Here is a 72,089-nt window from a genome sequence, read left to right as displayed (position 1 = left end):
CAGAAAAGGCACGTTGTGGTCGGAATCATCCCGAACATCCCATCAGCAAGGCTGTATCACCGCTCCGATAGCCGTTAAATTCAATGACCGAGTCCATTACTCCGAGTGCATTAACCGGGACTTTGGCCGTCAGTGTTCCAGCAATATGCCGTCACCCGCAGAGTGGCTACGGCATTGTGTGTGGACGAACGAAACACTTTCAGAGAATGATCCCAGATAGGCCAGATTGACAGAAATGTACGGGAATGGGAAGGGGAGTTATACATCTGTGGATCGAGAATTGCATCCAATGATAAGGAACACCCTTCCTTTCCCCTCCCTCAATCCAGACCCAGCACTCCAGCGGGGTGCGCTCCCATTTTTTTCCACTAACGCCCCGCAGAATTACCACTCTTTTCCCCTCCTGCTGCGCTCATTTCCCAGCCCTGAGTCCCCCAGATTATCACCCCCCCTTCCCATTCCCCTTGGCACCCATCTATATTCCTCCACCCGTTTTACATTTCACTTCTTATCTCATTCCCTTCTACATCCAATTATTTAACTCCTGTAGAATATATCTATCTCTGCCTTAAAAATATCTTGGCTTCCACATCCGTCAGAATGCTACAGAATTACGACCCTCTGACTAAATAAATGTCTCCTCACCTTCCTAATACGATGTCCTTTAAATCTGCGACTATGACCTCTAGTCCTAAACTCTCCTGTGGAAACATCCTCTCCACACCCACTCTATCCAATCCTTTCACTATTCTGCATGCTTCTATGAGATCCCACTCATTCTTCCAAACACCAGCGAGTACAGGCCCAGTGCCAACAACCGATCCTGATAGATTAACCTATTCATTCCTGCGATCATTCTTGTAAATGTCCTCTGGACCCTCTCCAGGGCCAGCACATATTTCCTCAACTATGGTGCCCACAATTGCTCAAAATATTCCAAATTGAGGCTTTACCAGCGCCTAAAAGAGCCTCAACATTCCATCCCTGGTTTTATACACAAGCTTTTTGAAAATAAATATGTATTTACTACCGATTCGACTTGCAGATTCACTCTTTTAGAATCCTGCACCAGCACCCCAAGTCGCTTTGCATCTCCGATTTATGGAACAACCCCCGCCTTCACCTGCCGGGGACTTGTGCCTCCTTCCTACACTAATTTGGTTGTCTAAAGCGATCCAGCAAGGCCGTCGGATGGAGGATAGTGAACGCGGTTCGGCCGGCCAGCCTGCAGAATCACCCATCGCCATCACTGCCCGGGCGCCGGGTCACGATCCAGGAGCTACGTCACTGAGAGCCCGGCGGGAGCTCCCTCACCGCATGTAGCGCGGAGGTCCGAGCAGGCGGCCCGTCCCCACATTGTCCAGGGCATTTGGAGAGCGGTAATATCCACCGTCACTACTTCTGCTGCACATATTCAGAGTTAGTATAAAATGAGTGATTTAGGAATTGGGTGGCGAGATGAGGAACCATGCACGCCGTCCGTCCATCTGCCGGCCGGAGTCCAGGTTGAAAGAGCATCGATCTGTAACATAGAAACATAGAAAACAGCAATAACGGTGCAGGAGGCGGCCTATTGGCCCTTCGAGCAAGCAGCGCCATTCATTGTGATCATGGCTGATCATCCACAATCTTTAACCCGTGCCTGTCTTCTCCACATATCCATTGATTTCGCTTGCCCCTATACCGTCCACTGCCTTCTGTAGCCATCCACAAATTCAGAACTCACTGGGTGAAAAATATGTGTTTCATCTCAGTTTTAAATGGCCTCCCTCTATTCTTAGATTATGGACCTATGATTCTGTACTCACCCAACATGGGGAACAGTTTTCCTGCATCTAGTTTGTCCAATCCTTTTATAATTAGACAAGACGGAACTGCAGATGCTGGAAAATCGAAGGTACACAAAAATGCTGGAGATGCCGCTGCGCCCGCTGAGTTTCTCCAGCATGTTTGTGTACCTTTTATAATTGTGTGTGTTTCTCAAAGATTCCCTCTCGTCCTGCTAAAATGCAATGAATACAAGCCCAGCCTTTCCATAAATGACAGTCCCGGATTCCCGGGGATTAACCTCGTGAACCTACGCCTCAATAGCAAGGATGTTCTTCATGTTGTAGCTGCAGGTTTACATTCAGTGACTGGTGTACAAGGTCACCAAGGTCCCGCTGCACTTCCCCTTTTCCTAATAGATAATCGACCATACAATAGGTGCAGGAGTAGGCCATTCGGACATGTGCACCAGCACCGCCATTCACTGTGATCGTGGCATCCACAATCAATGTTCATGCCTTCTCCCCGCATCCCCTGACTCCGCTATCTTTAAGAGCTCTATCAAACTCTCTCCTGAAAACATCCAGAGAATTAGCCTCCACTGCCTTCTGAGGCAGAGAATTCCACAGATGCACAACCTTCGTGTGAAAATGTTTTTCCTCGTCTCCGTTCGAAATGGTTTACCCATAATTCTTAAACTATGGCCCCTGGTTCCGAACCACCCCAACATCTAGCGTGTCCAACCCCTTAATAATCTTATATGTTTCAATAAGATCCCCTCGCATTCTTCTAAATTCCAGAGTGTACAAAACTAGCCGCTCCATTCTATCAACATATGAACGTCCCGCCATCACGGGAATTAACCTCGTGAACCTACGCTGCACTCCTTCAATAGCAAGAATTTCCTTTCTCAGATTTGGATACCAACATTGCACACATTACTCCAGGTGTGGTCTCACTAGTGTCATGAAAAACTGCAGAAGGAAATGTTTGCTCCTATACTCAACTCCTCGTGTTATTAAAGACAACGTGCCATTCGCTTTCTTCACTGCCTGCTGCACCTGCATGTGTAATTTAATTGACTGATGAACATGGATTCCCAGATCTCGTCGTCCTTCCCTTCTCCCAATTTGACACCATTCAGATAATAATCTGCCTTCCTGTTTTGCTCCCAAAGTGGATAACCTCACATTTATCCACATTAAACTGCACGTTCCATGCATCTGCCCACTCACCCAAACTGTCCAAGTCACCCGGCATCCTCATAGCATCCTCCTGACAATTTACACTGCCACCCAACTTTGTGTCACCTGCAAATGTGCTCATTTTACGTGTAATCCCTTCATCTAAATCATTAATGTATATTGTAAATATATGCAGCCCCAGCACCGAGCCTTGCGGTACCCCACTAGTCACTGCCTGCCATTCTGAAAGGGACACGTTAATCCCTACCCTTTGCATCCTGTCTGCCAACCTATTTTCTATCCATGTCAGTACCCTACCCCCAATATCATACGCTCTCCTTATGCCCACTAATCTCCTATGTGGGACCTTATCGAATGCTTTTTGAAAGTCCAGATACCTTACATCCACTGGCCATCCCTTGCCCATGTTCCTAGTTACATCCTCAAAAAATTCCAGAAGATTAGTCCAGCATGATTTCCTCTTCGTAAATCCATGCTGACTCGGACCAATCTGGTTACTACTATCCAAATGTGCCGCTATTTCATTTTATTTAATTGACCCCAGCATGTGATAATAATCTGACACCTTTGTGACAATAATATGCCTGCTTGTTCTTGCCGCCAAAATGGATAACATCACATTTACCTACATTATACTGCATCGGCCATGCATCTGCCCACTCACTCAACCTGTCCAATTCACCCTGCGTCCTCCTAGCATCCTCTTCGCAAGTCACACTGCCACCCATGTTTGTGTCGTCTGCAAATTCGCTCGAGTTACCTTTAATCCCATCATTTTAATCATTGATATATATTGCAAATAGTTGCGGCCCCATCACCGACCCTTGCAGCACTCCACTCGCCACCGCCTGCAATTCGAACAGGGATCCGTTTATTCCTACTCTTTGTTTCCAGTCTGCCAAACAATTCTCTATCCATTTCAATACCATATGCTCTAATGTTGCTCAGTAATCTCCTGTGGTACCTTATCAAAGGTTTCCTGAAATTCCAGATACGGTAAACCCACTGGTTTTCCTTCATCCATTTTACTTGACACATCCTCAGAAGTTCCATAAGATTAGTCAAGCAGGATTACCCCTTCAGAAATCGATGCTGACTTGGACCAATAAATTTGCTGCTGTCCAAATGCGCCGTTATTACTTCTTTAATAATTGACTCCTGCATCTTCACCGCCACCGATGTCAGGCTAACTAGTCTATAACTACCCGTTTTCTCGCTTGCTCCTTTCTTGAAAAGTGGGATAACATTAGCTGCCCTCCTTGGAAAATGATCACCAAATCGTCCACCGAACGCCACCTCCATATAATATAACCATATAACAATTACAGCACGGAAACAGGCCAACTCGACCCTTCTAGTCCGTGCCGAACACATAATCTCCCCTAGTCCCATATACCCGCGCTCAGACCATAACCCTCCATTCCCTTCCCATCCATATCACTATCCAATTTATTTTTAAATGATAAAAACGAACCTGCCTCCACCACCTTCACTGGAAGCTAATTCCACACAGCTACCACTCTCTGAGTAAAGAAGTTCCCCCTCATGTTACCCCTAAACTTCAGTCCCTTAATTCTCAAGTCATGTCCCCTTGTTTGAATCTTCCCTACTCTCAGTGGGAAAAGCTTTTCCACGTCAACTCTCTCTATCCCTCTCATCATTTAAAAAAACCTCTATCAAGTCCCCCCTTAACCTTCTGCGCTCCAAAGAATAAAGCCCTAACTTGTTCAACCTTTCTCTGTAACTTAGTTGCTGAAACCCAGGCAACATTCTAGTAAATCGCCTCTGTACTCTCTCTATTTTGTTGACATCCTTCCTATAATTAGGCGACCAAACATGTACACCATACTCCAGAATTGGCCTCATCAATGCCTTGTACAATTTTAACATTACATCCCAACTTCTACACTCAATGCTCTGATTTATAAAGGCCAGCACACCAAAAGCTTTCTTTACCACCCTATCTACATAAGATTCCACTTTCAGGGAACTGTGCACAGTTATTCCCAGATCCCTCTGTTCACCTACATTCTTCAATTCCCTACCATTTACCATGTACGTCCTATTTTGATGTGTCCTTCCAAGATGTAGCACCTCACACTTATCAGCATTAAACTCCATCTGCCATCTTTCAGCCCACTCTTCCAACTGGCATAAATCTCTCTGTAGACTTTGAAACTCTACTTCATTACCCGCAACCACACCTATCTTAGTATCATCTGCATACTTACTAATCCAATTTACCACACCATCATCCAGATCATTGATGTACATTGATGTACCTCCTTGACTGCCCTGGCATGCAGACCATCAGGCCCTGATAATTTATCAGCCTTCAGTTCCATCAGCCTACCCAATACCCACCTATTGCAAATTCATTTCAGTTCCTCTGTCTCCTTAGATACTCTGTCCTTTGGTATACCCCCCCCCACCCTCCCCCCCCCCCCCCCCCCTCCCCACCCCCCCCCCCCCCCCACCCCCCCCCCCCCCCCCCCCCCCGGACACACACACACACACCCCACCATGCGCCCGTTTCAGTGGCTTAAAATAAAATTAGTCCCGTTGATCAACTGCAAAACACACTTTTGATTTAACCTTCTCCCTCTCAAATTGCAGATTAAAACTTATCATATTATGGTCACTACCATCTCGCGGTTCTTTTACCTTGAGTTCCCTTATTAAATCTGATTCATTAGACAACACCTAATCCAGAATTGCCTTCAATCTGGTAGGCTCCAGTACAATTTGCTCTAAGAATCCATCACGGCCGCACTCTACAAACTCCCTTTCTTGGGGTCCAGAACAATTTGCTACCTGCATATTGAAATGTCCCTAACCGCAGTGGCATTACCTTTGTTATATGGCAATTTTAACTCATGCTGCAACTTGCACCTTATATCCAGGTTACTGTTTGGGGGGCTGTAGATAATTCCCATCAGTGTCTTTTCATCTTTACAATTCCTCATTCCTATCCACAGCGACTCTACATCGGCAGTCCATATGTCACCCCTCGACATTGTGGGGATTGCAGCCGTGTCACTGTAATCCCCACAAAGTCATATCTACCAATCCCTAACAGAGCCTCAAACTCGTCCAATGTACTTGTAATAATAATAATAATAATAATAATAATAATAATAATAATACTAACTAATAATAATAATAATAATAATAATAATAATAATAATATATTGTATTGTCATTTCACATAAGCGCAATACTTCTAATACTTCTCATAATAATTCTAATAATACTTCACGCATTCATATATAATAAATGTGATCCATTACTCACCTCACCTTTTACATCGATTCCTACTGCAATTGGCCATACTCTCCTATCCATTTGTGAGCTTTCCGCCCGTTAATTCGGGTGTCTTTATTAACTTTTCCTTTACTCTCTTTCCCATCCTTGCATTTCCAATGTGTGTCCTGTCTCTACTATTTAGTTTACAACCACCCGTGTAACAAACTTTGACTGCTTGGGGGGGGGGGGGGGGCTGAAGGTATTCACGAATAATTTCTTAAAGCTGTCTGATGCGGGTACAAATACCACTTGAAATCATTGGATGTATTGGTGGATAGGAAATATTTAAACGGGTATCGGATTTAAAGTGGTCAGCTCATTAAGGGCTCAGGTCGAAAGGGTTTCCTGGCTGGCTTGCAGGTAAGTCCCTCATTCACGGTTATTCACGTTATTTAGTATGTTTTTTTCCCCATCTCTCTCTGTTTCTCCCCCCATGTTTTGACAGCGAGTCTCAACAAATCTGCCTGGCCTGTTGTCTGTTTCCGGCGCTCTCCAGCTTTGGTTTAAGATCAGTACTACTGCCGTGACACTGCAATCAGCGCAGTTCCCAGGACTGACCGATTATTCCTGGTGAATTATCACCTTCAAGCGCAGACATTTGCAGGGCAGTGGTTGTGGCCGAGTGGTTAAGGCGATGGACTAGAAATCCATTGGGGTTTCCCCGCGCAGGTTCGAATCCTGCCGATCACGGCGGTAGCAGGTCCGCTCGTTTGAACCGACCTGTGCATAATTTTGACGCGATGTTCACTAACTGCTGTCACAATTAATATTCCGCAGAAATAGGTTAGTAAATATGTCCGTAGCAAAGGATTTTGGTCACGCCGGTAAGTCGATTGATTATCTGCTGCGACATGGAACAAATGGCTCCGTTACTCAGCTGTATATTTGCCTAGTTGGCTCCGGTCCTGAATACTGCGGCCCAGAATTTGTGCTGAGCGATAATTCACCTCTCATTCACTGAACACCAGAGAGTGTCGGCCCACACTGCCACACCTGTGCTCACTGGACATACCCGGTGAATTGTTGCGGCACCCCCGATCACAGGTGAATTTATCCTCCTCTCCCCGCTGAGAGTACTACAACAACCTCTCCCGCTGCTCCTCCTCTCTGATTATCTGTTGTTTCCACACCTTACATTCTTGTTCAACCCTTCAACATCTCGAGCTTCCCTCTCCCCTGACTATCAGTATGAAGAAGGGTCTCTACCCAAAACGTCACGCATTCCTTATCTCCAGAAATGCTGCCTGTCCCGCACAGTTCCTGCAGTGTCGACCACATGCGTACCCTTTCTCGGGTTGGGGGCGGATCTGTACACAGGAAGCTAAGTGTTTTCCAGAATGTTCTGCTTGATGAGGACCGTGACTTCCTGCCCAAGTGAACGTTAAGGGGGCTTGGTATGAGGATATTTTATAAACAGAATATAAAACAAATTACTGTATGTGTAAGCGTTGTGAATCTTGGATGTGATCCTGTAATATATGGGGGGTGGGTCTGAATAACATGTATTTTAGAACAAATCTTTCTGGCCCAAATCTTTGATGCCGTTTATGAAAAGCAGTGTCCCAACCGTGTCCCTGGTCACCGCTTTCCAGCCCGGGATTCGTCCGTTTATTCCCCTTTCCGTCCAGTTGTCTCTGTGGCGCAATGGGTCAGCGCGTTCGGCTGTTAACCGAAAGGTTGGTGGTTCGAGCCCACCCAGGGACGCTGGCGAACGGATAATTGTTTTCTGTGCATGCCCTTGGCAGCTGAGCAAATCTGATCTCTCCAGAGGCTGGCGCTCTCTGCTGTCGCCTCAATCCACTGATTGGGTGTCTCCTTGCGGCGTCTCGTTTCCTTTCATTCAAATATTCCTCTTTACAATAAACAACATCCCAGGAAATGAAGAAGGGTCTCGACACGAAACGTCGCCTATTCCTTCTCCGCAGAAATGCTGCTTGTGCCGCTGAGTTATTCGAGCTTTTTGTGTCTATCCCCGGAACTAGCGGATTGGATTCTCTGCTGAACTGCCGCTGGACAGTTTTAAGAAGGTACAGCGAGACGTTTGGACACACAAGGCGTCGAGAGATTTGGGGTGGGAGGGTAACAGTGGACTGTGTTGGGATGATCAGATCAGATCATGTTGAATGGTGCTGGAAACTCGTGTGGCCGCGTGGCCTGCTCCAGCTATTTTCAAGGTCGATGTTGTTCTCACGGAGTCCGAGATGTAGCTCTGCAGAAGGCGCTCGTTTTGCGTGTTAAAGGCCCCTGGGTCAATTCCCATCACTTCCACCTGGTGACTTTGCAAAAGTTGGGGGGAATCCCGCAAACGGTGTCTGAAGAAATTCTGTCTTTAAAATGCAGACTCGATTTTACCCGGAATCCTGGAAAACTGGGAAAGTGAGGTTTCGGAGGTATAAATCCCCGTCGATTTGCTCGTTTATATTTTATTTCGTTCAATGTCAGGACCTGGGAACCGTGAGCACGTATACGCGATAGCAGTGAGCACAAGGATATTAACCCAGGTGTAGAAACCTGGGAACATGGCGAAGTAGTGAGACAGGGATAACAACACTGATGAGCACTCGAAGAAAATGAAGATTGACAGTGAGAAAGACAACATGGGAAACACTCCCTCCCCCTCCTCTTCATCCTCCCCCCACATTCCCTTCTGCTCCTCCCCTCTCCAATCCCTCCCTCGCCTATTTCTCCTTCTCCTTTCCATTACCCTCTCTCCCTCCCTCACTCCAAAACTCTTCTCTCTTCCCATATCTCTCTACCCCCTCCCCCCACTCCTCACCCCCCTATCCCCCCACTATCCATCCTGACCATCCGCACTGCCCTCCTCCTGACCATCCGCACTGCCTCCTTATAATCCCCACTCCCTACCTACACCACCCCCCTCTTCTCCCTCTATCACCACTCCTACCCACTCTCCATCCTCATCACCCTCGTCTTTCCCCTCTCCTCCTCCTCTCCTACAATCCATCACCTATCACCCCCTCTTCTTTCCCCTACCCTCAGTCATTCTCTCCCTCCCTCCATAACTGCTCTCCCCTCCCTCACCCCCTCCCATCCTTCCACCCCCACCCCCCCCCCCCCCACCTCCCACACTCCTCACCTTCCACCCCCCACCTTCCATCTCGCACCTCCCACACTCACCTTCCTATTCTCCCCACCTCCCACCTCCCCCCACTATCCAATAGTGAACAATTAGAAAAACTCACCCCACTCCCCCCACACACCTCCCCACCACCGCACGCCCACACACACCCTCCTTCCACAGCCCACCCTACCCCGGCCAAACACACCCTCCCCCAAAACCCCGCCCATACAGCCCTCACCCCCATAACCTCCCCCCCCCCCCCACCGCCCACATAATCCCTTCCCCCACAAACCCCTCACATCACCACTCCCGCCCACAAACACCACTTCGCCCACAACCTCCCTGCCCACACATCCCCCCAGATCCCACACCGCTCATTTATGAAGTTCGTGACAATCTGGCCACATGAGTGGTAAGTAGGCTTGATCTAAATAGACATTGTGAACTGTAACGGAATATTCACCAAATAACTATCTGTATAAACGCTGCAAATGTCGGAAGGGTGCTTGCACTGTTTTGTATATATTTGTCATTTTTCTGAATAAAGTATATATTTTTTTAAAAACAACTCTCTGGCCAAAACCATTGATGCCGCTTGTAAAAAAGCTGCTTCTCAGCCATGCCCCAGGTCATCCCTTCCCAACCCGGGAATGCATCATTTCTCACCGCTCTGTCAGGTTGTCTCTGTGGCGCAATCGGTCCGCGCGTTCGGCTGTTAACCGAAAGGTTGATGGTTCGAGCCCACCCAGGGACGCTCGTGATATTTTGCTATGCATGTCGTTGATAGCGCTGTAACTGTTCTCTGCGGAGACGGGACTGCCTGCTGTCGCCTCACTCTGATCATTGGGAGCCTTCCTGCTGTGTAACTGGAGTAACTCTGCCGGACAGGCAGAATGTATGGAGGCACGGAATGCGATACGTTTCGTGTCGAGACCATTTTTCAAACTTGTCAAGGGAAAGGGGAACGGAAAATACGGACAGTGGTGTCGAACGATATAGAACAAATTAATGAAAGATATACGAAAAAGGAACGATGATGAGGGAAACATGCCATTGTTATCTGATGGTGATTTTTTGTAGTAGGTTGGTAGGGTGAAGGCTAGAGCTGAGACAATAGGTGTGGAATGGGGAAGGAGTGGTTTGGCTGATTGATAGATATTACCTTAAATTTAAGAATTCAAAGTTTAAACCGTATAGTCTCACCGATGTTCAAGGGGCCACAATTGGAACAGAGCCTGCAGTGGGCGAGTTAGAGGAGGTGCACATAAACATTAGCCTCACTTGGAAGGAGTATTGGGGTCCCTGGATGGAGGCGAGGGCGGAGGTATAGGGGTAGATGTCACATATCCCGTAGGTGCAAATAAATGTACCCCCGGACGGGGTGGTGTGGGTGGGAAGGGATGAACCAACGAGTTGCTGTGAGCGTCTCTGTGAAGGGCGGGAATATGTGGAGATGGTGTGTTCACTTTGTTGGTGAGGGAAATGACGGAGGATTGGTTTGGACACTTGGTCGGAGGAAGTGTCATGCGGAACACTCTGGAAGTTGGTAGGTGTACAGTAGGCGCCAGCCGATAGTCTGTCATCTGTGGTAGAGATAGAGAGATCGTGAAAGGGGAGGGGAGTACTGGAGATAGTATAAATGAGTAGTGGATGCTCGTAATGGATATGACGTGCCTGCTTCTGTTATGCAGGACTATATTACATCTATCAGTGCAGAGAAATGTGGCGAAGTCCGTGCCAGAATGGAGGGCGAGTGAGTAGAATGTTGCCATGGTAAAGCAGAGAACTTGTGGTGATGGACTGACGTCACGTAGTCTGAAAAACTCATGTGGGCATGTCGGGATGCGTCCTAGCTTGATGTTGGCAAATGGAATAGAGTGAGCAGGAGATTGCACTGATCCAGTTGTACATTTACCGGGAAAACTACGAGGGGAAATAATTCCATCCATGACCAATTGAACAGCTCATAATGAACAATAATTAATGAAAAGGTGATGGCATCTCGCTGAAAAGGAATGATCAAACTCAAATGGATTCATTGCGTTGGACGCAAATTTGCCTGAGTGGACCAATCGCCCCCACGAGTTCAGAACATTGAACTCCATTGACTCTCAGCCGGAAGTAGAATCGAGACACGAAACGCCACCTCTTCCTTTTCTGCAGAATTGCAGACTCTATGTTACTCTAGTTTTTTGTTCCAATCTTCAGGAAATCGAAATTGATCAAACTGCGCCTTTGCCTGCTCCAGCCCCATTGACCTCATCTTTACACGCCTCGATTCCACTCAATCTCGCTTGTTCAGTCCCACCCACATACACCCGAGACATCACACAAACCCTTCAACCTCTTCATTAAATTTAAATGTATCTGCTCCCATTGTCTCAGGTCTACGATGGACGGAGTCTGCCAAAGGATCATCCCGAATCGAAACGTCGCCTTTCCATGTTCTCCAGACATGCAGCCTGAACCGCGGAGTTGCACCAGCACTTGGTTTAATTTTCTGACTGTAAATATTGTTTCGAACAACAGGCAGTTGAGCCCAAATGGTATACCTGACCGTAGCTAGTAATTGAACTATATTGGTCTATGAATCGTAAAATAAATTCCAAAAACCCCTCCTGTCACACTGTGAACGGGGTATCTGAAAGATATCTGAAAGGTATCTGCATAATTGATAACGGTTCCTCGTTAATCATGTATTATCTTTGCACTAATTGGTTGGCTCGTAGGGAAAGCTTTTCACATTTCAAGAAACTAAACTAAATGCAACTTAATAGAATGCTAACAAATAATCACATGTACGCAATGAGATTAGATTAACTTGTCATTATGGTCGGCATTGATGTGGGCCGAATGGCCTCTTCCTCTGCTGTGCCGTATTAGGTTCGTAACGGATGTTTGCAGAAACGATCCCTTGAAATACTAATTATCTGTTCCTATCACCATTTATTGATCAAAATGTTCAAAATAGGACCTGAAATTACGGTGGCATTTAGTAAAAGAAAAACGTCTCCCCATCGGGGAATTTGACCGCGGTGGACAGGTATAGTAACCATTATACTGACACGGAACCTTTGGGCATGCGGCATTGTGAAATAGAATAAGGAATGTAGGTGGAAGGGGGAAGAGACATGGAGAAATAGGTGTGTCTCCAGGTGGGCGATGTAGAGGGGGGGGGGGGGGGGGGGGGGGGGGGGGGGGGGGGGGGGGGGGGGGGGTAAGGATTGTCTGTAGGTTAGTTACTTAGAATTCGAGAAATCAAAATCCATGCCATTGCATTTTTCTTTGACCGAAAACATATAACTTTCAGACATTCACTTCTCACTGTCTAACGTGTGATGTCGGCCTCTTCCGCGATCCAGTCACTTGTTTAAGTACATGCTCGTGTTGAATTGTTTTATAGGGATGCGCTTTTCCCTATTCTGAATGAACGTGACGGGAACTGCGAGTCTTCTGATGATTTTGCTGTCAAAAAAGCAGCAGCGGGATTGTGGGCGAGTCACAGAGTCACACCGCACGGGAGACAGTTCCGCTCCTAATTCGTTGGTGGATCAAGGTTCTCAAATGGTGACCATGTCTGCCTTCGGCCTGAACAAGGTCCGGACCCGAAACGTTACCAGAGATCTTGCCCGACCCGCTTAATTACGTCTGGACTTTGTGCCTATCTTTGATATAAACTGGCATCTGCAGTTCTTTGTTTCTACATTTCGTCTGGTTGATTCGGATTCCATTTCCTCCCATCGCTCCAATCGTAATTCTGATCTCCGCACATCCAAACCTCTGGAAATGAATCTGTGAAAGAACGCGGCGTGTGCCGATCTCGATGGACCGAATGCCCTACCCAGCCGCAATCCTGAATTCTTTCACTTCGGTGATTCTCGATGAGTGTGAAGAGCGACGTATTCAATTATTATTCACTGTGAGCTGCCCTTCGGCCCAATATTTCTAGACCGACCATATAGTATCCTTCTCGGAGCGATGAGCGAATATTATGAATTGGTCAGTAGGCGACCATGATTCCTCCGATGATTGTGTCACCGGAATGATTCGCCAACAACACGCGTCACATAATACTGAGTTGCAGCCGAGGACTCACCCACAACGGGTGGGATTAACGCAGCAGGGAAAGTTTGGCCGGTGTGGGCAAGTTGGACCGAAGGGCCTGTTTCCACACCTTATCACTCTATGGTTCTTTGGTCTGTCAGTTCATTTTTTTCCAATCCAGAAGTCCCCTTAACTTTCCCAACAGGTCGATACCATTTAGTGAATATTAGACCTCCTTTAGTGTTAAAGGACCAACAGTTCACGTTGATGCTTTTAAACCTTAACTGGCGCCTTTACAAGCTAACTTCAAATATAACGCCGAAAATAGAAACAGCCTGCTGGAATAACTCAGGCCGAGATGCGGGTCAGGCAGCATTTGTGGAGATTAACGGATAGGTGACATTTTGGGTCGGGACTCATCCTCAGTCTGTGGAGGAAACCGAACGCAAGAAAAGACCAGAATCAAGCAGGGCGGCAAAGATAACGAAGATAGGGTCGAGTTCTTAATGGCCCATTGTTCGTCGGGAAAGAAATTGTAACGAAGGGATTAAGGATGCAAACAGCGGAATTAGTAGAATGACGAGGGTGTGTAGGGGGCAGGGAATGCAGGGATTACTTGAAACTAGATTAATTAACGTTCATACCGCTGGACTGCAGGCCGCCCAAGCAAAAAATAGATGCTGTTCCTTCACATTGCGTGTGATCTCCTGTACATCCGCGAGGACAAAAGATGGGATTGCGGGTGGGGGGCTGATAGAGAGACGGGGCAGGACAAAGCGAGGCAAGAAATATAAGGACAGTTGTATGGGGTATTTTGATGGGAAGATGGTCAGAGTCAAAGGCCAGAGCGGAAACTAAAGACGTGAGAGGAAATGATTTGAGTTCCGAATTGTGAAGCCCGAGAAAGGGATATTGGTGGAGGGGAGGGGAGAAATAGGTGCGAGGCTTGGCGCGGCACCGATAATTGGCGGGGGAAGTAAGGTGGAGAAAAGGAGAAGGAGCTAGGTAGATGTTAGATGTCACCTGAAATTGGAGAAATAATTGTTCCCACCTTTTGTCCTCGCGGATGTACAGGAGGCTACATCGCGAACACCAAGTGAACAGCGCGAGGTTAGTGGAGGGGCACGTGAACCTCGACTTCACTTGGAAGGACTGTTGGGGTCCCTGAATAGAAAGGAGTTGGGAGGTATATATACACGTGCTACATCTCCCGTAGACGCAGAGGATAGTACCTGGTAAAGTGGCGGCTTCGTGCAGTTCCGGAGATAGCCATCTATGCGGAGGGGGGGAAAGGGTGGAGATGGGAAGATGCGACTGGTGGTGAGATCACTTTGGAGGTGAAGGAAACGCCGGAGGATTTATCTGTTGGATGCGAAATCTTGCGGCGTGAAAGATGCAGACCTTGTGATCTCAGTCCTTGTTCAGTCTTGAGTGTGTGTGTGTGGTTGGAGAGGGGGTTCGTGGTGTTGTTGTGAGAGCAGAATCATGGAAATGAGAGGAGACGCAGGTGAGGAATACGTCTATGCAAGTTGTGGAAATCTATGATTACTAAAGAAAAAGGACATTTCCGATATCCCAGAATGAAAAACCGTATCTTGGGAGTAGATGCGGCAGAGAGGAGAAATTGAGAGGACGGGATTGCAGATTTTGAGGAGGCAGGGCAAGAGGAAGTGTACTCCAGATAACTCTGTGAGCCACTAAGTTGGTTGTAGACGACAGTCGATATTCTGTTCCCATTGACGGAAATAGAGAGATCAAAAAAGGGGAGCGAGATGACCGAGGGGAGTCGTTGATGATCTGTATAGAAACATAGACAATAGGTGCAGGAGTAGGCTATTCGGCCCGTCGAGCCTGCACAGCCATTCAATATGATGATGGCTGATCATCCAGCTCAGTATCATGTACTTGCCTTCTCTCCATACTCCCTGATCCCTTTAGCCACAAGGGCCACATCTAACTCCCTCCTAAATATAGCCAATTAACTGGCCTTAACTACCTTCTGTGGCAGAGAATTCCAGAGTTTCACCACTCTCTGTGTGAAAAAATGTTTTCCTCACCTCGGTCCTAAAGGATTTCCCCCTTATCCTTAAACTATGACGCCTTGTTCTGGACTTCCCACGCATCGGGAACAATCTTCCTGCATCTAGCCTGTCCAACCCCTTAACAATTTTGTAAATTTATATAAGATCCCCCTTCAATCTTCTAAATTCTAGCGTGTACAAGCCGAGTCTATCCAGTCTTTCTTCACATGAAAATCCTGACATCCCAGGAATCAGTCTGGTGAACCTTCTCTGTACTCGCTCTATGGCACGAATGTAATTCCTCAGATTAGGAGACTAAAACTGTAGGCAATAATCCAGGTGTGGTCTCACCAAGACTCTGTACAACTGCAGTAGAACCTCCCTGCTCCTATACTCAAATCATTTTGCTATGAATGCTAACATACCATTCGCTTTCTTCACTGCTTGCTTCACCTGCATGCCTACATTCAATGACTGGTGTACCGTGACACCCAGGTCTCGTTGGATCTCCCCCTTTCCTAATCGGCCACCATTCAGATAAAAGTCTACTTTCCTTTTTATCCCACCAAAGTGGATAACCTCACATTTATCCACATTATACTGCACCTGCCATGCATTTGCCCACTCACCCAGCCTATCCAAGTCACCTTGCAGCCTCCTAGCATCCTGCTCAGAGCTAACTCTGCCCCCCAGCTTCGTGTCATCCGCAAACTTGGAGATGTTGCATTCAATCCCCTCGTCCAAATCGTTAATATATATTGTAAATAGCTGGGGCCCCAGCACTGAGCATTGCGGCACCCCACTAGTCACTGCATGCCATTGTGAAAAGGACCCGTTTACTCCTACTCTTTGCTTCCTGTCTGCCAGCCAGTTCTCTATCCACATCAACACAGAACCCCAAATACCATGTGCTTTAAGTTTGTATACTAATCTCTTATGTGGGACCTTGTCAAAAGCCTTCTGAAAGTCCAGATATAACACATCCACTGGTTGTCCCTTATCCACTCTACTAGTTACATCCTCGATAAATTCTATAAGATTCGTCAGACATGATTTACCTTTCATAAATCCATGCTGACTTTGTCCAATGATTTCACCACTTTCCAAATATACTGCTATCCCATCTTTAATAACCAATTCTACCAGTTTCCCCACTACGGCTGTTAGACTAACTGGTCTGTAATTCCCTATTTTCCCTCTCTCTCCCTTTTTAAAAAGCGGGGTTACTTTAGCTACCCTTCAATCCTCAGGAACTACTCTATAATCTAAAGTGTTTTGAAAAATGATCACTAATGCATCAACTATTTCTGGGGCTACTTCCTTAAGTACTCTGGGATGCAGCCTATCTCGCCCTGGGGATTTATCGGCCTTTAATCCATTCAATTTACCTAACACCACTTCCCGGCTAACCTGGATTTCACTCAGTTCCTGCATCTCATTTGACCCCCGGTCCCCTGCTATTTCCGGCAAATTATCTATGTCTTCCTTAGTGAAATCAGAACTAAAGTAATTATTCAATTGACCTGCTATGTCCTTGTTCCCCATTATCAATGGACATGATGTGCCTGCTGCTGTTCTGTATTACTATAGTACATCTATCAGTGTAGCCGAACGGGACGAGGTTCATGACGGAGTGGAGGGAGAGCGGTGTGAGAAGAGAGAAGTGAGAAGAGAGCGGCGGGATAAACAGAGAACCAATGGTGAAGGACTGACGTCACATCAGCAAGCACGAAAACAAATCCTGATTAGAAATTTAACAACAAGGAAGAACTTGGTGTTAGTTTACACCAATAGCCACCAAATCCAGGAGTAACGCGCTGTCAGGCAGCCTCTCTGGAGAACATGGATTGGTGATGTTTCGGATCGATGCCCTTCGTCAGATTGAGTTACAACATACATGACACCTCACACGCCTCTCAACTCTAGAATAGCTTTCAATTTCAAGGCCACATTGCCTCATCTTTGCCATGGACTTAATTGACATGTCTGCCATTCTCGCCATCCAAAATCTCAACCCTGCTCCTGCCCTATTTAACAAATATCCACCCCTCAATTCCACCCTATCCTCCTTGTCCAGTCCCTTCCCACACATAATCAATAGTCTATTTAATTGTCATTTGGACCCCTGGAGGTCCAAATGAAATGCCGTTTCTGCAGCCATACATTACACACAAATAGACCCCAGACACAACATAATTTACATTTTACATAAACATCCATCACATAGCTGTGATGGAAGGCCAAAAAAAACTTATCTCTCCACTGCACTCCTCCCCCCGATGTCAGAGTCAAAGTCACAGCCCCCGGCTGGCGATGGCGATTGTCCCGCGGCCATTCCAAGCCGCGCGGGGCAGTGATGTAGGCCCCGCTCCAGGAGCTCTTCAACCCCGCAAATCGGGCGGGAGAAGTCGCCGTTGCAGGAGCCCTGAAAAGCGGTCTCCCTCCAGGGATCCGCGGGCTCCCGGTGCCGCCGTCCGCAGACCCGCAGTAGCAGCCTCCGCATCATCAGCAGCAGCGGCAGCAGCAGCAGCAGCAGCAGCAGCAGCAGCGGCAGCGGCAGCGCTCCTCCTCCGCTCCACCCGCTCCGGTCTCGGCCAGCTCCACGACGGTGAGGTGAGTCGGCACCAGAGCCCCGGCTTCTTCTGTTGGAGGCCGCTCCTCGTTGCAGCCCCAACGACAACTGAGACCCGACGAGAAAAGGTCGGGTCTCCAGTGCAGGGAGAGATTTAAAAGTTTCCCCCTCCCCCCCCCCCCCCCCCCCCCCCCCCCCCCCCCCCCCCCCCCCACCCACACACACACACCACCAACATAAAATAACAAAAACTACATATAAACATAGACAAAATAAATAATAAAAACGCGGACAGGCTGCATAGGCCGCTGCTGACGAGAGTCGCGCCGCCTTCCATCACAGCCTAAAATCCTCCTCAGCTTTGCAATAACGTTCAAATTCTGGGCCCCCATTGCTCCACTCTCACCACTTCTGCCGATCTCGTCATCCATAAGTATCCAAACTTATTGTTCCAAAGTCACACAGGGCCCGTTGCTATCTCCATCCCTTTCCACAAACAGTAGTGCCCTGACAGACCCATCGTCTCCGCCTGCACCTGCCGCACGGATCAGAACTGCACGTGCTTCGTTTCCATCTTACCCCCATCCAGTCCCTTTCCAAATAAATCTTACACACCCTTCAACACCTCAATAACTTTCAAATTGAAAGTCTCCTTTCAATGGTCCCCCATTGCCTCACCATGGACGTAGTCAGTCTGTAGAACGGTCCCGATGCGAAACATTACATATCCATGTTCCCCAGAGATGCTGCCTGACCCGCGGCCTTTCTGCAGCATTTTGTGACCTTTCCTGTTTATGAATGTCCTTTCTAACAACATTGGGGGCAAATACGACCCCTAACCCCGGCTAACCCTTGAGTAAAATAAATGAGCGAATAGTTAAACAATCCAGCGACGAGGGCTAATTGCCTTTAAGATCGCAGAGGATAAGCAGCCAGACCAGGGTGTGAGCTTTAAAACGAGCGCGTGTGAGCGTAGTTCGGCAGCTTTAAAAAGAGCGCAAAGAGACAGCCCGGTGCAGTTATCGAAGGTCGCAGAGGAGAACTAAGCAGACCAGCGAGGGAGTGGATTGGCTGAGACATCTTAATTAGTTAATGCAGTATAATGTGGATAAATGTGAGGTTATCCATTTTGGTGGCAAAAACGGGAAAGCATACTATTATCTAAATGGTGGCCGATTGGGAAAGGGGGAGACGCAGCGAGACCTGGGTGTCATGGTACACCAGTCATTGAAGGTAGGCATGCAGGTGCAGCAGTCAGTAAAGAAAGCAAATTGGCTGTCATAGCAAGAGGATTTGAGTATAGGAGCAGGGAGGTTCTACTGCAGTTGTACAGGGTCTTGGTGAGACCACACCTGGAGTATTGCGTGCAGTTTTGGTCTCCAAATCTGAGGACGGACATTATTGCCATAGAGGGAGTGCAGAGAAGGTTCACCAGACTGATTCCTGGGATGTCAGGACTGTCTTATGAAGAAAGACTGGATAGACCTGGTTTATACTCTCTAGAATTTAGGAGATTGAGAGGGGATCGTATAGAAACTTACAAAATTCTTAAGGGGTTGGCCAGGCTAGATGCAGGAAGATTATTCCCGACGTTAGGGGAGTCCAGGACAAGGGGTCACAGCTTAAGGATAAGGGGGAAATCCTTTAAAACCGAGATGAGGAGAACTTTTCAGAGAGTGGTGAATCTCTGCAACTCTCTGCCACAGAGGGTAGTTGAGGCCAGTTCATTGGCTATATTTAAGAGGGAGTTAGATGTGGCCCTTGTGGCCAAGGGGATCTGAGGGTATGGAGAGAAGGCAGGTACGGGATACTGAGTTGGATGATCAGCCATGATCATATTGAATGGCGGTGCAGGCTCGAAGGGCCGAATGGCCTACTCCTGCACCTAATTTCTATGTTTCTAAGTTTCTAGTTGTGTGGATAGTTGTCTTGTTAGATAAATCAAATGTGGGTCCTGTTGGGAGCGGTCTAGTTGAGGTGAAGTATAATACATTGACATGAGGGGGGACTTCTTTACTCAGAGAGTGGTAGCTGTGTCGAATAAGCTTCCAGTGAAAGTGGTAGAGGCAGGTTCGATTTTGTAATTTCAAAATAAATTGGATAGGTATATAGACGGGAAAGGAATGGAGGGTTATGGTCTGAGTGCAGGGAGATGGGACTAGGTGAGAATAAGTGTTCGGCACGGAGTAGAAGGGCCGAGATGGCCTGTTTCCGTGTTGTAATTGTTATATGGCTATATGGCTTTATGGCTCAAGCGTCTGCGGCAAGGAGGCTACAGTTATCCGGTTGTGTGTTTAATTTAATTTAAAATTTGAAACTTCTTGACGTGATGGCAGGAATATTACTGCAGTGCGTTTGGTGCAGGTTGGGGCACTGGCTACTCCACCTGTGTCCAGATGCAGCTCCTCCTGGACGACATGGATGACCTGCGGAAGACGAATACTGTGACTCAAACTCTGGTGCTGAGGCTCGACCGGCTCGACCGACGTCAGGCAGCCATAGTGTAATATGATTCCATTGACAGAGGTGCGGACAGGAGATTCTGTGGCGACAGGCGGAACTCGGAGAAGGTGAGTTGCCTCCATGGAGTGTGGGAATGATCACACCACCCGCTCAGAAAATATAGAAGTTTCTAAAAACGAACTCTTTACACAAAGCTGGTGTTTGGAATCTGGATCCTTTCGTCTGTGATTGCATGTACTTTCACAATGCCGATGCTACTCAGATTCGTTTTGAACGGTGTTGAAGTATATCGACCGCACTGTTCGTGATTAGTATAGACAAATAGAAGGAAGCAACTGCAGACTCTGGTTTACAAAAAAATACACAAAATACTGAGTAACTCTGCGAGTCGAGCAGCAAGTTTCGGGCCGGGACACTTCTTCAGATGGATGTGGCGGGGGTGGGGGAGCTGGAAGAGATGAGGGGCAGGTAATAGGTGAACACAGATTAGAGGAGCTTATGACAGCCAAATGGTAGGACAAATGTCAGAGCTGACACAACAGGTGTGAGACAAAGGCATTGGAGAGCTGCGAATGTATTACAGAGGAAGACATGTGGGCGAAGGAAAGACATAGGTTCGAGTCCAGCTACTGCATATAGGAGGATTGGGGGGAAGAAAGTAGTGAGGTGGAGTGGAGGAGAAGGGGTTGGGAGATTGTTTGATGTTACCTGACAATAGACAATGCAACGTGCAACAGAAATTGTGGGAAGGGGGTTGCTGATTTGAAAGAGGCACAGCAGCCGTAAGTATAGTCTAGGTAACACGGGAAATCTATAGGTTTGTTGTAGTCGTCAGTCCATAGTCTGTATTGGAGACAGAGGAATCCAGAAAGGGAAGAAATGTGTAGGAGATGGTACAGGGGACTAGGTGAAGATCGGTATGGACATGAGGTGTCTGTTTCTGTTCCCTAAAACAAAACGACATTATCAGTGCTGACGAATAGAGCGAAGTCTACGCTCGTGGGAGGGGGTTGAGCGACTACGCGGGTATCAAGAGATCCGTTGGTGATGGACTGACGTCATTTAGTCTGAACAAGCCTTGTGGGCATGTTATGATGTGTCCTTGTTTAATCTGGGAAAATGGAAAAAAAGTGAGCAGCAGACATCAATTTACCGGGAAAATGACGAGGGGGAATGAATTCCTACACTGATCCATCCGCCAGTGAACAGGGAACACCAATTAACCAAAATGAGATGGCATCGCCATCCATGGAAATGATCTAACAAATGAATGTACGTCAAATTAGCGGAATAAACTACTCGGCACTACGAGTTCTGAAAGAAGTTGGTAGTTTCAACATCAGGAAATTAAAAGTCTTCAAACTGCGATGGCCGGGAATCGAACCCGGGTCAACTGCTTGGAAGGCAGCTATGCTCACCACTATACCACCATCGCCGCATCATGCTACGGGAGGTAAGTGTACTGGATAGCTTCTATGGTTGGCGGCGGCGCGACTCACCCGTTGCAGCGGCCCCTACAGCCTGTCTGTCTTTTTTTTATTTTTTGTCTAGTTAAATGTAGTGTTGGTGTTTTTTAATAGTATTTTTAAATGTGTAAATGTGGGGGGCGGGGGGGGGGGGGGGGGGGAACTGTTTAAATCTCTTCCCTGTCCGGGAGACCCGACTTTTCCCTGTCGGGTCTCGGTTGTCGTTGGGGCCTAGCACCGTGGAGCGGCCTCCAGCCTGAACGACCCGGAGACTGCGGAGACTGCGGAGCTGCGGAGCTGCGGATCTGCGGACTCACCATCGTGGGGCTGGCCGGCCTCGGAGCATGGGGAGCGGCGGTGACTCGCTGCTGCGACTCGACTCCTGGGGCTCGGAGGCTCCAGCAACGCAGCCACAGGTCCGGTGGACTGGGACATCGGAAGCTCGCGGGTCCGGGGGGAGAGAGAGAGACCGCTTCCCGGAGCTCCCGCAACGCGACTTCTCCAGCCCGTGTCACGGGGTTGGAACAACCCGGAGCGGGGTCGAACATCGCCCAGCGCGGCTTCATGGCCGTGGGACATTCCAGCGCCCGCCGGGGCCTCCAACATTGTGACTTTTAGACCGGGAGCGGGGCCGTAAATCGCCCGGCACGGCCTAAAATGGCCGTGGGACTCATCATCGCCCGCCTGGGGCTTGGACATCGGGAGAGACACGGAGAACAGGGGAGAGAAAAGACTTGCCTTCCATCACAGTGGGTCCACTGTGATGGATGTTTGTGTGAATTTAATTATGTGTATGTCTGTAAGACAGTGTCTTTGTTTGTATGGCTGTGGAAACAACATTTCGTTTGAGTCTCACTGGGGCTCAAATGATAATAAATTTGTATTGTATGTATTGCTGTAGCTCGATCATCAATCCCGGCGCTGATTCCCGACGGATCAGTTTCGGCCTCGGCCATTTCTGTCCACTTGATGTCCCCATTCGCCGGGGGACCGGAGTTGCACTGGACCTAGTGATTATTCAACCGGAATCCGACAGAAATGAGAGTCGACATCTGCAACAGATCTCTCTACATCTGCCTCTCACGTCAAGGACCACGAAATTAAATAATGTTTATCAATGTTGCAACGAGGAACTACAGATGCTGGTTTACACAAAACGACACAAAATACTGGAATAATTCAGCGGGTCGGGCAACATCTCTTGAGAGAGCGTTTGGTGATGTTTCAGGTCGAGGCCTTCTTCGGACTGAGATTCTACATTCGAGACACGTAACACGCCCTTCCAAAATAACTATCACTTTCTAGCCCACAATTGCCGCACCTTTACCATGGTGCAACTCGATGATTCAGCCGCTCTTCCCATCCACAGTCTTCAACCTTATCTTCCCTGAGCCCCGCTTTGCCCGCTTCCATCTCATTCTTTGCCCGCTTCCATCTCCAACTTATTTGCCTCTGCCTGTCCAAATGAACTAATCTCCACATACCTCGATTCCACCTTGTCCCCTTGTCCAGTCCCTTACCGCATACACCCGAGACATCTCTCACTCTTCAATAATTTATAATTGCTTAGTTCCCATTGCCTCATCTTTACCATGAGCGGGATAGAAACATAGAAACATAGAAATTAGGTGCAGGAGTAGGCCATTCGGCCCTTCGAGCCTGCACCGCCATTCAATATGATCATGGCTGAAGAAACGGTTCCGATGAAAAACGTCGCCAATCGGTTATCCAGAAATGCTTCCTGACTCGTGAAGTTACTCCTGCACTCTCTGTCCTTTTTCAATTATAAATGTTATTTCGATAAACAGACAATTGGCTGCAGAATGGACCCGGTATTCGGCTGGTACTTAATGACTATAAGTGAAAGATAGTTAAAAGGTACAGAAACTTCACGGTGCGGTGGATTTCTGATAGGCGCATTTTACTGTCAAAGAAGCCATGACATTGACATTGACATCTGAACGAGTGATTGCATTATTGATTATAGTTCTTCCCTAATAAAATGGACAGTTTGTTGGCCTGTCACGTGGGAGGCAGTGATTCAATTCCATGGCGCGGAGACGAGTTTCCTCCTTGACGGCATGCTTTATTTTAAACAGAAAATGGCGTGAAGCGACTATGATGTAGGAGGAAAGAGTTTGGTGTTCATCGGGTATTCGAAGAACTCTTCTCCCAGAATATCCCCTCAACGGATTTGTATCTCGGCGCCATTCGGGGTTTGCACTGAACTCGGCACTCGGAGCATTAAACCCAGATTGCTGCTGACAGATATATAGCAACTCCCGCAAAGTCCCAACAATCACGACGACTCGCTCAATGCGTCTGCGGGAAGGTCTGGGAGGAAAGTGTCGGGAACAGGTGAAACACTTTATGGGGAAAGATGAAATGCTGAGCTAGTGACGCGATCCGGTCCAGGATTAACGGCCGCTCTGATCGTCCTTCTGACCTTCTCCGCGAGTGGACAAGGGGCAGAAATGAAATAGGAACAAAAGGGTGTCAGATAGGAGAGAGGTGAAATCTGAAGTGACATGGTGGAAAGGTTTAGTGGTCTTGTCCAACTAGAATCTAATAGGATCTAGTGGCTGGATCTCACTCCAGCCACTGGGTCTCACTATAGTTCCCCCTCCATGCGCCACGGTCTACACTGCCGCCATGTAAAACGACATCTGCAGTTTCCTGTATCTGTGTCTGCATTCATTCAAAATTATTCGCATCTGTGTCTATATCTATTCATATAGCTATATCGTAGTCTGAAGAAGGTTTCGACCCGAATCGTCGCCCATTCCTTCTCTCCAGAGATGCTGCCTGTCCCACGGAGTAGGTCCAGCATTTGTGTGTAATGGGGATCGAAGCTCCCGCGTCGGGGCGGTCGAAGCTCCTGCGGCTAGGAGCTCTCGAAGTCGATCTCTGACCAGACGCCGCGAGGCCTATGATGTTAAAGTCCACAGGCTCCCGCGGCGGTGCTCAGTGATCGATCCCTGACAAAAGGATCGCGGGCTCCACGACGGTAGGTCCGCAGGCTCCCGCGGTGGAGCTACTGAGGTCGGTTTCAAGCAAAGGCCGCCAACTACTCGACGTCAGGCCGCACTGTGGAAGGAGATACGGTACGACGGAGATACATTTAACTCACACCAACAATCAAATAAGGAACGGACAGACAGACTGTTGGCGAGGCAGACATTGCTGGCGCCAATCGGTGCTAAGGTCAAAGTCAAAGTCCTCCATTCCTTCCCTTTTTAGGGAACGAATGTCCAGTAGTTGAGTAAGATTCGATCTCGGACACCAAAAATACGCACAGCACGATGACCTGGAATGGAACGAAAGTGCTGGAGTAACTCAGCGGGTATGGCGGAATCTATGAAGAAAAAGGATGGGTGACGCTACGGCCATGACCTGCTGCAGATGGAAGGCAGCCGTCTTCAGGATTCCATAGCCAATTGGAGAACCGAACCGTCGACAATGCAGTGTGACTCTGTGACTTGATCACCAGGCCCGCTATTGCTTTCTATTGCCAGAGCTGACACAAAAGGTGTGAGACAAAGGCATTGGAGAGCTCCGAATGTATTGCAGAGGAAGACATGTGGGCGAAGGAAATAAATAGGTTCGAGTTCAGCTGCTGCACATAAGAGGATCGGAGGGAAGAAAGTAGTGAGGTGGAGTGGAGGAGAAGGGGTTGGGGGATTCTTTGATGTTACCTGACATCAGACAATGCAACGTGCAACAGAAATTGTGGGAAGCGCGTTGCGGATTTGAAAGAGGCACAGCAGCCGTAAGTATAGTCTAGGTAACACAGGAAATCTATAGGTTTGTAGTAGTCGTCAGTCGATAGTCTGTATTGGAGACAGAGGGATCCAGAAATTGAAGAAATGTGTAGGAGATGGTACAGGGGACTTGGTGAAGATCGGTATGGACATGAGGTGTCTGTTTCTGTTCCCTATGACAAAACGACATTTTCAGTGCTGACGAATAGAGCGAAGTTCACGCTCGGGGGAGGGGGTTGAGAGACTACACGGGTATCAAGAGATCCGTTGGTGATGGACTGAGGTCATTTAGTCTGAACAAGCCTCGTGGGCATGTTGTCATGTGTCCTAGTTTGATCTGGGCAAATGGAAAAAAGTGAGCAGCAGACATCAATTTACCGGGAAAATAACGAGGGAATGAATTCCTACACTGATCCATCCGCCAGTGAACAGGGAACACCAATTAACCAAAATGAGATGGCATCGCCATCCATGGAAATGATCTAACTCAAATGAATGTACGTCAAAATAGCGGAATACACTACTGGGCACTACGAGTTCTGGAAGAGGTTGGTAGTTTCAACATCAGGAAATTAAAATTCTTCAAACTGCGATGGCCGGGAATCGAACCCGGGTCAACTGCTTGGAAGGCAGCTATGCTCACCACTATACCACCATCGCCGCATGATGCTGCGGGAGGTAAGTGTACTGGATAGCTTCTATTGCTGTAGCTCGATCATCAATCCCGGCGCTGATTTCCGACGGATCAGTTTTCGACCTCGGCCATTTCTGTCCACTTGATGTCCCCATTCGCCGGGGGACCGGAGTTGCACTGGACCTAGTGATTATTCAACCGGAATCCGACTGAAATGATAGTCCACATCTGCAACAGATCTCTCTACATCTGCCTCTCACGTCAAGGACCACGAAATTAAATAATGTTTATCAATGTTGCAACGAGGAAATACAGATGCTGGTTTACACAAAACGACACAAAATACTGGAATAATTCAGCGGGTCGGGCAACATCTCTTGAGAGAGCGTTAGGTGATGTTCAGGTCGAGGCCTTCTTCGGACTGAGATTCTACATTCAAAACACGTAACACACCCTTCCAAAATAACTATCACTTTCTAGCCCACCATTGCCGCACCTTTACCATGGTGCAACTCGATGATTCAGCCGCTCTTTGCATCCACAGTCTTCAACCTTATCTTCCCTAAGCCCCGCTTTGCCCGCTTCCATCTCATTCTTTGCCCGCTTCCATCTCCATCGTATTTGCCTCTGTCTGTCCAAATGAACTAATCTCCACATACCTCGATTCCACCTTGTTCCCTTGTCCATTGCTAGCGCCAACCGGTTCTAAGGTCAAAGTCAAAGTCAAAGTCCTCCATTCCTTCCCTTTTTAGAGAACGAATGTCCAGAAGTGGAGTAAGATTCGATCTCGGACACCACAAATACGCACAGCACGATGAACTGGAATGGAACGCGCTCCATGATACCAAAGAGCGGCAAAGGACCTGCTGCAGATGGAAGGCAGACGTGTTCAGGATTCCATCGGCAATTGGAGAACCGAACCGTCGACAGTGCGGTGTGATTCTGTGACTTGATCACCAGGCCCGCTATTGCTTTCTAACGAAAACAAAAACACAATAGGACTCGTAGTTCCGTTTACACTCGTTTAAAAAAGAGAAACCACATCCGTAGGAAAGAATTCAACACGAGCATGTCCTTTAATGAGCGATGTTTCGAAGAAGAGGCCGAGAGCAGATGAGTGAGACGGTGAGAAGTGAAAGTCTGAAATGTGCAGGTTTTCGGTGAATAAAAATCTAAAGGCATGAACATTGAATTCTCACATTTTAGGTAATCAATCACGCCCCCACTTCCCCAACCTGTGCTCCAGCTGGACTCGCACCAATTTCTCCCCGATCGACCCCCCCCCCCCCCCCCCCCCTCCCCTTGCACCTACATTCCTTGCTCTGCTTCTCAAAACAGAGTGCACAACTTTTCTTCCTTCATAGTGTTTCGTATCCCCGCCTGTCACGCGGGAGACCGGGATACAATTCCTTGATGAGGGAATAGTTTTTCTCTCTCTCAATATAACCGGTATTCCAGGTCGTGTTTTGAACATTTTGATTGAAAAATGGTGATAGCCACAAGAATCTAGTTATTGAGGTGATCGTTTGTTTGAACATTCAGAATTAACTTAAAACAGAAAAAGGTTCTAAGCCCCACCATATCAATTTCGTACATTATGCCAAATTAACCTAATCTGTTGGCCACATCCCTCCATTCCCTGCATATCCATCTACATATATGCAATATTTGTGAACGCTACTATGTTGTCTGCCACCAACACCAGCCCTAAGAATGCGTACCACAATTCTGTGTTTAAAAAATGGCCGAACACATATCCATTATATTTTCCACCTCCCACTTCAAAGTGGTACCCTCTCGTCATTGAAACATCCACCCTGGGATAAAGGTTCTGAGTGTCGAAAATATCTATATTCTCATAGCTGTATATACGTGTATCAGGACTCAACCTCCAACGATCAGATGAAGCAATCCAAGTCTGTCACACCTTTGCATGTAGGCAATGCCCCTATTCCAAGCAGCATTGCAATAAATCTCGTATACGCCGCCTCCAGAGCCTCCACATTGTTCCTGTAATGGAGCGACCAGTTCACTTAACGAGAGACTCAAAATGAGGTCCAATTAACGGGCTGCGTTGTGACTTCCTCATTGTTATCTTCAGTCCCAACAAAACTATATGCCTATCAACCAGTTTATCTATTAGCGTTGCCATTTTCAGGCAGCTAAGACCACAGGGTCTCTCCGCACATCAGTTATTGAAATGTTGCCATAAACGTTCCCCTTTAATTCGACATTCCTAAGTATAACTCACAGTTTCTCGGATTAAACTCCATCTGTCACCATCTCCCACCCTCCTCCATACCCGCAGATGATCCTTATCACGCTGAATGCTTTGACATCTTTCCTCACTAGCGGCCACTGCACCAATCCCACTGTCGTCTGCAATCTCTCTCACTAACCCATCTGTACAGATGTCAAATTCACTCATACATTGGGCAGTGCGGACTGTAGTGAACTCGAGACGGAAGATACTCCCAGTATCTTACCGCAGAATTCATACTCCTTTCCCCTCGTCCCGACACTCATGTCCTATCCCCATTTCACCTTCGGCCCCACGTGTCATCTCCACCCTGCTACCTTCCAACCATATCACCACCTCCCTCGTTTTAGATTTCACTCCACTTTACCTGATCTGATTCCCTTTCTCAATCTTGTTTTTTTTACCTCTAGTCTAGTTCATTGATTGCACCTATCTGCCAGTTAACGCCCCACCACTGCGGCCACTTACCACCTGCCTGACATATTGCACCCCTTATTTTTTCCAGTTTTACCCTCCCTTACATAATCAATGTGAAGAAGGGTCACAATCCAAAACGCCTCCTGCCCATTCTCTCCACAGGTGTTGCCCGACACGCTGAATTCCTATAAAGCGTTGTGTGTTTCGTCGAGATTCTAGCATCTGCAGTTGTTTGAGTTTCCATCGGTGTCAAAATTAGATCCAGAGATGGCTACCAGCTTCTCTTAATCCACTTCATTCGCTTCTCTCCCTCTAACTACCACCCCCCCCCCCCCCCCCCCCCCCCCCTTTGATAGTATGGTTATAGCCACAGGAATGCTACAACGTAGGGTGTGACATTATTTGTGAGCTTCAGGAATTGGCGTTCGGAGCCCCCGCATTCGCCGCTACGGGCGGCCCGTCGTTCGGGCCCTCTCGCCGAGATGAACATCCTCAGCGGCTTGGAATCAGAATCGGCCACTTCCTACCGGAGTCCGCGTCTCCCAAACTCCACAGGCCGAGCTGGGCGGAGATTCAACGCCGGCGGCCCTCGGCAAAGGGTCCCAGAAATCAGCGCCGCCCGCGCTTGGAGCTCTCCAAACCGGAACATGCAACTGCAGATGTTGCATTACAAGAAAAAAGGCACAAAGTGCTGCAGTATCTCCGCGGGTTCGCCAGCATCCCTGCATAACATAGGCAGATGACGTTTCGGATTGGGACACTTCTTCAAACTGATTAGGGCGAGGGAGTGGGGGGAGATGGAAGAGAGGAGACACAGGAGAAACGGTGAGCACAGGTGGTGGCTGCTTCATTACGTTGGTTGGACAAAGGCTATAGCCGAAACAATAGGTGTGGAATGTGGGAAAGCGATGGGGTTTCGGTGATTGATATATGTCACCTAAAATTTAAAAAATGCAAAGTTTAAACGGCATGGTATCACCGATGTACAAGAGGCTGTAATGGGAACAGCGCATGCAGTAGGTGAGTCCGATGAGGTGCACATGAACGTTGGCCTCGCTTGGAAGGTCTGCTGGGGTCCACGTATGGAGGCGGGGGCGGAGGTGTAGGGACACGTGGTACATCACCCGTAGTTGCAAATACATGGTGTGGATGGGAAATTATTAACCAACGACTTGCAGTGAGCGTCTCTGTGGAGGGCGTGAATGGGTGGAGATGGAGGGTTCACTTTGTAGCTGGCGGAAGTGACGGGGGCTTGAAGTTGGTTTGGAAACTTGGTGGGAGGAAGTGTCATCCAGAACACACTGGAAGTCGTTAGGAATGCAGTAGGCGTCAGTCGTTGGTCCTGTCCCACAAACCCCCTACCACACAACGCGCCCCCGCCCCCAACACACCTCGGGCCCCTCACCCCTCCACCCGGCCCCACACCCATCCCCCAGCCTCACACACCTCAAACCCGCCTCCACCCGGCTCCACACCCCGCCCCCACACCCCCCCCCCCCCCCCCCCCATACTTACTTGTCCCCCTCCCTCCCACACCTTCCCCCCCGCCCACACACCCCTCCTCCCGCCTACACACAACCCTCCATCATACAGCCCACTTCCCTCCACCTTTCCCTTCCCTTCTCCCCACCCACAAATGAATAGGAGGTGGATGGTGTGCTGGAGAAAGAGCGGAAGTGAGCCACGCCTGCGCACTTAGGGGCTATGGGTGAGTGTTGTAATATTGCGTTGGGGGAACGGGTGAGTGGTGGAATATTACGATGGGGAATGGGTTGGGTTGGGGGACCACTCCTCCGAGTGACAGGGACACAACGGCACCCCCTTTGCCTAGTAACATCTTAAAGTGGAGGTGTTATTTCACTGCTCACGCTGCACCTGTGGGGGGAGGAACAGGGAGGTGTCCGGTCACCGTTATTTTACACCTGAGTGCACCTGCGCAGCCCCACCAATTCGCCTCAGCCGCTCCCATCCGCTGACTATTGGGGGCTGGAAGAAGACAACCGGCCGCACTCACCCGCTCGAGAGAGTAAGTGAATCCCGCCCATACAGACGTGGTCGCCCGGTGACAACCCTCAGAAGCCGCCCAGCAAGCCCGTCGGATTGACCAGCAATTAGGAAAGTAAACCCGGCCGCCCAGAGCTAACCACCCGGCGAAATCCCCGATCGCCATTATTACCTGGAGGCCGGATCATAGAAACATAGAAAATAGGTGCTGGAGGAGGCCATTCGGCCCTTTGAGCCACACCGACATTCGTTGTGATCATGGCTGATCGTCCCCTATCAATAACCCGTTCCTCCCTTCTCCCTATATACGTTGAATCCACCAGCCCCTAGAGCTCTATCTAACTCTCCCTTAAATTCATCCAGTGACTTGGCCTCCACTGCCCTCTGTGGCAGGGAATTCCATAAATTTCCAATTCTATGAGTGAAAAAGTATTGTTCTCACCTCAGTCTTAAAAGACCTCCCCGTTATTCTAAGACTGTGGCCCCTGGTCCTGGACTCGCCCCACATTGGGAACATTTTTCCTGCATCTAGCTTGCCCAGTCCTTTTATAATTTTATATGTTTCTTTTTATTATTATTTATTTATATTTATAGATAGAAAAATAAAGACAGAAAGAAAGGGAATTAGAATAATAGAATAAATTGGCAATCATACAACTTAGGAGATAGGTCCGTAGGTCAGAGAACATAACTATTCATCTAGTCCTGGATTCAGGTTTCAGTCAGGCTTCCGCGCCGGCCCAATCTACCCCTTCAAATAATCTATAAATGGAGATCATATTCTAGTATATAATTCTGGTTTGTCAATTTCCCCAATCTAAGGTCTCCGACATCTCCATAATCCACATCTTGATTGTAGGGGTTGCTGGGTTTCTCCAAACATTTTATATTAATTTTTCCCAATTATTATACTGTAATCATTTCGTTGGTTTGTTGTAAGTTTTAGGTATTGTTCTGATATGCCCAATCTTATTAATTTAGGATCAGGATCCAGTTGGGTCTTAACGACTACAGAGATTATTTAAAAAATATCCATCCAGTAATTTTTAATTGTTATAAAATTTACAAAAGTATGGGTTAAATTAGCCGCAGAGTATTGGCATTTGTCACTGATAGGAGAGCTGTTAGGAAATATTGCATTACATTTGGTTTAGAACAATGCAGTCTATGTAGTACTTTAAATTGTATTAAAGAATGTCTGGCTTTTAACGAACATTGATGTATATGTTGTAGGCTTTCGTCCCAAATATCTTTCGTTATGGGTTAAGTTAATTCCTTTTCCTATGCTAGTCTATATAATTCCGTCGACGGAATCTCACTGTCTAAAAGAGTATTACAAATGTAAGATATTAATTTGACTGTGTTAGGGTATTTATTCAAACATTCATCTAGAAACTCTGGTTCTCTAGTTCTGTATTCTTGTGTATGTGATTTAACATAATCTATAAGTTGTAAATATCTAAAAAAATATATTTGAATGTAAACCAAATTGAGTTATAAGATTTAACAAGTTTGGTGTTCTGATTTCTGGGTTTGTAATATATAGTAATACAGCATCTGCACATAGAGATATTGTATTAACTGTATTTTTAGTATTATACCCATATATTTCTAGATATGCTCTAACACTTTCTGCTAGTGGTTCAATAGCAAGGGCGAATAATAATGGGGATAATTTTATGTTTCTATAAGATCCTCCCTCATCCTTCTAAATTCCAGTGAATACAAGTCTAGTCTTTTCAATCTTTCCTCATATGAAGTCCCGCCATATAACCATATAACCATATAACCATTACAGCACGGAAACAAGCCATCTCGGTCCTACAAGTCCGTGCCGAACAACTTTTTCCCCTTAGTCCCACCTGCCTGCACTCATACCGTAACCCTCCATTCCCTTCTCATCCATATTCCTATCCAATTTATTTTTAAATTATACCAACGAACCTGCCTCCACCACTTCCACTGGAAGCCCCACTGCGGAGACAAGTACCATCCCCGGTATCAATCGCGTGAACCTACGCTGCACTGACTCAAATTAGGAGACCATAAACTGTACAACCTACTCCATATGTGGGTTCACCAGAGCCCTATACAACTGCAGAAGAACCTTTTTACACCTATACTGAAATCCTCTTGTTATGAAGGCAGTATCCTGAAACCCCGTCACTGGCAGACCGACGGGAACTCTCTCACCGCACGGAGCGCAGAGTCTGAAGCAGGGAGCCTGTCCCCGACTTGCATGATTGCATGTTTCCGGCACGTTCTAGCGTTAGGTCACGACAGTCGTGCTTCCCCGAGTCTGGGATCAATACTGTGCTCGTCCCTCTTAGGACATGCAGATCACATCCACTGCAATATGCCCTTAGTCGAGCGCGGTAGACGTGGGCGGAGTAAGGCGATCGACATGAAATGCATTGGGGTCTCCAGGCGCAGTTGCGAATCCTGACGACTACGGCAGTAGCAGTCCGCCGTGCGAAACTGAGTTGCGCGTAATTTTGAAGGAGTGGTCATTGGGTGCTGCCTAAATGAATAATCCGCGGAAATAAGTATGGAAAAAAGTGACAATACAGCAAAGCGTTTGGTTACACTGAAAAGGTCGGTGGATAATCTGCGGAGACAAGTAAAAAATGGCTTCATCACTGACCTGTAAATTTGCCTCATTGCTCCGACCCCGATGTCTTGCGGCCCAGAGTGTGTACTGCGCGATGATTCAACACTCATCCACTGAACGCCAAAGAATGTCGACACACGTTCCTTAACCGCTCCTCACTGCTCAACCCTGGGGAGTCGATGCTGCACTCGCGCCATCACATATGTATCATTCCTTTAAGAGGGTCCGGATCTGTACACAGGAGGCTGAGTGATTCCGGGCTTTACTGGTTTATGATGTCTGTGACAATGTGGACACGTGAGTGATGAGGGGGCTTGATATAAGATGAGATTGTGTACAGGAACGGAATATACGGCGATTAATGTCTGTATAAACGCCGCAAATGTCGGAAGGGTGCTTGCACTGTTTGTATATAATTTGTTGTCATTTTTCTCAATAAATTTTATTTTGGAAAAAATACGACCCTCGGGCCAAAATCATTGGTGCCGTTTGTGAAAAGCCGTTTCCCAGCTATGTCCCAGGCCACCCATTCCCAACCCGGGAATGCATCATTTCTTGCCGCTCTGTCAGGTTGTCTCTGTGGCGCAATCGGTCAGCGCGTTCGGCTGTTAACCGAAAGGTTGGTGGTTCGAGCCCACCCAGGGACGCTCGTGATATTTTGCTATGCATGTCGATGACAGCTAAGTAACTGCTCTCTACGGAGGCGGGCACTCCCTGCTGCCGCCCCACTCTGCTCGTTTTGAGCCTTTCTGCGGTGCAACAGGAGTAACTATGCCGCACAGACAGCATCTTTGGAGGGACGGAATGGGCGACGATTCATTTCGAGACCATTCTTCAGATTTGGAAAGGGAAAGGGAAACGGGAGATATAGATATTAATGTAGAAGGATATGGAAAAAATGTCCATGATAAAGATAAGGTAATAGAGACTCGAAAAGTGGAAGTCATTAAAGAGGCGAAGGACGTGAGAGATAGCTTGGACGTAGATCGGAAAAGATTGGATCAGGGGAATAGAGTGGGGTCGAGGTACGTGGATATAATTTCAGTGGGACAATAGCAGGAAGAAACAATGGGTCTGCCATTGTTTATGAATTTTTGTTCATGGAATTTGGGGAAAAGATAAACTCGGGTTGTGCGGGGCTGGAAAAAACGGAAAGGTTGGAAGCTGTGGAAGGCAGACAGCCGGAAGTGAATACTCAGTAATGGTCTGTGATATTATGGCCTGGTGCTCATCTGCGGGAACATGGTCGACGAATAGGTAGGAGGAAGTGTCTGAGAACTGGCGCTTTGCCTCAGCGCAGTAGCGGCCATCGCGCCGCACTACAGCAGCACGTCCCCTGTCTGCCCCTGTGAGGGAGATACAGTGATCATGAAATGGGAGAGAGGTGGCGTAAATAGTACAGGGGAATAGTTGAAGATCGGCATTGATATTATGTTCCTGCATCTGTTATGCATGGCTATATTGCACATATCAGTGCGTACGGACGGGGCAATTGCCAGACCGGAATGGAAGGGAAGTGAAGTGTTATATTCCACGGAGTAAAGAGGGGAAACTGCTGGCGATGGACTGACATAAACATGGTCTGAGCAAGCCTTGTGTTGTAGAGGCACTAAACGTCGTGAATAAACGGTTTACTTTATTCAGGCATGATAGGCTCGAAATCCATGCACGTTGGTCCCCTAACACAAAGTTGTTGTTGCCTGCCGCCACGTGGGCTCGAGTTGAGCTCTTGCTGAGATGGCAGGACACTCACCCGAAGAGGGAAGAGAGCTGGTCAGCTCGAAGTGAGAGAGAGAGGAAGAGGGAGATGAGTAAATGGGCCGCCACAGAACCCCCGTCGAGCCGGAGGCAGGAAAACGAGCAGGCCGACAAAACGCGGCAGTCTGACTCGTAAACTTACAGGCAGTCGACAAAAAGGGATGGAGCACGCTCACCTTCTACCGGAACGTGCGCGAATATGGTCGAGGGCGGCTCCAGCTGTGGGTCGGGACCAGGGACGTGTGGTCAGGGGAGGCAATGGAGGCAGAGCTTCATCTGTCATACACCAATGAAAATAGCTGTTACGAAAAGTTAAAAAAATAAAATAAAATAATATAAATATAAAGATTTGCCACTGATCTGTGTTATAAATATCATTTCTGTATGGATCCAGTCATTTTTATAGTAAAAATCGCCAAATTGCGGAGCTCCGCTGCAAAAACGGGGAGACGAGAGATGAGGCAGCGATATGCGGAGCCTTCCCCCTGATTGCAGAACCGCTCAGGAACTGGGTGGAGCGCGGGCAATAAACGTGTGCCTGTTACTATCTCTCTGTATGTCATAAATGTAATGTTTGTAGACCCCTTCGTTCCATGTCCTCGCCTTCCATAGTCCCGGTAACTGATTTTACGTATAAATACATTACATTTACTCTCGCTGGTCTCGTCATAAAACTGCAATGATAAAGCGCCAGGGGTGGCAGCTACCACATCTGCCGTCATGTGTCCCAGATATGACAATGAAATTCGTGCTTTGCTTCAGCACAGCAGAATATCGTAGGCATGAATACAGAACATATCAGTGAGTCCATAATACCATTATATAAATATATACACACATCAATAAATAAGCAGATAAAGTGCAAATAAACAGATAATGGCATATTAATCTTCAGAGATTTGTGACAATTGAGTTTAATAGCCTGATGGCTGTGGAGAAGAAGCTGTTCATGAACCTGATCGTTGCAGCGGGGAGACGAGTGAGTGGCCAGGATGGCGTGGGTCCTTGATGGTGCTGCCAGCCTTTTTGAGGCAGCGACTGCGATAGATCCCCTCGATGGAAGGGAGCTCAGAGCCGATGCGGCAGTGTTTACTACTTTTTGTAGTCTTTTCCGGTCCTGGGCGCTCAAGTTGCTGAACCAAGCCACGATGCAACCGGTTGATGTCAACGGGACTGTGGGTTGTAGGTAACCCTTCCTTTCCCCTCCCTTTCCCCTCCTTCAATCCAGACCCAGCACTCCAGCGGGGTGCGCTCCCATTTGTTTCCACTAACTCCCCGCAGAATTACCACTCATTTCCCCTCTTGCTGCGCTCATTTCCCAGCCCTGAGTCCCCCAGTTTATCACCCCCCCCCCCTTCCCATTCTCCTTTTCACCCATCTATATTCCTCCACCCGTTTTACATTTCACTTCTTATCTCATTCCCTTCTACATCTGTTTAGTTACCTCCTGTAGAATATATTTATCTCTGCCTTAAAAAGATTAAGGCAGAGATAGATATACTTCTTTAATAATTAGTAATTCAAAATCAAATTGCTGATCGAGGCTCCCGATGCTGAAACCCCGCCAGCCGATGAAAGGCCCCGCCAACTGTCCGATTCAAGCCCCATGATACGGGGCAGACGAAGCTGCTGTTGCTGGAGTTCGGAGTCGGTCACCAACCAGGTCAGCTCCTGATGTTACCGTCCACAGGGCCCACGGCCGAAGCCTCGCGTGTGTGCACATGCGCGCTCACGCGTGTGTGTGTGTGTGCGTATGCGCGCGCGGCCGCCAATAAATTGTATCCCCCAATGTTTTGATAGCGATTTCCGTGCCTGCTTCGTCAAGACAGAACCAAAGTACCTGTTCAACTCTTCTGCCATTTCCTTGTTCCCGATAATAATTTCACACGTTTCTGCCTTCAAGGGACCCTCATTTGTATTTACTTAGGTTTTCTCTTAACATGCCTAAAAAAGTTTTCACTATCCTTCTTTATATTCTTGGCCATCTTGCCCTCGTATTTCATCTAATCACCCCGTATTGCCCATTTTCTTACCGCGTGTTGTCTTTTGAAAGTGACCCAATCCTCTGGCTTCCCGCTGCTCTTTGCTATGTTATTCACCTATTATTTTAGTATTATTCAATCCCTATCTTCTCTTGTCAGCCAGGGTTGCCTCTTACTCCCCGTAGAATATTTCTTCCTCTTTGGGATGAATGATTCTCCATCTTCTGGATGGTGCCCAGAAATTCCTGCCATTGCTGTTATTGCAGGGATCCTTTACCAGTCGACCTTGGCCAGCTCCTCTCTCATGCCTTCATAGTCCGTTTGATCAACTGCAACACTGACACTTTTGATTTAACCTTCATCCTCTCAAATTGCAGATTAAAACTTATCATATTATGGTCACCACCACCTCGCGGATCCTTTACCTTGCGTTCCCTTATTAAATCTGATTCATTAGACAACACATAATCCAGAATTGCCTTCAATCTGGTAGGCTCCAGTACAATCTGCTCTAAGAATCCATCTCGGATGCACTCTACAAACTCCCTTTCTTGGGGTCCAGAACCAACCTGATTTCCCCAGTCTACCTGCATATTGAAATGTCCCTAACCACAGTGGCATTACCTTTGTTATTTGCCAATTTTAACTCATGCTGCAACTTGCACCTTATATCCAGGTTATTGTTTGGGGGGCTGTAGATAATTCCCATTAGTGTCTTTTCATCTTTACAATTCCTCATTCATATCCACAGCGACTCTACATCGGCAGTCCATATGTCACCCCTCGCAAGGAACTGAATTTAATCCCTCACCAAAAGAGCCACCGCACTTAGTCGGCCCACCTGCCTGTCCTTTCTATAGGATGTATAACCCTGAATATTCCGTTCCCCATCCCTTTGTTAGCTTTCTGCCCGTTAATTCGGGTGTATTTAATAACTCCTATTATCTCTTTCCCATCCTTTGAATGCATGGTGGGGTGGGGGGGGGGGGGGGGGGGGACTGAAGGTATTCACGAATAATTTCTTAAAGCTGTAGATGCGGGTACAATTCCAATTTGAACTAATTGGATGTATTGGTGGATGGAGAAGATTTAAACGGGTATCGGGTGGCTGGCTGGTAAGTCCCTCATTCACGGTTATTCACGGTGTTTAGTATGTTTTCCCTCCCATCTCTCTCTCTCTCCCCCCAGCAAGGTTGGTTCTTCTGTTTGCCTTCATTAGCTTCAATTGAATTTGTTTCAGTGTTATTTATCACATTGTGGCTTTTCAATGATTCAAGTGGGTATCAGACGATTTTTAAAGGCTGAATCGGCCAGTTCGCCGAGCCTTTCATCGCCCATCAAACTGCTGCGTCGATGCGATCGAGGCTACCGATGTTGAAGCCCTTCGCGGGCTCCAAGAAAGTGAGTCCCTCCCACCAAATTGTGTCTCCCCTCCCCCATGTTTTGTTAGCGATTTTCACCGAATCTGCCTGGCCTGCTGTGTGTTCCCGGCGCTTTCCAGCTTTGGTGTAGGATCAGTATTACTGCCGTGACACTGCAACCAGCGCAGTCTCAGTTTGTCCCAGGACTCACCGATTATTTCTGGTGAATTATCTTCTTCGAGCGCAGACATTTGCAGGGCAGTGGTCGTGGCCGAGTGGTTAAGGCGATGGACTAGAAATCCATTGGGGTTTCCCCGCGCAGGTTCGAATCCTGCCGATTACGGCGGTAGCAGGTCCGCTCGTTTGAACCGACCTGTGCATAATTTTGACGCGATGTTCACTAACTGTTGTCACAATTAATATTCCGCAGAAATAGGTTAGTAAATATGTCCGTAACCAAAGATTTTGGTCACGCCGGTAAGTCGATTGATGATCTGCTGCGACATGGAACAAATCGCTTCGTTACTCAGCTGTATATTTGCCTAGTTGGCTCCGGTACTGAATACTGCGGCCCAGAATATGTGCTGAGCGATAATTCACTCATTCACTGAACGCCAGAGAGTGTCGGCCCACACTGCCACACCTGTGCTCACTGGACATACCCGGTGAATTGTTGCGGCACCCCCGACCACATGTGAAGTTCTCCTCCTCTCTCCGCTGAGAGTACTACAACAACCTCTCCTGCTGCTCCTCCTCTCTGATTATCTGTTGATTTCACACCTTACATTCTTGTTCAACCCTTCAACATGTCGAGCTTCCCTCTCCCCTGACTATCAGTATGAAGAAGGGTCTCTACCCAAAACGTCACACATTCCTTCTCTCCAGAAATTCTGCCTGTCCCGCACAGTTCCTGCAGCATTCTGTGTCGACCACTTGCGCACCCTTTCTCGGGTTTGGGCGGATCTGTACAAAGGCAGCTAAGTGTTTCCAGAATGTTCTGCTTGATGTGGACCGTGACTTCCTGCCCAAGTGAACGTTAAGGGGGTTTGGTATAAGGATATTGTATCCACTGAATATAAAACATACTGTATATTACCGTGTGTGTAATCGTTGAGGATGTTGGATGTGATCCTGTAATATACGGGGGGTGGGTCTGAATAACATGTATTTTTAAAAAAATCTTTCTGGCCCAAATTTTTGATACCGTTTATGCAAAGCAGTGTCCCAACCCTGACCCTGGTCACCGCTTCCCAGACCGGGAATTGTCCGTTTATTCCCCTTTCCGTCCAGTTGTCTCTGTGGCGCAATCGGTCAGCGCGTTCGGCTGTTAACCGAAAGGTTGGTGGTTCGAGCCCACCCAGGGACGATGGCGATCGGAGTTTTTTTTCTGTGCATGTCCTTGGCAGCTGAGCAAATCTGCTCTCTCCAGACGCTGGCGCTCTCTGCTGTCGCCTCAATCCGCTGATTGGGTGTCTTCCTGCGGCGTCTCGTTTCGTTTCATTCAAATATTAGTCTTTTCAATAAACAACATCCCAGGAACTGAAGAAGGGTCTCGACCCGAAACGTCGCCTATTCCTTATCTCCAGAGATGCTGCTTGTCCCGCTGAGTTGTTCGAGATTCTTGTGTCTATCCCTGGAACTAGCGGATTGGATTCTCTGCTGAACTGCTGCCGCTGGACAGTTTTAAGAAGGTACAGCGAGACGTTTGGACACAAAATGCGTCAAGAGGTTTGGGGTGGGAGGGGAACCGTGGACTGTGTTGGGATGATCAGCTCAGATGATGTTGAATGCTGGTGGAAACTCGTGTGGGCGCTTGGCCTGCTCCAGCTATTTTCAATGTCGATGTTATTCTCACGGAGTCCGGGATGTAGCTCTGCAGAAGGGCACACGTTTTGCGTGTTTAAGGCCCCAGGTTCAATTCCCGTCACTTCCACCTAGTAATTTGCAAAAGTTGGGGAAAATCCCGCAAACGGTGTCTGAAGAATTTCTGACTTTAAAATGCAGACTCGATTTTACCCGGAATCCTAGAGACTGGAAAAGTGACGTTTCGGAGGTATAAATCCCCGTCGATTTGCCCTTTTATATTTTATTTCGTTCAATGTCAGGAGCTGGGAACCGGGAGCAAGTTGACGCGATAGCAGTGAGCACAAGGATATTAACCCAGGTGTACAAACCTGGGAACATGGGGAAGTAGTGAGACAGGGATAACAACACTGATGAGCACTCGAAGACAATGAAGAAAGACAGTGAGAAAGACAACATGGGAAGGGAGCACTCCCCTCCCCCTCCTCTTCATCCCCCGTCTTCTTTCCCTTCTGTTCCTCCCCTCTCCAATCCCACCCTCATCTACTTATCCTTCTCCTTTCCCATTACCCTCTCTCCCTCCCCCTTCCAAAACTCTTCTCCCCTCCCATATCTCTCTACACACCCCCCCCCCACTCCTCACCTCCCCCTATCCCCACACTATCCCTCCTGACCTTCCCCACTGCCCTCCTCACCCTATAATCCCCACTCGCTACCTCCCCCACTCCCCCTCTTCTCCCTCTATCACCACTCCTACCCACTCTCCATCCTCATCTCCCTCTTCATTTCCATCTCCTCCTCTCCTCCTCCAATTCATCACCTAACGCTCCCTCTCGTTCCCCTACCCTCAGTCAATCCATCCTCTCCACTCCCTAACCTCCCTAACCCCCTCGCAACATTCCCATTCCCCCCCCCCCCCCACCTCCCACACGCATCTTCCTATTCTCCCCACCTTCCCCTTCCCCCCCACTATCCAATAGTGAACAATGATAAACACACCCACCCCTCTCCCCCCACCTCCCCCCCCCCCCCCCCCCCCCACGCACGTCCACACACACCCCTCCCCCCACAGCCCACCCTTTCCCGGCAACACACAGCCTCCCACACAACTCCCGCCCATACAGCCCTCATCCTCATAACCCCACCCCCACCCCACCACCGCCCACACAAAACCCTCCCCTCCCCTCCCTCACAACTCCCGCCCCCCACATCACTACTCCCGCCCACAAACACCACTTCCCCCACAACCTCCCTGCCTTTACACACCCCCTCCCACATCCCCCCAGACCCCACACCTCTGATTTATGACGTTCGCGACAATCTGGCCACATGAGTGGTAAGTAGGCTTGATCTAAATAGACATTGTGAACTGTAGCGGAATATACACCAAATAAATATATGTATAAACGCTGCAAATGTCGGAAGGGTGCTTGCACTGTTTTACATATATTTGTCATTTATCTGAATAAAATATATTTTTGAAAACACAACTCTCTGGCCAAAAGCATTGATGCCGCTTAAAAAAAGCTGCTTCTCAGCTATGTCCCAGGTCATCCCTTCCCAACCCGGGAATGCATGATTTCTACCGCTCTGTCAGGTTGTCTCTGTGGCGCAATCGGTCCACGCGTTCGACTGTTAACCGAAAGATTGGTGGTTCGAGCCCACCCAGGGACGCTCGTGATATTTTGCTATGCATGTCGTTGATAGCGCTGTAACTGCTCTCTGCGGAGACGGGACTCCCGGCCGCCGCCTCACTCTGATCATTGGGAGCCTTCCTGCTGTGTAACTGGAGTAACTCTGCCGGACAGGCAGAATCTATGGAGACACGGAATGCGTGACGTTTCGTGTCGAGACCATTTTTCAAACCTGTCAAGGGAAAGGGGAACGGAAAATACGGACAGTGGTGTCGAACGATATAGAACAAATGAATGAAAGGTATACGAAAAAGGAACGATGATGAAACATGCCATTGTTATCTGGTGGTGGCTTTTTGTAGTAGGTTGGTTGGGTGAAGGCTAGAGCTAAGACAATAGGTGTGGAATGGGGAAGGCGATGTGGTTTGGCTGGTTGATACATGTTACCTAAAATTTAAAAATTCAAAGTTTAAACCGTGTGGTCTCACGGATGTTCAAGAGGCCACAATGGGAACAGAGCCTGCAGTAGGCGAGTTAGAGGAGGTGCACATAAACATTAGCCTCACTTGGATGGAGTATTGGGGTCCCAGGATGGAGGCGAGGGCGGAGGTATAGGAGCAGATGTTACATATCCCGTAGATGCAAATAAATGTACCCCCGGAAGGGATGGTGTGGGTGGGAAGGGATGAACCAACGAGTTGCTGTGAGCGTCTCTATGAAGGGCGGGAATATGTGGAGGTGGTGGGTTCACTTTGTAGGTGAGGGAAATGACGGAGGATTGGTTTGGACACTTGGTCGGAGGAAGCGTCATGCGGAACACTCTGGAAGTCGGTAGGTAAACAGTAGGCGCCAGCCGATAGTCTGTCATCTGTGGTAGAGATAAAGAGATCATGAAAGGGGAGGGGAGTACTGGAGATAGTATAAATGAGTAGCGGATTATCGTAATGGATATGACGTGCCTGCTTCTGTTATGTAGGACTATATTACATCTATCAGTGCAGAGGAATATGGCGAAGTCCGTGCCAGAATGGAGGTCGAGTGAGTAGAGGGTTGCCACGGTAAAGCGGAGAACTTGTGGTGATGAACTGACGTCACGTAGTCTGAACAACTCATGTGGGCATGTCGGGATGCGTCCTAGCTTGATGTTGGCAAATCAAATAGAGTGAGCAGGAGATTGCACTGATCCAGGTGGAGTTAATTCCATCTCCTATGCTAGTCTATGTAATTCCGTCGACGGAATATCACTGTCTAAAAGAGTATTATAAATGTAAGATATTAATTTGACTGTGTTAGGGTGTTTATTCAAACATCCATCTAGAATCTCTGGTTCTCTAGTTCTGTATTCTTGTGTATGTAATTTAACATAATCTTAAAGTTGTAAATATCTAAAATAAATATTTGAATGTAATCCGTCATTCTGTTGTAACTCCTGAAACGAGAGAAAAAATACCATTTCTATAAAGATGTCCCATCTTTTTAATTCCATGATTTTTCTATTATACAAAACCTTTATCCAACACTGAGGGTTTAAATGAAGGCTTATTTGCAATGGGGAGAGAAAATGATAAAGTATCCAAATTTAATATCTGTTTTAGTTGTTTCCAAATTAGAATACCATTATATATTATATGGATTTCACGATAGATTTTTTAATTCAATTTTGTCGGAGCTAATAGAATCGGACCAATTTCAAAAGGCAACCAATCTACCTTTTCCATCTTTAACCAGTCTGGCTGTTGATCCATATCTTCCAACCAAAACATCATATTTATGACATTGACTGCCCAAAAGTAAAATAAAAACATTGGTAAAATTAATCCTCCTTTGGTCTTCAATTTGCATAAGTGTGTTTTGCTTATTCTATAACCATATAACCATTTAACAATTACAGCACGGAAACAGGCCATCTCGACCCTTCTAGTTGGTGCCGAACACGTATTCTCCCCTAGTCCCATATACCTTTGCTCAGACCATAACCCTCCATACCTTTCCCGCCCATATAACTATCCAATTTATTTTTAAATGATAAAATGATAAATTGGCCTATCGTTCTTATAATCCCAAATAAAATTTATCACTATAGAATCAACTATCTTAATTATTTTTTTGGGGAGATATATAGGAATTGATTGAAAAAGGAATAGCAATTGCGGAAGGAAAATCATTTTTCTAGCATTAATTCCACCGAGCATTTAAATGAGAAGTGTTTTCCAATATTGAATATTCTTATGCAATTTATTAAGTGAAGGCATGAAATTTGATTTAAATAAATAATTTAAAATCGTCATCGAATATTCTAAAAGGTGATTGTTGCAATATATATAAAGTAGGTTCCGTTATTGGCATAATCTCACTTTTATTCCAATTAATTCTATTTCCTGAAAATAAACCAAATTGAGTTATAAGATTTAACAAGTTTGGAATGCTGATTTCTGGGTTTGTAATATATAGTAACACATCATCTGCATATAGAGAGATTTTATTAACTGTATTTTTATTATTATACCCATATATTTCTACGTGTCCTCTAACACTTTCTGCTAGTGGGACAATAGCAAGGGCGAATAATAACGGGGATAATTTTATATGTTTCTATAAGATCCTCCCTCATCCTTCTAAATTCCAGTGAATACAAGTCTAGACTTTTCAATCGTTCCTCATATGAAGTCCCGCCATCCCCGGGATCAATCTCGTGAACCTACTCTGCACTGACTCAATCACAAGGATGTCCTTCATCAAATTAGGAGACCAAAACTGTACAAAATACTCCAGATGTGGTCTCACCAGAGCCCTATACAACTGCAGAAGAACCTCTTTACTCCTATACTGAAATCATCTTGTTATGAAGGCAGTATCCTGAAGCCCCGTCAATGGCAGACCGACCGGAACTCTCTCACCGCACGGTGCGCCGAGTCTGGAGCAGGAAGCCTGGCCCCGCCTTGCATGATTGCATGTTTCCGGCACGTTCTAGCGTTAGGTCACGACAGTCGTGCTTCCCCGAGTCTGGGATCAATACTGTCCTCGTCCCTCTTAGGACATGCAGATCACATCCACTGCAATATGCCCTTGGACGAGCGCGGTAGACGTGGGCCGAGTAAGGCGATCGACATGAAATGCATTGTGGTCTCCCAGCGCAAGTACGAATCCTGACGACTACGGCAGTAGCAGTCCGCCGTGCGAAATGATTTGCGCGTAATTTTGAAGGAGTGGTGATAGGGTGCTGCCTAAATGAATAATCCGCGGAAATAAGTATGGGAAAAAGTGACAATACAGCAAAGCTTTTGGTTACACTGAAAAGGTCGGTGGATAATCTGCGGAGACAAATAAAAATGGCTTCATTACTGATCTGTAAATTTGCCTCATGGCTCCGACCCCGATGTCTTGCGGCCCAGAGTGTGCACTACGCCAAAGAATGTCGACACACGTTCCTTAACCGCTCTTCACTGCTCAAACCTGGGGAGTCGATGCTGCACTCGCGCCATCACATGTGTATCCTTCCTTTAAGAGGATCCGGATCTGTACACAGTAGCCTGATTGATTCCGGGCTTTCCTGGTTTATGATGTCCGTGACAATGTGGACGCGTGAGTGATGAGGGAGCTTGATATAAAATGAGATTGTGAACAGGAGCGGAATATACGCCGATGGGTGTCTGTATAAGCGCCGCAAATGTCGGAAGGGTGCTTGCACTGTTTGTATATCATATTTTATCAATTATCTCAATAAAGTTTATTTTGGAAAAAATACGACCCTCGAGCCAAAATCATTGGTGCCGTTTGTGAAAAGCCGTTTCCCAGCTATGTCCCAGGCCACCCATTCCCAACCCGGGAATGCATCATTTCTTGCCGCTCTGTGAGGTTGTCACTGTGGCGCAATCGGTCAGCGCGTTCGGCTGTTAACCGAAAGGTTGGTGGTTCGAGCCCACCCAGCGACGCTCGTGATATTTTGCTATGCATGTCGTTGACAGCATTTACTACTGAACACGTATTCTCCCCTAGTCCCATACACCTGCGTTCAGACCATAACCCTTCATACCTTTCCCGTCCATATAACTATCCAATTTATTTTTAAATGATAAAAACGAACCTACCTCCACCACCTTCACTGGAAGCTCATTCCACACAGCTACCACTCTCTGAGTAAAGAAGTTCCCCCTCATGTTACCCCTAAACTTCTGTCCCTTAATTATCAAGTCATGTCCCCTTGTTTGAATCTTCCCTACTCTCAGTGGGAAAAGCTTATCCACGTCAACTCTGTCTATATAGTCTATATAGACATTTACTACCGATTCGACTTGCAGATTCACAGTTTTGGAATCCTGCACCAGCACCCCAAGTCCCTTTGCATCTCCGATTTATGGAAGAACCCCCGCTTTCACCTGCCGGGGACTTATGTGCCTCTCGCCTACACTAATTTGGTTGTCAAAAGTATCTCGGACGCACTCTACAAACTCCCTTTCTTGGGGTCCAGAACCAACCTGATTTTCCCAGCCTACCTGCATATTGAAATGTCCCTAACCACAGTGGCATTACCTTTGTTATTTGCCAATTTTAACTCATGCTGCAACTTGCACCTTATATCCAGGTTACTGTTTGGGGGGCTGTAGATAATTCCCATTGGTGTCTTTTCATCTTTACAATTCCTCATTCCTATCAACAGCGACTCTACATCGGCAGTCCATATGTCACCCCTCGCAAGGAACTGAATTTAATCCCTCACCAAAAGAGCCACCGCACTTACTCGGCCCACCAGCCTGTCCTTTCTATAGGATGTATAACCCTGAATATTCAGTTCCCTGTCCTGACCCACCTGCAGCCGTGTCTCTGTAATCCCCACAATGTCATATCTACCAATCCCTAACAGAGCCTCAAACTCATCCAATTTACTTCTAATAAGAATACTAATAATAATACTAATAATAATACTACTACTACTACTACTAATAATAATAATAATAATAATAATAATAATAATAATAATAATAATAATAATAATAATATATTTTATTGTCATTTCACAAGCGAAATACTTCTAATACTTCAAATAATAATTCTAATAATACTTCACGCATTCATATATAATAAATGTAATCCATTACTCACCTCACCTTTTACATCGACTCCTATTTCACTTGGCCATACTCTCCTATCCTTTTGTGAGCTTTCTTCCCGTTAATTCGGGTGTCTTTATTAACTTTTCCTTTACTATCTTTCCCATCCTTACATTTCCAATGTGTGGCCTGCCTCTACTATTTAGTTTACATCCACCCGTGTAGCAAAATTTGACTGCTTGGTGGGGGTGGGGGGGGGGGGGGGTGTAACTGAAAGTATTCACGAATAATTTCTTAAAGCTGTCTGATGCGGGTTCATTTGAAATAATTGGATGTATTGGTGGATGGGAAATATTTAAACGGATATCGGATTTAATGTGGTCAGCTCATTAAGGGCTCAGGTCGAAAGGGTTTCCTGGCTGGCTTGCAGGTAAGTCCCACATTCACTGTTACTCACGTTATTTAGTATGTTTTTTCCCCATCTCTCTCTGTCTCTCCCCTTCAAGGTTGGTTCTTCTGTTTACCTTTATAGGCTTCAATTGAATTTGTTTCGGTGTTATTTATCACATTGTAGCTTTTCAATGATTCAAGTGGGTATCAGACGATTTCTAAGGGCTGAATCGGCTCGTTCGCGGGGCCTTTCATCGCCCGATGCAGCTTAAAATCAAACTGCTGCGTCGAGTCGATCGAGGCTCCCGATGTTAAGCCCTGCGCCGGCACAAAGAAAGTGAGTCCCTCCCCCCAAATTGTGTCTCCCCTCCCCCCATGTTTTGATAGCGATTCACAACGAATCTGCCTGATCTGTTGTGTGTTCCCGGCGCTCTCCAGTTTTGGTTTAGGATCAGTACTATTGCCGTGACACTGCAATCAGCGCAGTTCCCAGGACTCACCGATTATTTCTGGTGAATTATCTTCTTCGAGCGCAGACATTTGGAGGGCAGTGGTCGTGGCCGAGTGGTTAAGGCGATGGACTAGAAATCCATTGGGGTTTCCCCGCGCAGGTTCGAATCCTGCCGATCGCGGCGGTAGCAGGTCCGCTCGTTTGAACCGACCTGTGGATAATTTTGACCGGATGTTCACTAACTGCTGTCAGAATTAATATTCCGCAGAAATAGGTTAGTAAATATGTCCGTTGCTAAACATTATGGTCACGCCGGTAAGTCGATTGGTTATCTGCTGCGACATGGAACAAATGGCTTCGTTACTCAGCTGTATATTTGCCTAGTTGGCTCCGGTCCTGAATACTGCGGCCCAGAATTTGTGCTGAGCGATAATTCACCTCTCATTCACTGAACGCCAGAGAGTGTCGGCCCACACTGCCACACCTGTGCTCACTGGACATACCCGGTGAATTGTTGCGGCACCCCCGATCACATGTGGAGTTCTCCTCCTCTCTCCGCTGAGAGTACTACAACATTTCTCCCGCTGCTCCTCCTCTCTGATTATCTGTTGTTTCCACACCTTACATTCTTGTTCAACCCTTCAACATGTCGAGCTTCCCTCTCCCCTGACTATCAGTATGAAGAAGGGTCTCTACCCAAAACGTCACGCATTCCTTCTCTCCAGAAATGCTGCCTGTCCCGCACAGTTCCTGCAGTGTCGACCACATGCGTACCTTTTTTTCGGGTTGGGAGCGGATCTGTACACAGGAAGCTAAGTGTTTCCAGAATGTTCTGCTTGATGAGGACCATGACTTCCTGCCCAAGTGAACGTTAAGGGGGCTTGGTATAAGGATATTGTATCCACAGAGTATAAAACATACTGTATATTACTGTATGTGTAATCGTTGAGAATGTTGGATGTGATCCTGTAATTTATGGGGAGTGGGGTGGGTCTGAATAACATGTATTTTAGGAAAAATATTTCTGGCCCAAACCTTTGATGCCGTTTATGAAAAGCAGTGTCCCAACCGTGCCCCTGGTCACCGCTTCCCAGCCCGGGAATGGTCCGTTTATTCCCCTTTCCGTCCATTGTCTCTGTGGCGCAATCGGTCAGCGCGTTCGGCTGTTAACCGAAAGGTTGGTGGTTCGAGCCCACCCAGGGACGCTGGCGATCGGATTTTTTGTTTCTGTGCATGCCCATGGCAGCTGAGCAAATCTGCTCTCTCCAGCGGCAGGCGCTCTCTGCTGTCGCCTCTATCCGCTGATTGGGTGTCCCCCTGCGGTGTCTCGTTTCGTTTCATTCAAATAATCCTCTTTTCAATAAACAACCTCCCAGGAACTGAAGAAGGATCTCGACCCGAAACGTCGTCTATTCCTTCTCTCCAGAGATGCTGCTTGTCCCGCTGAGTTGTTTGTGTCTATCCCTGGAACTAGCGGATTGGATTCTCTGCTGAACTACCGCTGGACAGTTTTAAGAAGGTACAGAGAGACGTTTGATAGGTTGAACAAGTTAGGGCTTTATTCTTTGGAGCGCAGAAGGTTAAGGGGGGACTTGATAGAGGTCTTTAAAATGATGAGAGGGATAGACAGAGTTGACGTGGATAAGCTTTTCCCACTGAGAGTAGGTAAGATTCAAACAAGGGGACATGACTTGAGAATTAAGGGACAGGCGTTTAGGGGTAACATAAGGGGGAACTTCTTTACTCAGAGAGTGGTGATTGTGTGGAATGAGTTTCCAGTGAAGGTGGTGGAGGTAGGTTCGTTTTTATCATTTAAAAATAAATTGGATAGTTATATGGACGGGAATGGTATGGAGGGTTATGGTCTGAACGCAGGTGTATGGGACTAGGGGAGAATACGTGTTCGGTAGTAAATGCTGTCAACGACATGCATAGCAAAATATCACGAGCGTCCCTGGGTGGGCTCGAACCACCAACCTTTCGGTTAACAGCCGAACGCGCTGACCGATTGCGCCACAGTGACAACCTCACAGAGCGGCAAGAAATGATGCATTCCCGGGTTGGGAATGGGTGGCCTGGGACATAGCTGGGAAACGGCTTTTCACAAACGGCACCAATGATTTTGGCCCGAGGGTCGTATTTTTTCCAAAATAAACTTTATTGAGATAAATGATAAAAAAATGATATACAAACAGTGCAAGCACCCTTCCGACATTTGCGGCGTTTATACAGACATCCATCGGCGTATATTCCGCTCCTGTTCACAATCTCATTTTATATCAAGCCCCCTCATCACTCACGCGTCCACATTGTCACGGACATCATCAACCAGGAAATCGCGGAATCACTCAGCCTCCTGTGTACAGATCCGGACCCTCTTAAAGGAAGGACACACGTGTGATGGCGCGAGTGCAGCATCGACTCCCCTGGTTTGAGCAGTGAGGAACGGTTAAGGAACGTGTGTCGACATTCTTTGGCGTTCAGTGGATGAGTGTTGAATCATCGCGCAGTACACACTCTGGGCCGGAAGACATCGGGGTCGGAGCCATGATGCAAATTTACAGATCAGTAATGAAGCCATTTTTATTTGTCTCCGCAGATTATCCACCGACCTTTTCAGTGTAACCAAAAGCTTTCCTGTATTGTCACTTTTTCCCATACTTATTTCCGCGGATTATTCATTTAGGCAGCACTCTATCACCACTCCTTCACGCGCAACTCAGTTTCGCACGGCGGACTGCTATTGCCGTAGTCGTCAGGATTCGTGACCTAACGCTAGAAGGTGGCGGAAACATGCAATCATGCAAGGCGGGGACAGGCTTCCTGCTCCAGACTCTGCGCACCGTGCGGTGAGAGAGTTCCGGTCGGTCTGCCATTGACGGGGCTTCAGGATACTGCCTTCATAACAAGATGATTTCAGTATAGGAGTAAAGAGGTTCTTCTGCAGTTGTATAGGGCTCTGGTGAGACCACATCTGGAGTATTTGTACTGTTTTGGTCTCCTAATTTGATGAAGGACATCCTTGTGATTGAGTCAGTGCAGAGTAGGTTCACGAGATTGATCCCGGGGAGGCGGGACTTCATATGAGGAACGATTGAAAAGACTAGACTTGTATTCACAGGAATTTAGAAGGATGAGGGAGGATCTTATAGAAACATATAAAATTATCCCCGTTATTATTCGCCCTTGCTATTGTCCCACTAGCAGAAAGTGTTAGAGCACATCTAGAAATATATGGGTATAATAATAAAAATACAGTTAATAAAATATCTCTATATGCAGATGATGTGTTACTATATATTACAAACCCAGAAATCAGCATTCCAAACTTGTTAAATCTTATAACTCAATTTGGTTTATTTTCAGGAAATAGAATTAATTGGAATAAAAGTGAGATTATGCCAATAACGGAACCTACTTTATATATATTGCAACAATCACCTTTTAGAATATTCGATGACAATTTTAAATTATTTATTTAAATCAAACTTCATGCCTTCACTTAATAAATTGCATAAGAATATTCAATAATAGAAAACACTTCTCATTTAAATGCTCGGTGGAATTAATGCTCGAAAAATGATTTTCCTTCCGCAATTGCTATTCCTTTTTCAATCAATTCCTATATATCTCCCCAAAAAAATAATTAAGATAGTTGATTCTATAGTGATAAGTTTTATTTGGGATTATAAGAACGATAGATCAATTTATCATTTTATCATTTAAAAATAAATTGGATAGTTATATGGGCGGGAAAGGTATGGAGGGTTATGGTCTGAGCAAAGGTATATGGGACTAGGGGAGAATACGTGTTCGGCACCGACTAGAAGGGTCGAGATGGCATGTTTCCGTGCTGTAATTGTTAAATGGTTATATGGTTATAGAATAAGCGAAACACACTTATGCAAATTGAAGACCAAAGGAGGGTTAATTTTACCAATTTTTTTATTTTACTTTTGGGCAGTCAATGTCCAAAATATGCTGTTTTGGTTGGAAGATATGGATCAACAGCCAGCCTGGTTAAAGGTTGAAAAGGTAGATTGGTTGCCTTTTGAAATTGGTCCGATTCTATTAGCTCCGACAAAATTGAATTAAAAAATCTATCGTGAAATCCATATAATATATAATGGTATTCTAATTTGGAAACAACTAAAAAAGATATTAAAATTGGATAATTTATAATTTTCTCTCCCCATTGCAAATAATCTTTCATTTAAACCCTCAGTGTTGGATAAAGGTTTTGTATAATAGAAAAATCATGGAATTAAAAAGATGGGACATCTTTATAGAAATGGTATTTTTCTCTCGTTTCAGGAGTTACAACAGAATTACGGATTACATTCAAATATTTATTTTAGATATTTACAACTTTAAGATTATGTTAAATCACATACACAAGAATACAGAACTAGAGAACCAGAGTTTCTAGATGAATGTTTGAATAAACACCCTAACACAGTCAAATTAATATCTTACATGTATAATACTCTTTTAGACAGTGCGATTCCGTCGACGGAATTATATAGACTAGCATAGGAGATGGAATTAACTCCACCTGGATCAGTGCAATCTCCTGCTCACTCTATTTAATTTGCCAACATCAAGCTAGGACGCATCCCGACATGCCCACATGAGTTGTTCAGACTACGTGATGTCAGTTCATCACCACAAGTTCTCCGCTTTACCGTACCGTACCGCTTTATGTAGTCTCACCGATGTTCAAGAGGCCACAATGGGAACAGAGCCTGCAGTCGAGTGAGTAGAGGGTTACCACGGTGAAACAGAGAACGTGTGGTGATGGACTGACGTCACGTAGTCTGAACACCTCATGTGGGCATGTCGGGATGCGTCCTAGCTTGATGTTGGTAAATGGAATAGAGTGAGCAGGAGATTGCACTGATCCAGGTGGAGTTATTTCCTTTTCCTATGCTGGTCTATATAATTCCGTCGACTGAATCTCACTGTCTAAAAGAGTACTATAAATGTAAGATATTAATTTGACTGTGTTAGGGTGTTTATTCAAACATTCATCTAGAAACTCTGGTTCTCTAGTTCTGTATTCTTGTGTATGTGTTTTAGATTAGATTAGATTAGATTAGATCCTTTAATAATCCTTTACAGGAAATTACAGTGCCACAACAGCTTCAAGACAAACATAACACCACACATTTCCTCAGATAGCTTCCATACTTAATAAGTTAAAATACAATGAATGAATACTAAAAAAAGGCAAAATTATTTTTGTGCATTGTAAAACCTTATAGCAGCTGGTATACACGACTTCCTATATCTCTCAGTTTTGCACATTGGTGCAATCAGTCTCTGACTGAAGATGCTGCTCTTGATCACCTTCATGGCGTGGAGTGGGTGAGTGGGGTTGGTCATTATTAAACCCAGTTTATTCAGAGTTCTGGCCTCTGCCACCTGCTGGACCGTTAGTTGCTCAGCCCCGACCACTGAGCCGGCCTTCCTGATCAGCTTGTCCAGTCTGTTTTTTGTCCGCTATGCGGGCGCCTTCTACCCAACAGGCCACAGCAAAAAAAAACAGAGCACTGGCCACCAATGAATGGTAGACATTGCACAGTAGGGGTTGGCAGATGTTGAATGACTTTAGCCTCCTTAAGAAATACAGTCGACTTTGTCCTTCCTGTACACCGCCTCCATATGACTCTCCCAGTCCAGCTCACTGTCAAGCTGCACACCAAGATACATGTGGTTGGCGACCACCTCCACCTCAGTGCCCCTGATGGTGATTGGTGTTGGTTGAGTCCTCCTCCTCCCCCTCCTGAAATCCACAACTATCTCCTTCGTTTTTGTGGTGTTGAGATGGAGGTTATTGTGTGCACTCCACTACACAAAGTTGTTTATTGTATCTCTATACTCCTCCTCATTTCCCCCTTTGATGAGGCCGACAACAGCTGTGTCATCCGAAAGTTTCTGCACAAAGCAGATGTTGGCGTTGTATTGGAAATCCGCTGTGTAGATGGTGAACAGGAATGGAGCCAGCACAGTTCCTTGTGGAGCCCCTGTGCTGCTCAGGATGGTGCTTGAGACATTGTTCTGTAGGCGCACGTACTGTGGTCTGAGGAAAAGGTAATCCAAACACCACAGTACCAGTAATGGATCCACCTTCATCTTCTCCATCTCCTCCCCTAGCAGTCAGATTCAGATTCAGATTCAATTTTAATTGTCATTGTCAGTGTACAGTACAGAGACAACGAAATGCATTTAGCATCTCCCTGGAAGAGCGACATAGCAAATGATTTGAATAAATAATAATAAGTGTCCGGGGGGTGTGGTGATTGGCAGTCACTGAGGTACGTTGTTGAGTAAAGTGACAGCCGCCGGGAAGAAGCTGTTCCTCGATCTGCTGGTTCGGCAACGGAGAGACCAGTAGCGCCTCCCGGATGGTAGGAGGGTAAACAGTCCATGGTTGGGCTGAGAGCAGTCCTTGGCGATGCTGAGCGTTCTCCGCAGACAACGCTTGCTTTGGACAGACTCAATGGAGGGGACCTAGGAACCGGTGATGCGTTGGGCAATTTTCACCACCCTCTGCAATGCCTTCCGGTCGGAGACAGAGCAGTTGCCATACCATACTGTGATGCAGTTGGTAAGGATGCTCTCGATGTTGTAGCGGTAGAAGTTCACCAGGATCTGAGGAGACAGATGGACCTTCTTCAGTCTCCTCAGGAAGAAGAGACGCTGGTGAGCCTTCTTGATGAGAGTTGAGGTATTGTGGGTCCAAGAGAGGTCATCGGAGATGTTGACTCCCAGGAACCTGAAGCTAGAAACACGTTCCACCTCCGTCCCGTTAATGTGGATGGGGGTGTGCGTGCCGCCTCTGGACTTCCTAAAGTCTACAATGAGTTCCTTGGTCTTCTTGGAGTTAAGGGCCAGGTTGTTGTCAGCGCACCATGTTGCTAAGTGCTGGACCTCCTCCCTGTAGGCCAACTCATCGTTGTTGGTGATGAGGCCAATCACCGTTGTATCATCTGCATACTTGATGATGGTGATAGTACCATGTACAGGTGTGCAGTCATAGGTGAAGAGGGAGTAGAGGAGGGGGCTCAGCACACAGCCCTGTGGAACGCCGATGTTCAGGGTGAGGGTTGAAGAGGTGTGCTTGTCTAACCTAACAGTCTGGGGTCTGTTGGTTAGAAAGTCCAGAATCCAGTTGCAGAGGGAAGGGTCGATGCCCAGGTTACCGAGTTTGGTGATCAGTTTTGATGGTATAATGGCGTTGAATGCTGAGCTGTAATCGATGAACAGCATTCTTACGTAAGTGTCTATGTTGTCGAGGTGGGAGAGGGCGGAGTGAAGTGCCGTTGAGATGGCATCCTCCGTACTCCTGTTCTTGCGGTAGGCAAACTGATAGGGATCCAGTGTGGGGGGTAGGCAGCTTTTGAGGTGTGCCAGGACCAGCCTCTCGAAGCACTTGGTGATGATGGGGGGTAAGTGCAACTGGGCGGAAGTCGTTGAGGCTTGCCGCAGTGGAGTGTTTTGGCACTGGCAAGATGGAGGTGGTTTTAAGGCAAGTGGGGCCAACTGCTTGGGCAAGTGACAGGTTGAAGATGTTAGTCCAGACGTCTGTCAGCTGCGCAGCACAGGCCCTGAGCACGCGCCCGGGGATGCCGTCAGGGCCAGCAGCTTTACGTGCATTAGTCCTACTCAGTGCCATGTACACGTCGTAGGGGGTGAGTGTGAGGGGTTGGTGATCCGCAGGTAGCACAGCCTTGATGGCTGTCTCTAGATTGTCCCTGTCGAAGCGGCCATAGAAGTGATTAAACTCCTCAAGGAAGGAGGCGTCGCTGGATGTGGGGGTGGTGTTGGAGGATCTGTAGTCCGTGATGGCCTGGATGCCTTGCCGCATGCTTCGGCGGTCGGAGTTGTTGTTGAAGTGCTCCTCAAACTGAGCTTATGGCAGTGCTTGGCCTTCCTGATGCCCCTCTTCAGGTTAGCCCTGGCTGAACTGTAGGCTCGAGCATCGCCTGACCTGAAAGCGGTGTCCCGTGCTTTCAGCAGTAGCCTGACCTCGCTGTTCATCCATGGCTTCTGATTCGGGAATATGGTCACCTGTTTGAGGGAGGTGACACTATTGATGGTGGAGTTTATAAAGTCCAGAACAGAGGATGTGTGGGAATCAATGTCCGTGTGGGAGTCAAGGGTGGCCTAGGCTGCAAACGCCTTCCAGTCAGTGTTTCCAAAACACTGCTGAAGTGTGAAGTCCGCTTCCTCTGACCAGACTTTAACTGTCCTCACAGTTGGTTTAACCCGTCTGATGAGTGGGGAGTACTTAGGGAGCAGGAACAATGAGACGTGATCAGACTGACCAAGGTGGGGGAGGGGGATGGCTTTGTAAGCTTCCGCCATATTGGTGTAGACTTTGTCCAGTGTCTTGTCTACTCTAGTGGGGAAGGACACATGTTGGTGGAATTTGGGGAGTGCAGTCTTCAGGTTAGAGTGACTGAAGTCACCCGCAACAATGAAGGCTGCCTCGGGGTTGTGCGTCTGGTGATTGCTAATGGAAGTATGCAGCTCTTTCATTGCAAGCTTGGCATTAGCATCAGGAGGGGTATAGACTGCAATCACAACAGTGGAGGTGAACTCTCTGGGCAGATAGAACGGTCTGCATCTAACCAAGAGGAACTCAAGGTTAGCTGAGCAGTGACTCGATGATGGTGGAGTCCGTGCACCATGCTTTATTTACATAAATGCACAGGCCCCCACCTCTGGTCTTACCGGAGTCCGGTGTCCAGTCGGGGCTGAATTGTGTTAAAGGCGCTTGAGAAGTCAAAGAATGTAATCCTTACAGATGCATCAGGGATGTCCAGATGTGTGTACGTCCTCTGCAGCATGTAAATGAGGGCATCATCGACACTGATGTCGGGCTGATATGCAAACTGTAAAGGATCCATTTCAGTTGACACACTAGTCCTGATGTAGGAGTGGACAAGTCCTACATTATTTAACATAATCTTAAAGTTGTAAATATCTAAAAAAAATATTTGAATGTAATCCGTAATTATGTTCTAAATCCTGAAACGAGAGAAAAATACAATTTCTATAAAGATGCCCCATCTTTTTAATTCCATGATTTTTCTCTTGTACAAAACCTTTATCCAACACTGAGGGTTTAAACTTCTCCATTGCCAGAGTGAGCAACACGGGAAATTGGAGGAACAGCACCTCATATTCCACCTGGGCAGCTTGCGTCCGGATGGCATGAACGTTGAATTCTCCCAGTTTTGCTAGGCCTTGCTGTCTCCTCCCCTTCCTTACCCTCGAGCTGTCTCCTCCCATCCCCCTGCCCTCGGGCTCCTCCTCCCTTTTTCCTGCCATCTCCCCTCCTCCTTTTTTTCTTCCTTCTTCCCCCCACCCCCATCAGTCTGAAAAGGGTTTTGACCCGAAACGACGCATATTTCCTTCGCTCCATAGATGTTGCTGCACCCGCTGAGTCTCTCCAGCATTTTTGTGTACCACTGCTGGTTTAAATGAAGTATTATTTGCAATGGGGAGAGAAAATGAGAAATTATCCAATTATAATATCTTTTTTAGTTGTTTCCAAATTCGAATACCACTATATATTATATGGTTTTCACGATAGATTTTTAATTCAATTTTGTCGGAGCTAATAGAATCGGACCAATTTCAAAATACAACCAATCTACCTTTTCCATCTTTAACCAGTCTGGCTGTTGATCCATATCTTCCAACCAAAAAGTCATATTTCTGATATTGACTGCCCAAATGTAAAATAAAAAAATTGGTAAAACTAATCCTTCTTTGGTCTTCAATTTGCATCAATGTGTTTTGCTTATTCTATAACCATGTAACCATATAACAATTACAGCACGGAACAGGCCATCTCGACCCTACTAGTCCGTGCCGAACGCGTATTCTCCCCTAGTCCCATATACCTGCGCTCAGACCATACCCCTCCATTCCTTTCCCGCCCATATAACTATCCAATTTATTTTTAAATGATAAAATAATAAATGGATCTATGGTTTTTATAACCCCAAATAAAACTTGTCACTATAGAATCAACTTCCTTGAATATTTTTTTGGGGAGATATATAGGAATTGATAGAAAAAGGTATAGCAATTGCGGAAGGAAATGAAGACTTTTGGAGAGAATTTTAAAAAGGTACTTGACGCCTTTAAAGTAGATTTTTAAAGCAGAAATGCATGCTACAGTTCAACAAATGCTGGAAATCTGGAAGAGGACGAGGGAGGAAGAGGTCAAAGATCAGATGGAAGTGCTGGAAGCCAGGCTCGTTTCGGTGGAAATGAAGGTTAAAACGGAGGTGGACCCCATTCGTCACGAACTTGATCAACACAGAATAGCGATAACCGAACTTGAGAAATGGGCGACGACAAGTGCGGAAACCGTAAGTCGGCTCCTTACTGAAAACCAACGCCTCTCCAATATGGTGATCAAATTAAATGATAAATGTACTGATTTGGAGGGGCGTCAAAGACGTAAGAATCTAAGAATTGTAGGGGTGAAAGAAGGAAGTGAGAGGGAAATGGGCACTCGGGATTTTGTGGCAGACCTACTACAAAAAGCCTTAAAATTGGATCACAAACCCTTACTCGGTCGAGCCCATAGAGCGCAGCGACGTCGTACACAAGATGATGCCCATCCAAGACAAATTATCGTAAAAGTCCAACAGGATCATGAATTTGATGATATAATGAAGAAAATTGTTCGGAGCGGTCAACTTCTCTTTGAAGGTGTGAGATTTAGCATTTACCGAGATTACCCGGCAGAGGTCTTCAAGAAAAGAGGGCTGTTCACTGAGACAAAAAGAATATTGAAGAATGTACCTGATTTGAGATACAGCTTGCTTTATCCCGCAAGGCTAAGAGTCACCTACAAGTCCAAGGAGCTCTTTTTTACAGACCACGAAAAAGCACTGGAATATGCCAAAGAAGTCGGTAACATGACCACAGACTGAAGAATCTACATTACTCCTTAGGAGTCAAGGACTAACATGACCGCCAGATCTAAAAGGACCTTTAAAATTCTTTCAAGAGCTTTAAAGACACTTGGAAACCGAAATCGATGGAAGACATTGGATAAAACTGTGATCTTTTGGGGGTTTTTTCTCTTTTTGTTTTGGCTTTTTTGTTTACTAATCATTAGTATCATATGTATATTCATATCTAACTATATAGGTAACAACTAATACTTATTAAATATCCATATTTCCACTAAAATTATTAACATTAACATTTCTTATAAAAAGTTAATACTGTATATGATTGATAACAATGATCAATAATTAATAGTCTTCGATTAACGTAGAAATGAATTACATACTTATATTATATAGGAAGATATGTAAGAGGTAAATTAACCTATATCATAATAAAGTTTGACGTTTTTTTTTTTTTTTTTTGCTTTATTTTTCAATTTAAAATTATTTTGCTGTTCTTGAACCTTTCTGCAGGGTTACGTGTTTATATATGTATGCATATGGGTATATATATATATATATATATATATATATATGTGTATATATATTGTGTGTGTGTATGTATGGCTAGGTAAATAAGTTTGTTACTCCCAAAGAAGTTGATTGAATGTTAGAAATAATTTTTTTTTTTTTCTCTTCTTCGGGCACGGAGCTGGGAATTTTTTTTTTTTACAAAGGCTACGGAAGTCTTTAGAATTCTAGCCACGTTAGTGTGGCTATCACTAACTACACTAATTGTAGATGTAGTTCTTTTTCCTTCACCCTACACTAACCAACTCTATCACTTTTCTCACTTTAAATATTTTTATAACTTAATGTTTGAATGAAAAATAAGACTAACTAATACAAGGAGATGTGATCGGAAGAACGATGTAATCGATTTTAAATTCATCTATTTGAGGTTCGGGAGCAGGGTCAGGTTCTATGTGTTGTACCTTCTGCTCGGTTATAGACCACCTTAGAAGCAATATGCAAGATGCTAACATGACAAGAAGGGGTCAGGGAATAACATTTTGTAGTTGGAATGTCAAGGGAATCAATGAACCAATTAAGAGAAGTAAAGTTTTGGCACACCTAAATTTAATCAAAACAGATATAATATTTCTTCAAGAAACACACCTTAAAAAGGAATCTCAACATAGACTTAAAGCTAAGTGGATCGCTGAATCATATCATTCCTCTTTTTCCCACAAGTCCAGAGGAGTTGCAATAGTAATTCGTAAAGGAATACCTTTTACGATCTCTTCAACAATAGTGGATATTGATGGTAGATATATTATATTAGTTGGAGAGTTAAATGGAGAAAAAGTGATCCTTCTTAATGTTTATGGGCCTAATTTCGATAACCCCACTTTTTTTAACAAAACATTTAATAAAATTCCTGAATTTACACAATATAAATTAATAATTGGAGGAGACTTCAATTGTACATTAGACTCATACTTAGATAGATCATCAAGGCAAAAAAAAGCAACATCTCAATCAAGTGTATTTTTAAATTCATTTATTAATACCACTAATATTAAGGATGTCTGGAGAATAGAAAACCCAACCGGACGGGAATATTCATTTTACTCACCAGTACACAAAACATACTCAAGAATAGATTATTTTTTAGTTGACTCTACGTTTATCCCATTTACTTATAATTCAAAATACCATAACATTATAATCTCAGATCACGCACCGGTAACATTCATGATTAAATGAAATGGAATGTCCGAGAAACAAGCATATTGGAGATTTAACCCACAAATTTTGAACGAAAGATCATGCCAGGAATATATTATTAAACAGATTCAAATATTTTTTGAGGTAAATGACAACCCTGACACACCTATTTCTCTTATGTGGGAAACGTTCAAAGCGTATGTTCGAGGTACATTAATTTCTGCCCAAGCATTTTATAATAAAGAAAACAGGATTAAACAACAAGCACTGGAAAGTGAAATCAAGCAACTAGATATAGAAAATGCGAGAATACCATCTACGTTAAAACATAATAAAATTGCTGTATTGAAATATAAATTAAATAAAATGTATTCAGAACAAGTAATAAAACTTTATCAAAAAACCAAACAATTACATTTTGAATTTGGAGACAAACCACAAAAATTATTAGCACGCCAGTTACGAAAAATGGAAGGGGAAAAAATAATTCATAAAATTAGAACAGAGACAGGAGAATTATTAAAAATGCCCAAGGATATAAATGATAGATTTCTCCAATACTATCATAACCTTTATTCAACTAAAACCGTAGCACAATCAGAAGGAATAGCAGATTTTTTAATAAAATGTAATCTAAAAGGTTTAGATTCAAACGATAGAGAACTATTAGAAAGGGAGATTACGATAAAGGATATTGAGGAGTCTATTGGCTCTCTAAAAAATGGTAAAGCAGTAGGACCAGATGGTTTAGGTTCCGAATTTTACAAAAAATTTTATGATTTGCTTTGCCCACGTTTACAAAGACTGTATGAGTATATCTATACTCAACAGAAACTTCCAGACACTTTAAATGAATCTATAATAACACTTATTCCTAAAGCTGATAAAGATCCGGAAGACCCGGGATCATACAGAGCAATTGCACTTCTGAATACAGACCAGAAAATATTAACTAAAATACTAGCGCATAGATTAAGTACAGTGATGAATAAATTAATACACCCTGACCAAACAGGCTTTATTCAGAAACGGTATTCATATTATAATCTAAGAAGATTATTTAATATTATATATTCCAAGAGAATTATTAATGAAGATCTAGCAATAATCTCACTTGACGCTGAAAAAGCATTTGATCAGGTCGAATGGCCTTATTTATTTTCGGTGATGGAAAAGATGCAGCTAGGGGAGAAATTTTGTACATGGATAAAACTGTTATATACAAATCCCACGGCTAGAATACTTACTAACCAAAGGTTGTCATCTAAATTTAGTCTATCTAGAGGTTGTAGACAAGGATGCCCGTTATCTCCATTATTATTTGCACTTGCTATTGAGCCACTGGCAGAAAGAATTAGGGGGCATCCGGAAATACACGGGTATAACACTAAGGACACAGTGAATAAAATTTCTCTATACGCAGATGACGTATTAATTTACATTACAAAACCAGAAATTAGTATCCCAAACTTATTAAAGCTAATAAACCAATTCGGTGCACTTTCAGGATACAGAATAAATTGGAATAAAAGTGAAATTATGCCAATAAGGGAACATAACAAACAGATAATACAACAATTTCCATTTAAAGTAGTAAATGAAAAATTTAAATATCTAGGTATTTATGTAACTAAGATATATACATCATTATTTAAAGCAAATTTCCCCCCATTATTGAATAAACTACATAAGAATATCCAATACTGGAAAACACTACCTATTTCAATGGTTGGCAAAATTAATGCCATAAAAATGATTTTTTTACCGCAAATATTATACCTTTTTCAGACGATTCCGATATACCTGGCAAAAAACTTTTTTAAAAAATTGGACTCTATTGTTAATGATTTTATCTGGGATTATAAGAATCACAGGATAAACAAAAGACACCTGTGTAAATCAAAAAGTAATGGAGGCTTGGTTTTACCTAACTTTTTGTTTTATTTCTGGGCAGTTAATATTAAAAATATGAATTTCTGGTTGGAAGAAATAGACCAGCAACCAGACTGGTTAAAAATGGAAAAGGAAGATTGTCTACCTTTTGATATTGGTTCGATATTATTTGCTACGTCTAAATTAAACAAAAAAATTTATAGGGAAAACCCTATAATATTTAGTGCTATAAGAATTTGGAAACAATTAAAAAAGACATTAAAATTAGATAACTTATCACTTTTTCTTCCAATTGTGAATAATCCTTTGTTTAAGCCTTCATGGTTAGACGGGGGTTTTACACAATGGAAGAATTATGGAATTAAAAATATGGGACAACTTTACAAGGAAGGCACCTTTCTGACATTTCAGGAGTTGCAACAGACTTATGGACTTCGAGGAAATGATTATTTCAGATATCTTCAACTTAGAGATTATGTAAAATCGAATTCTCAAAATTTTCGAATTAGAAACTCAGAAATTCTTGATGAATGTTGGAACAAACATCCTAATACAGAAAAATTAATATCTTATATATATAATATCTTATTAGACAGTGACATTCCTTCGACGGACTTACACAGACAAACATGGGAAAAAGAATTAAATCAAGTAATAACGAAAGACACTTGGGAAGAAAGTTTACAACACATACATCAGTGTTCACTAAACGCCAGACATTCTCTAATACAATTTAAAGTAATACATAGGTTACATTACTCAAAAACAAAATTACATACATTTTTTCAACATATCTCACCTATATGTGATAAATGTCAACATTTAGAAGCTACATTATCGCATATGTTTGCAAACTGTACAAAAATTAAAAAATTCTGGTCAAATATTTTTAGTATAATATCCAAAGTAACCAACACACAATTGGAACCAAATCCAAAATTAATAATACTCGGAATATTAGAAGTAAATCAAACATTTAGAATAACACAAAGAAACTTTATTGATTATAGTTTAATAACAGGAAAAAAATTAATTCTAAAATTTTGGAAAGGCCCTACGGCCCCCACAATCAAAATGTGGATTATAGAAATGACGGAGACCTTAAACGTGGAAAGAATCAGATTTTCCCTGTTGGACAAACAGGAATTATTCGTTGGAACATGGTCTCCTTTTATTGATTACTTAAAGGGTCAGAATAGTTCAGCACAGGAACCTGACTAGCACTCGGGCTAAAGATTGGATGAAATGCTACACTCTGAAATGTACGAACATATCTCGAACGATGTTTTTTTTTTTTTTTAATAAATTTTTCCATTCTTCTTTAACTATCTCTTTCCCTTTTTTTTTTTTTTTTTTTTTTTTTTTTTTTTTTTTTTTTGTTTTTGTTTTTCTTTCCTTTCTTTTCTTCCTTTACTTCATCTATCTCTTTAGTTCTATCTAGTTTAAAAAAAAAATGAAGAAAAAGGCAAAAAGTATTGGAGACAATGTAATAATAACTGACAATATTATCAATTTAAAAATGTCTAGATGTGCTCTAACACTTTCTGCTAGTGGTGCAAAAGCAAGGGCGAATAATAACGGGGATAATTTTATATGTTTCTAAAAGATCCTCCCTCATCCTTCTAAATTCCAGTGAATACAAGTCTAGTCTTTTCAATCTTTGCTCATATGAAGTCCCGCCATCCCCGGGATCAATCTCGTGAACCTACGCTGCACTGACGCAATCACAAGGATGTCCTACCTCAAATTAGGAGACCAAAACTGTACAAAATACTTCAGATCTGGTCTCACCAGAGCCCTATACAACTGCAGAAGAACTTATTTACTATTATACTGAAATCCTCTTGTTATGAAGGCAGTATCCTGAAGCCCCGTCACTGGCAGACCGACGGGAACTCTCTCACCGCAGGGAACGCAGAGTCTGAAGCAGGGAGCCTGTCCCCGCCTTGCATGATTGCATGTTTCCGGCACGTTCTAGCGTTAGGTCACGACAGTCGTGCTTCCCCGAGTCTGGGATCAATACTGTCCACGTCCCTCTTAGGACATGCAGATCACATCCACTGCAATATGCCCTTGGTCGAGCGCGGTAGACGTGGGCCGAGTAAGGCGATCGACATGAAATGCATTGGGGTCTCCCAGCGCAGTTGCGAATCTTGAGGACTATGGCAGTAGCAGTCCGCCATGCGATACTGAGTTGCACGCAATTTTGAAGGAGTGGTGATTGGGTGCTGCCTGAATGAATAATCCGCGGAAATAAGTATGGGAAAAAGTGACAATACAGCAAAGCTTTTGGTTACACTGAAAAGGTCGGTGGATTATCTGCGGAGACAAGTAAAAATGGCTTCATTACTGATCTGTAAATTTGCCTCATGGCTCCGACCCCGATGTCTTGCGGCCCAGAGTGTGCACTGCGCGATGATTCAACACTCATCCACTGAACGTCAAAGAATGTCGACACACGTTCCTTAACCGCTCCTCACTGCTCAAACCTGGGGGGTCGATGCTGCACTCGCGCCATCTGTACACAGGAGGCTGAGTGATTCCGCGATTTCCTGGTTGATGATGTCCGTGATAAGCTGGACACGTGAGTGATGAGGGGGACTCGATATCAGATGAGATTATGAACAGGAGCGGAATATACGCCGATGAATGTCTGTATAAACGCCGCAAATGTCGGAACGTTGCTTGCACTGTTTGTATATCATTTGTTGTCATTTTCCTCAATAAAGTTTATTTGGGAAAAAATACGATTCTCGGGCCAAAATCATTGGTGCCGTTTGTGAAAAGCCGTTTCCCAGCTATGTCCCAGGCCACCCATTCCCAACCCGGGAATGCATCATTTCTTGCCGCTCTGTCAGTTTGTCTCCGTGGCGCAATCGGTCAGCGCGTTCGGCTGTTAAGTTTTTCGAAAAGTGGAAGTCATCAATGAGGCGAAGGGCGTGAGAGATAGCTTGGACGTAGGACGGAAAAGATTTGACCAGGGGAATATAGTGCAGTCGAGGTACGTGGATACAATTTCACTGGGGCAGGAGCAGGAAGAAACAGTGGGTCTGCCATTGTTTATGAATTTTTGTTTTGGATTTTGGGAAAAGATAAACCCGGGTTGTGCTGGGCTGGAAAAAAAAAAGAAAAAGAATAAATCTGTGGAAGGCAGACAGCAAGAAGTGATATAATCAGTAATGGTCGTGATATTATGGCCTGGTGCTCTTCTGCGGGAACATGGTCCACGAATAGGTAGGAGGGAGTGTCTGAGAACTGGCCCTTTGCCCCAGCGCAGTAGCGGCCATCGCGCCGCAATACAGCAGCACGTCCCTTGTCTGCCCCTGTGAGGGAGTTACTGTGATCACGAAATGGGAGAGAGGTGACGTAAATAGTACAGGGGAATAGTTGAAGACCGGAATGGGCATGATATTCCTGCATCTCTTCTGCATGGCTATATTGCACATATCATTCCTTCCGGCGGGGCAATTGCCAGACCGGATTGGAGGGGAAGTGAAGTGGGATATTCCACGGGGTAAAGAGGGGAAACTGCTGGTGATGGACTGACGTAAACATGGTCTGCACAAGTCTTGTGTTGTAGAGGCACCAAACGTCGTGAATAAACGGTTTACTTTATTCAGGCATGATAGGCTCGAAATCTATGCACGTTGGTCTCCTAACACAAAGTTGTTGTTGCCTGCCGCGGGTCTGTTGCCACGTGGGCTCGAGTTGAGCTCTTGCTGAGATGGCAGGACACTCACCCGAAGAGGGAAGAGAGCTGGTCAGCTCGAAGTGAGAGAGAGAGGAAGAGGGAGATGAGTAAATGGGCCGCCACAGAACCCCCGTCGAGCCGGAGGCAGAAAAACGAGCAGGCCGACAAAACGCGGCAGTCTGACTCGTAAACTTACAGGCAGTCGACAAAAAGGGATGGAGCACGCTCACCTTCTATCGGAACGTGCGCAAGTGTGGTCCAGGGCGGCTCCAGCTGTGGGTCGGGACCAGGGACGTGCGGTCAGTGGAGGCAGGGGAGCAGAGCTTCATCTGTCATACACCAATGAAAATAGATGTTACGAAAAGTGTTAAAAAAAAAAAATAATAATAATATAAATATAAAGATTTGCCAGTGATCTGTGTTATAAATATCATTTCTGTATGGATCCAGTCATTTTTATAGTAAAAATCTCCAAATTGCGGAGCTCCGCTGCAAAAACGGGGAGACGAGAGATGAGGCAGCGATATGCGGAGCCTTCCCCCTGATTGCGGAAACGCTCAGGAACTGGGTGGAGCGCGGGCAATAAGCGTGTTCCTGTTACTATCTCTCTGTATGTCACAAATGTAATGTTTGTAGACCCCTTCGTTCCATGTCCTCGCCTTCCATAGTCCCAGTAACTTATTTTACGTAGAAAATATATTAAATTTAGCCTCGCTGGTCTCGTCATAAAAACTGCAATGATAAAGCGCCAGGGATGCAGCGATCACATCTGCCTCCCTGAGGGAGGCGTGTCTTGAACCCAGCGAAAGGGAGAGCGAACATCAATACGTAGACTCAGCCACGGAATTGACGCTGCCTCGTTCTCCCTCCATGTTAGCGAGCTTCAGCAGCGGCGGCGCAGTACTGGATTCCACCACTGGCGCAGGACTTTCCAGCCGCGGGCGGCGCTGACCCTTATATCGCTGAGCCTAGCATTTCTCACCGAGGTCGGCAGCGCGTTTAGTCTCGCGCCACCGTTGAATCTCGTCGTCAATCGAGAGAGTTATTGTCATGTGTCCCAGATATGACAATGAAATTCTTGCTTTGCTTCAGCACAACAGAATATAGTAGGCATGAATACAGAACATATCAGTGAGTCCATATACCATTATATAAACATATACACACATCAATAAATAAGCAGATACAATGCAAATAAACAGATAATGGCATGTTAATGTTCAGAGATTTGTTACAATTGAGTTTAATGGCCTGATGGCTGTGGAGAAGAAGCTGTTCATGAACCTGGACGTTGTAGTCTTCAGGCTCCTGTACCTTCTAGCAGACGGCAGCGGGGAGATGAGTGAGTGGCCAGGATGGTGGTGGGTCCTTGATGATGCTGCCAGCCTTTTTGAGGCAGCGACTGCGATAGATCCCCTCCATGGAATGGAGGTTCAGAGACGATGGGGCAGTGTTTACTACGTTTTGTAGTCGATTTTTTTTTCCGCTCCTGGGCTCTCAGTTGCCGAACCAATCCACGATGCAACCGGTTGATGTAAACGGGACCGTGGGTCCCCATCCCACTCCTTCCAAAGTCCACAATCAGTTCCTTGGTTTTGCTGGTGTTGAGGGCCAGGTTATTGTGCTGGCACCATTTGGTCAGTCGGTCGATCTCTCTTCTATACTCTGACTCGCCGCCATCAGTGATACGTTCCCACAACAATGGTGTTTGTGCGCTAACTTGATGATAGAGTTCGCACTATGACCAGCTACACAGTCATGAGTATAGAGTGAGTACAGCAGGGGACTGAGCACGCAGCCTTGAGGTGCTCCTGTGCTGATTGTTATCGAGGCTGACACATTTCCACCAATACGAACAGACTGTGGTATGTGAATTAGGAAAGTCGAGGATCCAATTGCAGAGAGATGCGCGCAAGACCCAGATCTGAGAGCTTTGTTAACGAGCTTGGAGGGATGATTGTATTAAATGACGAGCTGTAATCAATGACTATCAGCCTGGCATATGAGTTGTTGTTGTCCAAGTGGTCCAGAACGGAGAGGAGAGCCAGCGAGATCGCCTCCACCGTTGATCTTGTTGTGGCGGTAGGCTAACTGGTCCAGGTTTTTGTCAAGGTAGGAGTTGATTTGCGCCATGATCAACCTCTCAAAACATTTCATCACCTCCGACGTTAGTGCCACTGGTCGATGGCGTTGCGGCACGTCACACTGTGTTCTTCTTGGGCACCGGTATAATTGATGCCCTTTTATAGCAGGTGGGAACATCAGACCTCAGAATTGAGAGGTTGAACATGTCCGTAAAAACTCCAGCCAGTTGGTCCCACACAGGTTTTTAGAACACGAACTGGAATACCATCAGGTCCAGGCGCGTTTCGAGGGCTCGCCGCTCTGACGACGTTTCTGATGACGGCCTCTGTGAACTGAGGACTGAAATACCATCACTGCGAATGGGGGCTCGAGAAGGCACATAGTGTCTCTCTCATCAAAGCTGTGCGCATTGACTCATTAGGGAGTGATGTTTCACCGACATTCGAGCAACCTCTTCATTTTGCCTTGTAGGAGGTGATTGCTTTCAGGCTCCGCCACAAGCTGCCGAACATCTGTCTCATCCTCCAGCTTGGAGCAGGTCCCTGTTTTTGCCTTTTTGATGGCAATACATAGGTCTCCTCAGATACTAGCCATGCCCGCCCGAGCCATTGACGCCATCGCACGTCCGAACGACAGCGGCCCCGGGCGCAGTCGACCCACCGGCTGTTGTGCCATCCGAGTAATATTGATGGGTGGCAAGGAGACCAACGTAAAAGCCACAGAACGGACGAGGTACAGATCAATCACGTCGACCAGCATGGATCGTATCCTGAGGAAAGACGTCGGCAACAATGCAAATACACAACACAGAAATATCAATAAACTAATATTGTTGCTGGTCCACTTTCTGTTTACAGGTATTAATGCCACCTGCTGGATGCTCATTCCCACAGCTTTGAGTTACCTTTCCTGTTAGGCAGGAAGTTGTCATAAACCAGGAGACCCACCCAGGGAGAGTACCGCATGGTATAGACTGTAATTCCTGTGCGTAATTTACTACTGCCATCCCACCGCACCAGTTTGTTAGACGCATTGTCTGTGAGTAATTATGTTGTGTAAACAGCATCTCTTATACGTTATTGTGCAGGATTGCTATATTACCACAGTTAAGAATGTTTTCATGTGCCCGCTGTTTTTGTGACATAACAGCACTGCTTTAGTGGTTGGCATCATAGTTTATGTTTCTATCTCAAGTGTATAACGTTACTAAATATGCGGTTTCCCTTTCTGCTTGTATGTTACAGTCTCACAGTTGTATACAGTAAAGAATCAACGACATCTCGTGTCTACGGGTCTTTATTGGGATTAACTGTTTAACTTGCTAGATAGCTGGATAGGGACATTCAGCGAGTCCAGTAGTGACACGACAGCAACACAACAAGCTGTACTACAGGTGGCTCACATCATCACATTGTCCGTCTACACCTCAACGCCATGGCAACAAGCAACCAAGACAACGTTTCACAGAATGAAGCCAAGTCTCTCAGCGGTCGATCTCACCGCTCTGCAGCCAGTGTTCCAGTGCCAGCATGGCCGCCCTTAAAGCACGGGCTAAAGCAAAAGCAGCCGAAGCCAGATCAGCATTCGCTCAGAGAGAGATAGACTATGAAGGGTCGACGCTGCGCGTATTCAGTCGAGGCTGTTGCGGATGCAGGCGACCTTAGAGGCCTTGAGCAAGAAAAATAGATGAAAGCAGCCATTTGCAGAGGCCGACGCCATAGAATCAGGTTTATTAGCGAAACAGGGTCACGTGATAGATCACCGAGTCCTGTTCACCTCAAAACCCAGAGCCATCACGACCGTATTTTGGACTACGTCATAAGCGCAGCCAGCCATAAAGTCAAGCCAACATGTCAATGATTATGATATCGAGAGTGGTAGGCATAGTAATGTGTCCATTGCCGCCCGTTCCACCGAGACCAAATCTAATCTGGCCAGTGCATTTCCATAGGCATCACAATCCCAGTAATGGTGCAAGGAAACGTGGAGCATAAATTGGAGGATAGAAAGCCAACGGCAACCTTTCCTGCGCAGCGGCTCTATCAACTCTCCTCAAGCCACCAACGATATCAATCCCACCACCATGGACCTCGCCAGATACCTTACCCCGCAGCAGCTCGTTACAACAGGATTGACGGCCTTTACAACAAGCCTAGGATTACTGGGCTTGGAGATCCTCCTTTCAAAAACGCCATAGCAGGCCTAGTCCTTTCACCCGGAGAGGAGCTCGATCTTTTGCTAAAATGGCTTGGGAAGAATCCTCGGGAGCAGCAACAGAATTACGGCTGTCAAATGAGGAATCCAACAGCAGTTTGAAGATGGCTTGGCAGAGGCCGCAGAGAAACTTATGGTTCACACTGAGTCTAATTGAGCATGCCCCTCTTTACCAGTTTGAAATCTTTCCCAGGATCACCATCAAAGAGCCATACAAGCTACGTTGGGCTCGAGGACCTTCTGTCAGAAATCGAAGCGGCAAAGGTTGATGGGTATTCTACCTGGGTTTGTCTTACCTCGATACCTACGGGAGTTGCAAGATTGTTGAGAAGCTTCCTTATAACATACAGGAAAAAGTGGACAGATTTTGGATCCAATCATAAACGCCGCCGCCGCATCTCTCTCCCCCCCCCCATTTAAAGTGTTTGCTAACATAAATCCGTGCGGAGGCAAAAACCAGAACGGATCCAGCTTCAAATCTTTGCCTCTCTCGTTCAGCATAGTCCAGAGAGAAACCATAGAGAGGACATGGTAAAACTCTCGACTCCGTCCACATAGAACAACAAAGCATCCCCCACAACTCCTGAGACACAGAATTTCAGTGACCCATCCAAGCTGTGTCCCATTCATGCCAGATTTCATCCATTAAAGAAGTGCAGAGCCGTCAGAGCCTTCAAGAAAGAGCCTGGAGACCGCAAAACACTTCCTTAAGGAACATTACATTTGTTTCCGCTGCTGCTCCTCCACAGAGTCACTTTCGCCAAGAACCTGTACGCAGAGTGACTTGTACCGAGTGCAACAGTGACAGAACACCTCTCCGCTCTACATCTAGGCCCAGCCCCTGGACCTGGACGTCCGAGCCATCTCCCCCCGCATCCGAGCATGGCGGGGAGGAAAAGATAGCAGTAAAACCAGGAGATCACCTCCACATGCACAGAGTGTGCGCGGTGATGGGGTCAGCGCGAGAGCATCCGCTAATTTATGTCTCATCTCAGTCTATCCAGAGGGACTTCGTTCGTCAAGAGTGCACGCAGGATGTACGCCATCTTAGATGCAGAGAGCAACTGCTCTCTTGCAACATCTGATCTTTTCAATATCTTTGGGATTAAAGGGCAATCTAGTCAGTTTCTTTGTTGAACTAAATTAAGGCGCATGTTGCAATCAAAAGCGCTTGAAAACATGTGTCGGGCTCAAGCAGACTGCAGTTAGAACAGCCTGCGGCTACGTGGTGGAGTCTGTGTGATGAGAAGACATTTCTTCCCTCTTCCTCCACTCCTAGAATGCATCAGTACATAACAACCGTGCCACGATCCCCACTCCCAACGTTGCGCTTCAACACCACATCCATCTCAGATGCATTGCCAACGCGATTCCTCCACTGACCCCAAACGCCAAAATACTGCTCCTATTGGGAAATTTATACAGTCTATTCTGCAGGTGCATAAAGTGAAAGAAACCAATTAACGGTCCCCCAACAATGCCCCGTACGGTACTGCCAGAAACTGAAATCTGG

The 72,089-nt window shown here is 45.9% G+C and overlaps 13 non-coding genes across 13 annotated transcripts; 10 read left to right on the top strand and 3 right to left on the bottom strand.

Annotated features, from left to right (window-relative positions):
* The first annotated feature begins 6,886 nt into the window (after positions 1–6,886).
* On the top strand, positions 6,887–6,968 carry trnas-aga (transfer RNA serine (anticodon AGA)). The gene has a single exon. It is a non-coding gene; the product is annotated as a tRNA-Ser (tRNA).
* A 940-nt stretch (positions 6,969–7,908) lies between these two features.
* On the top strand, positions 7,909–7,982 carry trnan-guu (transfer RNA asparagine (anticodon GUU)). Its single transcript has one exon. It is a non-coding gene; the product is annotated as a tRNA-Asn (tRNA).
* Positions 7,983–10,040: 2,058 nt separating this feature from the next.
* trnan-guu (transfer RNA asparagine (anticodon GUU)) lies at positions 10,041–10,114 on the top strand. Its single transcript has one exon. It is a non-coding gene; the product is annotated as a tRNA-Asn (tRNA).
* An 11,709-nt stretch (positions 10,115–21,823) lies between these two features.
* trnag-ucc (transfer RNA glycine (anticodon UCC)) lies at positions 21,824–21,895 on the bottom strand. The gene has a single exon. It is a non-coding gene; the product is annotated as a tRNA-Gly (tRNA).
* A 4,380-nt stretch (positions 21,896–26,275) lies between these two features.
* trnag-ucc (transfer RNA glycine (anticodon UCC)) lies at positions 26,276–26,347 on the bottom strand. Its single transcript has one exon. It is a non-coding gene; the product is annotated as a tRNA-Gly (tRNA).
* A 7,839-nt stretch (positions 26,348–34,186) lies between these two features.
* trnan-guu (transfer RNA asparagine (anticodon GUU)) lies at positions 34,187–34,260 on the top strand. Its single transcript has one exon. It is a non-coding gene; the product is annotated as a tRNA-Asn (tRNA).
* A 4,715-nt stretch (positions 34,261–38,975) lies between these two features.
* On the top strand, positions 38,976–39,057 carry trnas-aga (transfer RNA serine (anticodon AGA)). Its single transcript has one exon. It is a non-coding gene; the product is annotated as a tRNA-Ser (tRNA).
* Positions 39,058–40,006: 949 nt separating this feature from the next.
* Positions 40,007–40,080, top strand: trnan-guu (transfer RNA asparagine (anticodon GUU)). Its single transcript has one exon. It is a non-coding gene; the product is annotated as a tRNA-Asn (tRNA).
* Positions 40,081–42,117: 2,037 nt separating this feature from the next.
* On the top strand, positions 42,118–42,191 carry trnan-guu (transfer RNA asparagine (anticodon GUU)). The gene has a single exon. It is a non-coding gene; the product is annotated as a tRNA-Asn (tRNA).
* A 3,818-nt stretch (positions 42,192–46,009) lies between these two features.
* Positions 46,010–46,083, top strand: trnan-guu (transfer RNA asparagine (anticodon GUU)). Its single transcript has one exon. It is a non-coding gene; the product is annotated as a tRNA-Asn (tRNA).
* A 2,056-nt stretch (positions 46,084–48,139) lies between these two features.
* trnas-aga (transfer RNA serine (anticodon AGA)) lies at positions 48,140–48,221 on the top strand. Its single transcript has one exon. It is a non-coding gene; the product is annotated as a tRNA-Ser (tRNA).
* Positions 48,222–49,171: 950 nt separating this feature from the next.
* On the top strand, positions 49,172–49,245 carry trnan-guu (transfer RNA asparagine (anticodon GUU)). The gene has a single exon. It is a non-coding gene; the product is annotated as a tRNA-Asn (tRNA).
* Positions 49,246–49,989: 744 nt separating this feature from the next.
* On the bottom strand, positions 49,990–50,063 carry trnan-guu (transfer RNA asparagine (anticodon GUU)). The gene has a single exon. It is a non-coding gene; the product is annotated as a tRNA-Asn (tRNA).
* Between the last annotated feature and the right edge of the window lie 22,026 nt (positions 50,064–72,089).

The sequence above is a fragment of the Leucoraja erinacea genome, unplaced genomic scaffold (genome assembly GCF_028641065.1).
Source record: "Leucoraja erinacea ecotype New England unplaced genomic scaffold, Leri_hhj_1 Leri_450S, whole genome shotgun sequence".
NCBI lineage: Eukaryota > Metazoa > Chordata > Chondrichthyes > Rajiformes > Rajidae > Leucoraja > Leucoraja erinaceus.
Note: the sequence above shows the minus strand (reverse complement) of the source record. Positions and strands in the feature narration are given on the sequence as shown.